Below are 72,089 nucleotides of genomic sequence, written 5' to 3'. Positions count from 1 at the left end.
ATAGATCACTTTTTTAAATTGAACTTTAAAATAAGAAAATATGTGCTTCTCACATGCTAGCTTAGTGAACGCTCTTATAGATGGACGGGAAGAAGTTTCCTCCTTAACCCAATTTGGAGGAAAATTCTATATATCCGCTGATAAATAGAAGTTTAGTACTTGTTTGCATTTTATATATTGGAGAATGTCTTCTATTTTATTTAGAAGCCATTTTCAGATTCAAGCATCAATTTTTATCACAAAATCATCTTTTAATTTATGATAGAATATAATCCAAACAATGAAATTTACAACTGATAATCATAGAGCTAATATAAAAGTACTTAAAAGTAAACACCTGATCTCAAATCTTACACTACTGACATCATCAACATCATCATGAGGACCATTATGAGGTGATCTGCCAAAATTTCCGCAATATATAGCATTAATTTTAGTGCTCGAAATCTGGCCTGCATGCATTCGCTCGCTTTACCTACCAAGCATTGTTTTGTTGCGGATTTCCAAGATGATCAGTGACCGCATAATTCGTACTGGAGGAATTGAAGAAACCAAATGTATCCTCGGAGTTCTTGCCGGTGAGTTCTTGAACGATGGCTCGAAACTCCGTAGCATTGCTAGCTTTGACCAGCAAGGGGCTGGAAATGTACTTTATCTTGACAGGTTCAGATCCCTTCAGTTTGGTGGGCGGATTTTGTGTTTTAGGTTGTTGTACATGATATTCATGAGGACTCACAAGCTCGGTCTTTTCCATTGATAGATATGAAAAGGAGGAAATTAGGCGGCGTAGGCTTCCTTTCCAGCTTTGTGCATTTCGTGCTTCCTTTTTATAGGCTTTGTGGTAAGAGATTCATGCATGGTGAGTGAGAATTATAATTTAGGGACTTTATGATGAGAAACTTACGAATTAAGACTAGAGGGGAAAAGACAAAATGAGAAAAACAAAGAAGAAGACCGATGAAATTTGACGCAAGACCATGCAAGATCAGACGACCTTTGGGGGGTGAACTTCAAATGTCTAAAATGGCTGGCTATGTCGATATGGCACTGTTCTTGTATATATACATTATATTATATATATATATATATATAAACAACAGACAGAGACTTTGACCTACCAAAAAGTAATATTACCGACTCCAATCATTAACGTCCAAGATATATAATAAGAAGAGAGAAGCAACCGCATTAACTGCAAATTACTAGAAAACCAAAGAATCTTAACTAAAAGATATATAATCAATAACAGGATCTGAAATATTTATGAATATCCACTTTAATAAAATGGTAAAAAGAAAAAAAAAAATCCCATCTCTACTATATATAAATGCCATGGGCATGAAATCGACTGATCAAGGCTTAGATCAAATATTGCACTCTGTCCATTGCTGAAAATTTCATAAAATTAGGTGAAGTTTTTAATTAATTAAATCCTGTGTTGTCAGTGTTGGTACTGTTTGTGTGGTTAATTAAGTATATTCTAGTCATAGTACTGATCTAATTTCTAAGTCTATGCTTTTACCCATTTCTCAAATTCACGTGCATGCTTACATTTGAAAAATTCAAACTCCATGTGTTAGGCCTAAGCCCGCCGGGATGGCAGGCGGTTAAAGACTGAGAGGCTGTTAACACGCGATGAAACAATTGAGAGGCGGGCGAGTCAAAAGGCACTGGATCGTTATAAGATTCGAACCTCTTAAATCATACTTCATCCAAATTATTGTTGAACAGTCTCCTTATGCACAAGTGACACAAATGAAGATCCGAGTGAGATGTGTGCGCCAAATCAACCTAGTTAGCGGTTAAAATAAGCCTCTAGACGGATTAATACCCCCCATTAGCGGTCAAAACAAGTGCGCCAAATGGATTACTATGCGAAGTTCTAGAAATAAAGCACTCAGATGGGCAACGCCATGCTAGGTCCTAATCATATACAAATAGATCCACAGGTAAGATTGGCACTTTCTCTCCATTCTGAATTTTTTACAAATTATATACTCATGAATCTAACTGAAAAATCGGAGGCTTACTTGAGTCCGGGACTCCAAGCTTAATTCCTCTTCTTTCGGGTTAAACATGAGTCAAGAGAAGCAGGAAATTAATTGGTTCAACACCATGTAACGCAGTCTCTGGCTCAAGATAACTGCGCATCAGATATCGAGGCTGAGATACTACTACTGATCATAGGATATATAAGTTCAGAGATAACTAATTAAAGTTGGAACAACAACCAAAAGGACGACAAGAAAATCATGCATCATGTGGCAGCTTAGGTCAATATCTGTTCAAAATTCACGCGGTCGTCATTTAGACACTCCACAGTACAGCTATAGCTAGTCTTATAATATGCTGGAAGCTTCTAATTAATGCTTGTTTTAGTACATGAACTTATAGGAGATTTTCTAGCTACAGGGACTTTTTCCTTTCTACTTTAACAAACAAACGAATTTTCTACTGATTAAGCACGTGTGTTTTACTGCCCCAAATTTCCACAAAGAATATTACTACGTACGGCTTGGTCTTAAGCCACCTTTGGCTCGTGTTCAAAAGCTAAGCAGCGGTGTATATACGTACACACACACAAGATCAAAAAGAAGAAACGAAACTGGACTTTTCACCTTCATGCATACTGACTTTTTTCTAAATGGCAATTAGGATTGGATGGTCAACAATGTTGACTACCATTTCAAGATTCACAGCAAAATCAAAGCAAAGAATTATTTTCATTGCGCACACACACAAATATATATATATATATATATTTTATATAGGTTAAGCAATTGGAACCGGCCTCCACCCACATGCAATTAACAAGTCTAGCTTCGAGAGAGTGGAATAAACTGGAAAATTAACTTTAAACCTCTCACTGAGAAGCCGACCAACTACAGGCATGCAGTCATGCACTGACTTTGGGTAAGAAGGGAGATCTCTCTAGAAGTTCTCTTGGACAGGTATCCGACCTTAACCGGCTATAAAAGCTTGGGTATCTGGTTACCCAGTTTGTAACTAGATTTGTCGAAAAACTATTTTTTAATGTTTTTAAAACCATTTTTAAAGATCAAACCTACGTCGTTTCATTTTATAAGTCAAACTTTTTTTTTTAAAAAAATGTCAAGCCCGATTATAGGTACTGGGTTAATCCACTACCCACATCAGGCAGGGACGAGTAAAAAATCCACCTAGATGAACCTGAATTCCAAGATTTCGTACCAGAAAAAGATAAGTGGTCGTATGCATAGCCTTTTATGTGAGTGTCCTGTCAGTGCAAGAGGACAGACCATCAATGGAGTTGAATGGAAAGAAAGATGAGGAACAATCCATTGATTTCGTGAAAAAAATAGTTGTGGGAGTTGTAAAGTGCCGATTAGTCCAATACGTGGGTAAGCAAGCACCTTATAGGAGGCTTGACAGACACATCTCAATGCGAGGTGGAAATGAGCATCTAGCCTTATGGTAGGCAAGCTAGAAAAGCCACATATTGTGAAAGCGAGAACGAGAAGCTGAAGAGGCTGGTGACTCTGATCCACTACAAGAAAACTGTTTATTTGCGACCAGTTATTTTCAACGAAATGATTATTTTCAGTTAAAATGAGTATTTTTTGTTGCAAAAAAAGTTGTCATGAGAAATACCCGTTTTTCTTGTAGTGTGATGAGACAACAACTACCTACTGAGGCAAACATAGATTATTCACCCAAGGTGAGCGAAGATCTAGGACTAACTGGAGCAGCTATGTGAGCTTTCAGGGACAACACAGAAAATACTCAACAGAGTGGCAGTGTCGTACGTAGAGGCATACACTCCATCTGAAGGCTCACATCTAGAGTGGGTCTACAGAAAGGGTTACGACTTAATAGGTCATGCTACTAAACCTAGTAGTATGACCTAATGCCATGTGGAAGACCCTCAATCAATGAAGGACTGAGGGTTGGCAAGCCGTAAAGAGGTGCGGAACATGCCTTGGACGTCTGTCTCTATCATCCTGTGTATGGCAGTCGAGCCTAGAGGACTCTTATCCAAGAATACCTGGAGTCACAAGTGTGTCAGAAGGATGTCTGACAATCCCACCCTATGAAAGGGATTTGGACGTAGGACGAAATCTCACTTTTGAGATCCTAAACACCTAAGATCTTGTGGAGCCGAATTCTTTAGAGGAAGAAAGGAAGGAGAGGCACAACAAAGTAGCAAACCTGGCATTGTGTGGTAGGTTAGCTTCTAAGACAATATTAGAAAATGTGGGGTGAATGTTGTATGTAATATGCATATGCATGTTCTATAACCTTCCCCTTCCTGATCATGAATGAATCTAATTTTTGTCATTATGTTTATTCTTATATTTACTCTCTGTATTTTGAGCCTTTGAATGTGTTTACGGCTTCCACCGAGTTGTTATTTCTATGTTTCTTATTTCTGTGTGAGAGATCATATCCCGGTGTGAGAGAAATATGCATCAATAATCATGGGATGTGATGAAGTTCCTAGGACCATTGCTGCGAGACGTTGACATGTGGTAACTGGGAAGGAATCATGGTGAACCCCAACAAGGTGGAGGTAGTATTGGACTGGAAACGACCTACCACCGTGCAGGAGATTAGAAGTTTTTTAGGGTTAACCAATTATTATTGTAGATTCGTAGAGAGATTTTCTAAGTTATCAAGCTCTCTAACAATGTTGACCAGGAAGGATGTTAAGTTTGTCTAGACTGAGAGGTGTGAGCGAAACTTCAAGGAACTGAAGAGGTGATTAACCACATCTTGATGGAGAGAGTCAAGCTCATACTGGCAAAGATGGCTACCGCCCAAAGTAGTCAGAAGAGTTACGCCAACACTAGGAGGAGAGAACTAGTTTTTGAGGAAGGCGATTAGGTGTACGTAAAGGTATTCCCAATGAAAGGTGTTAATAGATTTGGGCTAAAAGGGAAGCTGAGCCCAATATATATTGGACCCTATGATGAAAGGGTTGGCCCAGTAGCATATCGAGTTTGGTTGCCAGCAGAATACAAAGGCATTCACAACGTGTTCCACGTCTCATTGCTTAGGAGATGTTTTAGGAACCAAAAGCCTCGAGTAATTGAACCAAATCTGGTTCAGTTACAATCAAATCTTACATATGAAGAAAAACCCATACCCTTGGTAAAGGTGTAGTGGGGGAATGAGAGAAACGAGTTTACATGAGAAAGTGAGCGGATCACATGGGAGTAGTTCCCATATTTATTCAAGAATTATAAGTTGTAATGTACGAGATAGAGATATTATAGACAAAGCACGAGAACGAAGGCATATATAAATTGGCTGTCAGTCTCCCCACACCTCAATTCAAAATTATGAACCTTAGGAAAACTAAATGATGTGGGAGAAAAGAATGGCCAGGAAGGTAGCCATGCCTTCCAAAGTCATGCGACGATTCATAGAAGAATGGCATGAGAATGAGAGAAGAGAGGACGAACAATGACGGCTATAGAAGGAACGTCGTCGAGACGAGGAGAGTGCTTGGAAGACCAGATGTCTAATATTTGAAATGCTGGATCATGTAGACATGAGTACAACACGAAGAGAAGGAAGGAGGGCGATGCCGAAATGTGATGAGCAAGATGAGGGTGAGAGTGAGGATTCACTAAAGTCTTGTGAAGCTAAACTTGGCCTAAGCGCTAGGATACCAGATACCATGACTGAAGGACACGGTCGAAGAAGAAGATGGAGGAGACATGATGAGTCATCTCATATCTCAATCTCAGATGATAAAGGTCAGACTATTGATGCGATTGATGGAAAGCCCCATTTGCGGTCAAAAGCTACTGGAGTCATTGACGGGTCCCCGAAAGAACTCTCCTCCCTTGAGAGGATCAGAAAAGGGAGAGCACTCATTGAATTTCAAGGACGAAATTCTTTATAAAGAGGGAGGATGTGTGACAATCCGGACTTAGCCAAGTCTTCGTCTGTATTTTGTCACCAATTTATGTTTAATTTTGGGCCATTTAAGAAGTGTAGAGTATTAGAAACCTTTGTCCTATTTTGGTTCTAATGCATTAGGCATCTAAGCCCATAAGATAGGCCCGACAAGGCCTTAAAAATTCGGCCAGCCCAATGGGTTAAAGCCTAAAACCCTAAAGGAACAAGAGCACGCCCAACACATCCAACCTTTAGGCTACTTGTCACACATCAAAGGCCTAATGAATCTAGACATAATATGGGAAGAAGGGGTGAGAGACATAGGGTTTCGGTAACCCAAAAGCCCCAACACGCCTACCATGGTAAAGGCCACTTATTTTTTACACTTGTTACACATGTAGAAGGTTTATAGAAGGAAGCATGCATGTGGCACCTAGGGAAGACCGTGGATCACTCGGCCAATGCACCCACTCACCAACCACCCACGTTTTACATGCCACTTGTCAAAGCCATGTGAGTTCCAAGAAGATTGCATGGGGAAGTGGCGCATAGGGGAGCTCAAGAGGCTAAGGCACATTGCACTCTGAGGATTAGGGTTTTGGTTTGAAGAAGGGCTTCACACCTACCCAAGGGTTCCAACTACCTTTTTTCCAAGTGTCACTTATGCATGGGACTTTCTAGAAGATGAAAATGATTGGAATTGGAAGAGACGCATGGGACAAAGTAATACCCTAGTCCCTAGGTTTCGACCACCACACCACTTACCCTCTCACATGCCACTTGTCATTCACTTGGAATCCTAGAAGAAAGTTCATGGGAAAGAGGAAAGGTTACTTAGCAAACATGCACCACACGCCACCCAAGTGTCTAGAGGAGAGGAAATGTCTTGTGGGAAAAAGCAAGGCTTAGATCAAATATTGCAGACCATTGCTGAAAATTTGATAAAATTAGGTGAAGTTTCTAATTAATTAAATCCCGCGTCAATGTTGGTACTGTTTGTGTGGTTAATTAAGTATATTCTAGTCGTAGTATTGACCTTTCTAAGTCTATGCTTTTACCCATTTCTCAAACTCACGTACATGCTTACATTTGAAAAATTCAAACTCCATGTGTTGGGCCTAAGCTGCCCGTTGGGATGGCGGGCTGTTAAAGACTCAATCATAAGGGGTTAACACGGGTTGAAACAACTGAGAGGCGGGCGAGTCAAAATGCACTGGATAGTAGTTATAAGATTGAAACATCTTAAACCATACTTCATCCAAAATTATTGTTGAACAGTCTCCTCATGCACAAATGACACAAATGAAGATCCGAGTGATATATGCGTGCCAAATCAACCCAGTTAGCGGTTAAAATAAGCCTCTAGAGGGGTTACCCTGTTAGCGATCAAAACAAGCCCAAATGGATTACTATGCCAAGTCTCAGAAATTAAGCACTCAGATGGGCAACACCATACTAGGTCCTAATCATATACAAATAGATCCACAGGTAAGATTGACACTTTCTCTTCATTCTGAATTTTTTACAAACATACTCATTCTGACTTAAACATCGGAGGCTTACTTCAGTCCAGGACTTCGAGCTTCTTCTTCTTTCATGTTAAACATGAGTCAAGAGAAGGTGAGAACAGGCTGGTGACTCTGATGAGACAACATCTACCTACTAAGGTGAGCAGAAGTTACTCGCCCAAGGTGAACGATGATCTAGGACAGACTGGAGCAGATATGGGAGCTTTCTGGGATAACACAAAAAATACTCAAGAGAGTGGCAGTTTCATACGTAGGGGCATACACTCTATCTGAAGGGTCACATCCAGAGTGGGTCTACAGAAAGGGTTACGACTTAATAGGTTACATAACCTGAACCTAACAATATGACCTAATGCCACGTGGAAGACCTTAATTCAAGGAAGGATTGAGGAATTGGCAAGCTGTAAGGAGGTGTGGACCATGCCTCAGATGTTTGTCTCTGTCATCTTGTGTATGACAGTCGAGCCTAGAGGACTTTTATCCACGCATACATGGAGTCAAAAGTGTGTCAAAAGGATGCCTGACAATCCGCCCTATAAAAGGGATTTAGACATAGGATGAAATCTCACTTTTGAGATCCTAAACACCTGAGATCTTATGGAGCCGGATTCTTAAGAGGAAGCAAGGAAGGAGAGGCGCAACAAAGTAGCAAACCCGATATTGTGTGGTAGGTTAGCTTCTAAGACAATACTAGAAAATGTGGGATGAATGTTGTATGTAAGATGCATATGCATGTTCAGCAACCTTCCCCTTTCTGATGATGAATAAATCTAATTTTTGTTGCTTTGTTTATTCTTATATTTACTATTTTTATTTTGAGCCTTTGAATGTGTTTATGATTTTCACCGAATTGTGATGTTTTTGTGAGAAACCCTTATTTTTATGTGAGAGATCATATCCCGATGTGAGAGAAATGTGTGTCAATAATCATGGGATGTGATGGAGTTCCCTGGACCATTCCTGCGAGATGTTGTCATGTGGTAACTAGGGAAGGAATCATAGTGGACGCCAGCAAGGTGGAGGCAGTAATGGACTGGAAATGACCTACCACTGTGCCAGAGATTAGAAGTTTTTTAGGGTTAGCCGTTATTATCGTAGATTCATAGAGGGATTTTCTAAGTTATCAAGCCCTCTAAAAGTGTTGACCAGGAAGGATGTTAAGTTTGTCTGAATTGAGCGGTGTGAGTGAAACTTCGAGGAACTGAAGAGGTGATTAACCACAACTTGATGGAGCGAGTCAAGCTCATATGGGCAAGGATGGCTACTGCTCAAAGTAGACAGAAGAGTTACACCAACACTAGGAGGAGAGAACTAGCTTTTGAGGAAGGTGATTGGGTGTACCTCAAGGTCTTCCCAATGAAAGGTGTTAAGAGATTTGAGCTAAAAGGGAAGCTGAGCCTAAGATAAATTGGGCCCTATCAGGTGATGGAAAGGGTTAGTCCAGTAGCGTATCGAGTTTGGTTGCCGGCTAAATACAAGGGCATTCACAACGTGTTCCACATCTCATTGCTTTGGAGATGTTTTGGGAAATAGAAGGCTTGAGTAATTGAGCCAAACCTAGTTCAGTTACAATCAAATCTTACGTATGAAGAAAGGCTTGTACCATTGGTAAAGATGTAGTGGAGGAATGCGAGAAACTAGTTTACATGAGAAAGTGAGTGGATCACGTGGGAGTAGTTCCCATATTTATTCGAGCCCAATTATAAGTTGTAATGCACGAGATAGAGATATTATAGACAAAGCATGAGAACGAAGTCGTCTACAAATTGGCTGTCATTCTTCCCATACCTCAGTTCAAAACAGCGAACCTTAGGAAAACTAAATGATGTAGGAGAAAAGAAAGGCCAGCCATGCCTCCCGAAGCCATGCAACGATTTTAGAAGAATGGCATGAGAATAAGAGAAAAGAGGACGAACAACAATAGCTATAGAAGGAACATCATTGAGATGAGGAGAGTGCTTGGAGGACTAGAAGTTTAATATTTGAAATGTTGGATTGTGTAGACACGAGTACAACATGAAGAGAAGGAAGGAGAGCGATGCCTAAATGTAACGAGCAAGATGAGGGTGAAGGTGAGGATTCACTGAAGTTTTGTGAAGCTGAACCTGGCATGTGCACTACGATACCAGATACCATGACTGAAGCACACGGTCGAAGTAGAAAATGGAGGAGACATGAGGAGTCATCTCATATCTCTATCCTAGATGATAAAGGTCAGACTGTTGACGCAATTGAGGGAAAGCCCCATCTATGGTCAAAAGCTACTGGAGTCATTGACGAGTCCCCCGTCAGAACTCTCCTCCCTTGAGAGGATCAGAAAAGGGAGAGCACTCACTAAATTTCAAGGACGAAATTCTTTATAAGAAGGGAGGATGTGTGACAACCTAGACTTAGCCAAGTCTTTGTCTATATTTCGTTGGCAATTTATGTTTAATTTTGAAGCCATGCAAGAGGTGTATAGTACTTAGAAACCTTTGTCCCTGTTTTGGTTCTAATGCATTAGCATCTAAACCCATAAGATAGGCCCAACAAGCCCTTAAGAATTCAGCTAGCCCATTGGGCTAAAGCCTAAAACCCTAAGGGAACAAGGGGCAAGCCCAACACATCGAACCTTTAGGCTACTTGTCAACATCCAAGGCCCAATGAATCTAGACATGATTGTGGGAAGAAGAGGTGAGAGACATAGGTTTCGGTAACCCAAAAGTCCTAGCACGCCTACCATGGCAAAGGCCACTTGTTTTTAACACTTGTCTCACATGTAAAAGGTTTCTAGAAGGAAGCAAGCATAAGGCACCTAGGGAAGACCATGGATCACTCGGCGAATGCATCCACTCACCAACCACCCGCATTTTACATGCCACTTGTCAAAGCCATGTGAGTTCCAAGAAGATTGCATGGGAAAGTGGCGCATGGGGGCTCAAGAGGCTAAGGCACGTTCCACTATGAGGATTAGGGTTTCGGTTTCAAGATGGGCTTCACGCCTACCCAAGGGTTCAAACTACCTTTTTGCCACGTGTCACTCATGCATGATACTATCTAGATGACGGAAATGATTGGAATTGGAAGAGATGCATGGGCTGAAGTAACACCCTAGTCCTCAGGTTTCAACCACCACACCACTCACCGTCACACACGCCACTTGTCATTCACTTAGGAATCCTAGAAGAAGGTTCATGGGGAATAGGAAAGGTTGCTTAGAAAACATGCACCACATGCCACCCAAGTGTCTAGAGGAGAGAGGAAAGGTCTTGTGGGAGAAAACAAGGGGCGGCAACACACACACACACACTCACTGCGGTTCTAGAAGAATCTTTGTGGGGAAGAGCACTACCACACACATCCTTACATGCCATGTGCCACTTGGCAAGGTTGCACACGCCTAAGAAGCCCTAAGTTAGGATTAAGGTTTTGTCAAATGACCAACACGCCCTAGAGGTTCCATGAACCTAGACCATTTTGCGTCACACGCCTAAGGCACTTCGGGGATTCATTTTTCTTACACTAGAAGATGAGCCACTTGTGATTCAAGCAATGGAAGTCACTTGGACTTCCCAAGAGAGGAAGGGGAAGGCTTTCGGCCAAAGTCATATGACACATGGCATTCATGCATCCAACCCTTTGAGATTCCCTATGTCTTGGGAGTGTGGGAGCTTGAGGTTCTATATAAGGGGTAGCCCAAGGGCTGGTGCCCAAAGGAAACACACACCAAAGGGACACTTTGCCCATTTGATTTTCGGATTGTTTTTCTCTCTCTCTCTCCCCCCTCCCACCCTGAGAAGAAATTCACAGCTTCACTTTCTCACCATTTTTCACCAACCAAACACCATGTACATATCATCTACCTTCATCCAACCAACCCCAAGAGTGAAGAAGGAAGTCGTGAATTCACCCAAGATGAAGAAGCACGCACGATAAGAACCACTCGACCATTTTCATCCACACGCACACACATGGCCACTTAGAGTGATATGAACCAACATGAATAGAATCCATTGAACCCACAATCAATTTAAAAACTCACCAAAGAAAGCCAAAATCAAGTTAATGGATGGAGAATCTAGATCTGATAAGAACTCGTTTCAAGAACCTAAATTATATTAAAATCTAGACCCGTTGAAGAACCCTTCTCAAGAACCAAGATTACAAAGGAGGAACGCTACAAAGGTTGTGATTTACCTTTGATAAGTTCAAAAGTTCTATCAAGAACAAGAGGAGTAAAACTCAACTACAATGAATAAATTCATTAAATTTCATAAACTAATTAAAATGAGGCTACAAAGAGTATTTAAAGAAAAACCTAATCAAACCCTAGCCAAAATAAATCCCCATCTTCCAAAAATGCCCTGAGTGAATAATGTTGCGGCTATAGTAACTCGCTACAGTACCTCTTTAAACCAAAGTTCATAAAAAGTAACTTTCCAAATAAGCCCTTGGCCAAAATACAAGGCCTTCTTAAAAACCCTAGTTTATAAGAAATAAGACATATGTGGGTCAAGCATATTCAAACCCAATTATTCTAAACTAATTCCTATAACTAATAAAATAAGCCCCTTTAATGAAATAAACAAGTCTATGGCCTTCAATCACATAATCATAATAATAGGCCATAATTTGTGTTGCAATGTTCCATAGCTTGTATCATGTGGAAGATCACTGGATCTCCTTCTCTCAAGCCCATATTGAATATTTGGCTCTTGCCAGACTCGTCCCAAGTGGATTGCACCAATTCTTGCATTGCTTCCTTGATCTTCTTAGCTCTTGATCTTGTAATTGGCCTATCTGGAACTTGCAAATGATCTTTAAGTCTAGGCCCACTTTGGTTCCCATCATTGAGTTCAGATTTGTGTTTTCACTTGCACAAACACGTTTGGGAAAGACTAGGATTTTTCCTCAAGAGAAGACCGAATCAACACTAGCATATACACTTGAGCATGAGACCTTTGAAAGGAAGAAAGACCACGTCCACCCTTTTTAGTTTGAACTAGGGTTCATTTCTCTATAGAGTTTTGGCCTTAAGAGTGAAGTCCAAATGCATGGAGAGCCCTTCTAGCCTTGGAATGGATTTCATAAGCCATGAGAGAGTAAACCCAAGGCAGGATACACTCACACATGCACATACTCGGATTAGGATTTTGTGTGTCACTTCGCCTAATATTGTTTAATATATTTTCAACTTGCTTATTGTTGACTCTTTGGATTTTTTGTAAGTAGACTCTCAATCTACTTTGGATAATGTTTGTATATGCCGCATGAACGTTGCATTCGTATTTGCTATCATATACATTCATTGATTGATGATAAGTTCTTATTATGTAATTGGATTTACATGATGATCTTGCTATGATTATTTGTTCATGATGTTTTCGGATATGTTTAGAAATATTGGTTCAAGTTGTTGGTTACAACATGTTTTTTTAAGTCTCAAATGATTAAGCTATGTATATGTTCAAGTTTAAATATTGTTCTTCCATTTTGGTATGTGTTGGATGCTATTGCCTATGATTGTAAACTGAGTATTCAATGTTCTAATATTTTCAAACCTTAACCTGAGATATTCAATTTTGATTTCATGATTACTTAACTCACGACATTTACATGTTCATATGTTTCATGAAAAGAAAAGCGCTACAATTTTCATGTCACATGCATTTGGGTTGTATACTATTTTTAAATAAAAGAGTCTGTACATGTTTTATAACGACCCCAAATGCTAGGACGGGGGAATGTCCTGTGGAACTCCTCTGTCCACTCTGGAGTATTTAAATTAGAGTGGTAGCCCTTGATTCAACAAAGTAATGTTAGCGAACCTTGAGTGGGTCCTTGTGGAAAGGATACTGGAGCGAGATAACAACTAAAACTAGTGGGTGCCACATGTGTTATATGCAGTGAAGGTGAAATTGCGAATTGCTGCATAGTTAAGGATAATGACGTAGTCACCACGGTCAAGTGGGCCATTGGATGATGCGGTAGCTAGTGAGGAACCAACATACATAAGGGAGCCTTGAGGTATCCAACTACATGTTACAAGAAGTGAACAAGACAATAAGTTAAGGATATGTTATATGTATATTGTTCAATGTGCAAAAATGAAAGAGATGTTTAATTAAAAATTAAGATGCATAAGCCAAGTCTTGTGTCAAGTACATATCCATGCATTCATTTCATGATTTGCCTTTATATGCCTATGTTATATGTTGTATATTGTATGTTGTATGTTTACTTACTGAGATTTTTTGAAATCTCACCGTGGCAATTTCTACTACCATTTCCAACCCAAAATGTTAGAAGTTGTGGTAGGTATTCAGGACCCTAAGCAGGATGAATGAGATTAATAACCTAGTCGAGGATGAGTACACTCTTGAGACCCGCTGCAATTTTGTTATTGTTTGCCTAAGGACTACTTCCCAATACCTCAAGGACATCCAAGATACTTTGAATAAGGACCATGACTCACCAAGGTCGTCCGAGCATGAGATGCACTCTCCTTAGGAGATCGTATGGACTTTGTAACGGGCTATCTATGACAAGCATGGGAGTACACCATAGAAGCCCAATGGGTTGCACAGAGTTTGGGAATTCAGCAACCCAAACCGCCTCAAAGAAGAAGAGACTTTTATGTATCTCAAGCGAAGGGACGCTTGGATTTTTATGAGTCGCAACGTAAAACATTATCTATTTTGAAGAAATTTGAACAATGAGATCTTTTGGGATAATTACTTTTATGGTACCATGATATTTTACAAATTTCTCTAAATCTTACTTAGATTTACATGAATTTCTACTATAATTTATTACATACTGCTATAATACAATAGGTGCATTGCATATTAGCTGTCATGTACGGGGGTATGCAGGCTTGAGTTACATGTCCCGACACTTCAATCACCTTCAGTTCTCAAGTGGGGGCTGGGGGCATCACAGGATGTGAGGGTCCTAGTAAACATGAAAGGGGACAGACCATTTGTAGAATTGAAGGAAAGGCAAAGACAAGAAGCATTCAAATGGTCTTAGGAACCAGCAGTAGGAGACACCGCCTATAGCGAGTCCGACATCTGGCCAAGCAGGCACCACCCAGGAATCTAGGTGACATGTCCCGGAGTGAGGTAGAGATGAAGAACTTAGCCACGATAGATGAGCTACAAAAGTCGTCTCTCATGAGGACAAGAATTAGGAGCTGGAGGGATAGATGAGCTCGAGCAAGTTACGCTCTAACTGCCCGAGTTAAGAAAGGATTATTCGCTAAAGAGGAACTACAGACAACTACTAACATAACTAGTCATATAAAACTTATAGGATAACACGTAAAAGTTCGAAGAAGTGTCACTAGCAAGTGCAGAAGCCCACACTCCATTTGAAATATCACATACAGAGTGGCTCTACAATTGAAGGTGAAGACTCAACAAGTCATGTCATCATGACCCAGAAGTATGGGCCAACGCCACATGGAGGACCCTCGTTTAAAGGAGAACTGAGGAGTTGGCAGACCGTAGGGCGTGTGGATCATGTCTTGGTCATCTATCTCTGTCAACCTGTAGTATTACAAGACAAGGATGAAAGACTCCAGTCATAGAAAATTTCCAAGATACTGGTAGCCATTCGACCACGTCCTGGCCCTCCCTTTTTCGTTCCCGCCTTCCTTCACCCTTGGTTCTACCCAACCCGTGAGCTAAAACTCACTTTAGCCATTGCTCCGCCTTGCTCTACCACACCCCGCCGTGAAAATCCCCTCCTCCACCCACTAGCACGTCAGATCTGCCACCCCTTAAAATAACCCCGTCGTTAGCCCCACTATTCTGCCCAAATTCGTCTCTGCCACTATGCATTGCCACTGCCGCTGTCGTGCTCCGCCCCTCTAGACGCCACAACACCACCCGTGCACATGCACACTCACTGTTCTCTCGATCCAAGAAGTACTCTAAGTCAGCGTGCTTGATCATCCAGAATTACCCTTCTGTTGTTGTAAGTAAATTCCCAGATTGACCCTTGAATTTCTAACGTGGATTATTTTGTCATTTGGTTGTGGTTGCAGTCTGGCTATGAATGAGAAGTTCCCGGGGGCCCTGTGAAGTGTTGGGTTATAAAATCTGTAGTTGTGATGAATGTCGGCCTAGGGCCGGGTGGAGCGTTGGAAATCTCGTGTAGTTTGGGAAATTGTGAATTTTCTGGAATTGTGACAACTATGATGTTTGTATGATGTTTGTTTGTGCTATGTCATGCCATCCAATAACTACCTGTCATGCATTTGCATTTTTAAATTGTCATTATCTATCATGATTTTATTAATTGTGCTTTTCTCTATGCTATGTTGTGAAATCCAGAAAAAATTGTGTTTTGATGTCATTAAAAGCTTATTTTGTGGGTGCGTGCGTATGACAACCCCAAGCCGAAATGAGGTATTATCTTGGTGGAGCTCCTTTGTTCACTCAGGAGTGTGTAAAACTGAGTGACATCTTCTGGGCTGTCCCCGGGTGACAATTGGCTTGGTCAAGACAGTAATGCTCTTGGCAAGACCCGTGGCCCCTTTGCTAGTAGGTTAGAGGATGTCTGTACGTACATGCCAAGAGCGGAGCTGGACATTGCTCGTTACAAAGTCACATGCATGGTCGTTAACCGTGGTGTGATGAAAGAAGTCAAAGTGTGCGGATGGTTCCGAGGGGAGTACATGGTGCACACCATAATAAATGAATCTAAATTGGGTATAAATGAGATTTTTGGAGTGAGTGGCTATAATTAAATGATTTATTTTGGTAAGGTCACAAAAATGGGTATTTTGGGAAAGCCTCTCGTGAATATTGTGCATGTTTGTTTGTATGCTTCCATGTTTGAAATTCCTGGTTATTGATCTGTGGATTAATTTGCTGAGATTGCGAGATCTCATTATGGTGTTCCCACCTACGGTTCTATTTCATGGAATTGTAGACTTTGATGCAGAGGATGGGTTTAAGCCTGAGGGACCGACCCCACTTGAGGAGTGATGAGTTGGGATTTATTTCTGTTATTGTTGATGGACCTTTATTTATTTTCTTTTAAATAAGCTGGATGACTGTATTAATCTTATGGGGACTTCTTTTTGGGTTGTAGTTTTTTTTTTCTTGGTACTTAGTTTTAGATTGCTTTATTATTTTTCTGTTGTGTTATAAACTGCACACATATTGAATGTTCGCACACACTTGCACTTGGCAATGGTGTGTGTAACCTGAGTGGCTATCACCCCGATGTTGCGACTACTACCAAATCACACGTGGGGGTCGAGGGCGTCACAACAAATGTACACAATATCCCATCACTTCGCACAACACACAACTACATCACAAACTGAACAATAATCCCATCACTTCATACAATATACAACCACATTACAAAACTGGACAATAATCTCATCACTTCACACATCACACATCCACATCACAAACTGCATAATAATCCTATCACTTCACACAACACACACCCACATCACAACTACATAAATGTCCCATCACTTCACATTGCACATAGCCACATCGCAAATTGCACATTAATTCCATCACTTCACATGGCACACGTAACACAAAATACAATTTCACAAATCCATCGACAATCATTTTCAAGGTTAGTCCATAGAACCACTTACAGTGTGGAAGGGAAATTTCTAGATGATCAAGGCGTCTTGAGCTCTACTACTGGCTGTGGTCGTTCCCGATAGTGGGTTACGCAGTAGTCCTTAGGGTGGTGATGTGGTGTCTCAGCTAGAGAGAGAAACAGTGTGTGTGTGTGTGTTGCTAGACGGTGGGATAAACAATATGAGAGAGAGAGAGGCAAAGAGCACAAGAGTGAGACAGAGAGCACAGGAGAGAGGCCGAGAAATGGAGGAGCCCACTGTAGCAGCGCCTGACAGGGAGGACTATAGTAGGGTGGCGGCTGAGGCTAGGGCTCAAACCAAAAGTTTTGGGCTTCAAGATGGAGAGGGGGAGGAGAACATCGACAACTCCAAGAGGCGGAGCAGCTTACCGACATGAGGTGGTTTGGCAGTAAATATATAAAAAAGAGACAAATTTTAGAAAGCGATAATGCTACAATTGGTGATGAACTTGCTTTAAAAAAAAAACGTATTAGTAGCTTATATGCCTCGGAAGGGTTATAATTCTGAAGATGGAATACTCATTAGTGAGCGTCTAGTATATTGATATATTTATACTTCTTTTCAAATAAGAAAATATACTATTCAAAGTTCAAACCCATATGACAAGCAAATGCCACGAAAAAAAGACTAATACAGCCATGCGTTTAGATATCCACTTGTCTAAAACTACCTATAGGTGGTAGGCGTTGAGTCATTGATGTGAGCCGGATATAGAAAAAAAGGGACTTATAGTTAATCTCAAAAAATTATGTGTGTATACACTGAAATGTGAAATCAAATTAAGAAAAAAGTGGTTGGAAGACATGGAAAAGAAGGTAGAATTTAAAAAGTTTTGCCTGCACAACACAAGCCTTGCTTGCAAGATGGAAGACCTACTTATATAATTTTCAATCCATTAGAAGTACCTTCGCGGGTGAATGTGGGACATAATTGAATGCTTGTTTTTAATTAGATGGGGATCAGCTAGGTAGACATTATCGAACATTTGACGAGAAATGAAAGAGGCTTTAAGAAAACCAGTGAGCAAACGGTGAATTTATGTATATTTATGCCCGAATACCAAAAAAAAACAAAAGAAACAGTTGCTTGAACATTACAGGTCCATCGACAGCAAGCTTATCATACAATATCTGCTTTTTGCGCCATGACAAAATCTCACTTGAGTTACAGAGACATACACATTAGTACTGTATACCGGGGGTCTCTGGCCAGAACCACACGTGCGAGTCCTCCTGCATGTCGCTCAGTATGGGAGGAGGCGGAACTGCACATTTTTGTGTACAGAACATTGTCCAAGTGAATAGGCAGCGCCTACCAATAAAAGCTTTCTTGAAGAGGCTGGGCTGGTTCTTTCTCAGCGCCTGCCTTTTATTTAGATGATGGGGCTAGGCAGGTCCCAGGAAAGTATAGGCTGGCTTCCATCTCTATCTTGGCCAGCATCCTAGTCCTGAGGAGGTGTGGAGTTCTGGGGCAAGCTCCCATCCAATGCTATTAAAAATATATAATGACGATGCATGTGAGGTTCAAGATTCAAGGTCATAAAAAGGAAATAAAAAGTTCTTCCATAGGTCATAAAACAAGAGAAATTGCTATTAGATTCACTGTCCAAACCCATAAAAGAAACACAATTATACATAATTTCAGCAGTTTCTTGTTAACATAACCATTATCGTAATGGTAGTAATTTCCCTAGCTTTTGTAAATGAGTCACACTAATTCTAGTGATTTTCATTAACCATATTCGAAAACATTGTATAAAAGTTTTCGTTCTTTACATTGAAGTAGTTCCTTGAATTAGTGAACTTATAACCTTAAACCCGCAACAATCTTGACAACCAAATTGCCCCACTACCTCACAACAAAGAATCAACCTTCCATGGAAAGCTTGAGTAGACAAATGCTCTTCCATGGAAATTGCTTGCCATTAGATCTTCTCAGTGGCTCGCACATACTAATAAGAAACTATTTTCTACTAGGGCTAAGCCTATTATTATAATAAATAAAATTTCCGTTTACCTATAAAAATTAACTTCTCTTATACAGTCCACCAAAGAGGAGTGGGACAGACCTGTTCTTTATCACACATCATTGTCTCAGAGCCTAGATAAATGAGGTTTATGTTTCTTTCACCTGCAAATGAGATGAACTATTGTTAAAACCAGATTAAAATGTTATGCTAGTAAAACCATAGCACAGAAGTGTGATCAGATGCAATTTGAAGTTGCACAATAAAACGGTTTCATCATCTCAACTTCTGAATTTAAAGATCTAGTACCAGAAGTATGCAATCACAGTCAAAAGAAGCAAACAGATTTATTCTCAATAGGCTTCCATTGATTTGGAGAGATGGAGCAACCCAAGAAATCAAATATTTAGCAGTTTTGGGTTGGCATTAGGACGAACCTCAAGAAATATGAATTTTTGAAGGAAATCTACTAAAATATTTTAACTGTTACCTCAGTGAGGCAAAGGCTAGACTTGTAACTTCAAAAGAACACGGCTTCAAGGATTCTTTCCCAACCAAAAATCAGCAGCACCCAGTCTACCCATGAGGTCACCATTTGGGCAGCCCCCTGTTTCAACCAACTAGCCCTGCTTCTTCTTCTCTATCTATCAGCTCTCCTCTCTCTCTCCATCAGCATGTTCTTCTGTGGCTGACCAATATTCTTAGGGCTTTTGGGTATGCCACGTCGCATTCCAGATTGTTGTTCAAAGAAGAAAGGATTCACACCTTCCCTCAAGTAGACAGGTGCTCTTGAGAGCTTGCTTGCTGAGCTTGGTGTTGCAGTGACACCACTGGCTAAATTATCATCATCAGTTTCACCAGATGGAAAAGGCACCAACTTATCCAACAACCTTCAACACACAAGTGTCTTTCAACTGATCATGGATGCTAGTGTGGCCAATGCGTCAGCAAACTGATTCTTTGTCCACCACTTTTCCCATTTTCTGGACACGTGAGAATAACACTCATCCACGTGAACCCCATGTGCCACACCTTCTGGACATTTTGCAGCCTACTGCCACCCATAGAGAATTTCCCTCTTCTCAAACACCTCTTTTCCTTTAATTTACTGTTAGTTTATCTTTTTTCACTTGAATTTTCAAGGAATTCGGAGCTCATATTTGCGCCAATCCACCAAACTCTGCCAGCTATGTGACTATGTGCCTTGCTGAGAACCTCCGGTGTCCGGCTCCACCATATCCTCATCAGTGCTAGATCCAATTCCTCATAGAGGATGGTTCACAGAATCTCTACTTTTTGTGTGTTTTTGCCAGGAGCTTTGTGCTCCTACCGACAATGTAGGACTAAAGTTCAACAATACATGCTTCAATCGGGCTTCTACAGATTGCACCTCACAGCAGTCCATTAGTAAACTTTCAAAATCGACCCTAGTAGTAAGACCTCTATGTAACACCAAGAAACATGGAATTGGCCTGATTTATTTGGGTTTCCTGATTTATGATTGATTATTACCTCACTTTGGGCTAGCTGCTTTGCGTGATTGTCAGGTTCTCCTCCCCACCATTTGTACTTATTGACTTTAATATAATTGCTACTACATAAGAAAAAAGGAAAAAAAGACAGCAGCCTCATGAAACTTCTAACGACCTTCTGTAACTTCTGCCTGAACTTGATATATCTCCATTGATGAACCACTTCAATTGAGGTTATTAAGGCCATTTCCTCGTAATTGCAAAAAATAGCATAAGTTTATGGCATGAATCTAAGTTAAAATAGTCTTCATATAAGCTTACTACACCTTGAAAGATGCTTTTCCAAGTGTTGATAGTGGTACGTTCTGTCAATTGGGGAAGGTTTTTGGTGACAGGACCAGGACATATCAGAAGTGAGAATGCTTGAGCTTAGTTCTGGAGTTCGAGCATTGAAAGTGAATCCAGCTAGCCAAAGCCCAAGTGGAAGCGGCTATTCTGACCACATCATTAGATACCAAAATAACTTAAGTCAACAAGAAATACATTAAAAAATATATAGACAACAAAGAACACCACATAAACATTATAAGTAAAAATAAAATAAATGATCAACTGAGAATGGTGGTTTTCAAAGCGAAATTTTGAAGAAATATCAAGCTTTCTCCCACTGCAGTCTGGTTGACATCAATTAAGTTATTTAATCCAAATCTAAATTATTAACAAAGAAGCTAGCATAGAAAACCGAGAGAAAAAAATGGTCAAGTGAGTTTTTTTATTTTTTATTTTTATTTCATTTGTTTTTGGATAGGTTAACAGCGGAGTAATGAGAGAGGGGAATGAAGGCTAAAATGGGTTTTTACAGCTTTAGAAAGGGTGATACACTTCACTTGACAACAGTGAAAGAAAATATTTTTTTTTTGATAAGTGACATTGAAAGAAAATATATTGAGCCTGAATTAGTGATGACCAGAAGGGAGGCATAAATAATGTAGAGTTTGCATCAGTTTTTTGTTGTTTTTTTAATCAGTCGATTACATATCAGGCTATTTAATAAAAGCTAGAAGCTATAGATTATATCACAAACCAAAAGCTATAATGTAAATATGTTACAAATATACATGTCAGCGTGAAGAACATTTATATACCAAAATAGATTCAAAATTATAGTTTCCTTCTGTTATTATGGATGGAAGATCCGCAAGGTCATTGGATCATAACTATGGTCCAAGAAGACCCATGAAGCTTTGATGTACTGCTTTCACCAACTTATCATGTGTCTCTGAAAGTGTTGCTATATTAATATTTACCTGAGTGCTTGAAGCTCCTTTTACCCTAATTAGTTTGATCATTCCAAGCTAAGTTCCTGAACATTTTTTATCTAGAAGATTTCCAAGGCTTTTCCATAAAATCATACTTTTTAAGGTATCCCTAATCTTTGAGATAAAGCCCTTGGTATTTCGTGTAGCAGATTGTGAAGATGACACTTCTAGGGAGTAAAAAGCAACCTGCTACTGCTTCACAGAAAACTAATCCATTAAGATTACTGCACTGCCAACTTTCGCACGCTGCTTCAACTTCATGTTCAATACCAGGGATAGACTTCATACATAACTCTAAGGCTTTTCAAGAGAAGAAGGGTGTAGACCATCGGTAGACAGCAAATCTACTAACATGCTATTAGTGTAAGAATCTGTTGTGAAACCCCTCTCAGCCATTACTTGAAGAAGTTCTATTGCCCTTGATGTCTCTTTGTTTCTTAGACATCCTCGGATAATTGCATTATAGGTGAAACTATTTGGTGGGCAGTCACTTTCATCCATTCTTTTGAGTAACTCCCTTGCTTCATCCAATAACCCTTCCATACAAAGTCCATCAATCATTGAAGTATAGGTCCTAACATTGGGTTTTAACCCTTTTTTCGAGAGACCAGAAAATATTCCCCTTGCAAGTTTGAGTTTCCCAGCTTTGCACATACCATCAATGAATATACTGTAAATCACAATGTCAGAATCCATCCTATTACTTTCAATTGCTTTGAAAAGTTTCATAGCCTCATCAATATCTTGATTTTTGCATAGCTTATCCAGCAATGTGGAGTAACTAAAGATATCTGGAATCTTACCATGAGCTTCCATATCATTAAGAAGCTCTTGTGCTGCTTTAAGTCTCCCAACAAGGCACATGCCACCAATAAGAGTGTTGTAAGTTACAGAATCAGGAACCAGCCTCTTAACAGACATTTCTTCAATAAGAATCATGGCCTCATCCACTCTTCTACTCCTGCAATATCCTTTGATCAAGATGTTATAGCAACAAGCATCGGGATGGCAACCCCTCTCAACCATCACATCATAGACTTTTCTGGCCTCATCAATCTGATCCCGCATACAATATGCATCCATGAGTGTGCTATAAGTGACTATATCGGGCTCCAAACCTCTCTGAATCATTACTTCAATCACACATTTCGGTTCAACAATCATTCCTTCTTTACAAAGCATCTCTGTCAACATACATATAATTCTTAGATCTGGTACAACGTCCCTACTCTCCATTTCCTTCAAAAAACCTGAAACTTCCTCCCATTGATACGAATTGCATAGCCCATGAATCAAGGAATTACAGATGACAACATCTATGGAAATACCTTTACCTATCATTTCTAACAATAGATTCAAACCCTGAATAACTTTCCCATCCTTGCATAGACGATCAATGATAGCGCTATATACAACTTTATCAGGCTTACAACCTCCTTCTTCCATCTTCCTAAGCATCCCAATAGCCGCACTAGTATCACCCATTTTGCACAACCCATTTGTTATCGTCCCATAAGTAACCATATCTGGCCAATACTCCATCTCCACCATTGCATTGAACAACTCCACCGCTTTCACTATTTTACCATCAATACAAAACCCATTAATCAGAGTAGTGAAAGTCCTACAACCCGGCTCAAAACCAAGTTTCAAAATGTTACCCAGTAAGGAAAACGCCAAATCCGAGCGGTTCAAGTTGCAAAAACAATTGGTCACAATGTTCAAAGTACAAACATCAGGCATAATTCCTCCCAAGCCCATTTGCTTATATAAAGAAATCACGGCCGAAAAACGCTTCATGTGCGCAATTTTACCTAAAATCTGATTGAAATCCACGATAGACGGCCGGGAACCCATTTGAAGTAATTGATCGAATATGCTGAGGGCATCGTTAAAATTAGTCAGCCTACCATACTTACATTGTTCCCTCACAGATTTCAAGAACTGGGCCTGAGCATATCTTTTTGCTTTTTTAGATATTCTACTAGCACTGATGCTAGTAGCAGAACAAGACGTTTGAGAATGAAGGGAAGCAATTGAAGCAAAAGCAATTGGATAATTTGTGAAGAAAGAAAAAAGGCTAGTGGGTCTGTTAGTGGTACCGTCTTCAAGCAGAGAAGCACAAGGAGAAGCAGAAGCACATCTTGAAGCAGCAGAGACAAAAGCGATTCTCTGCACCAACATCATAAATCTACCAGTTTTCTCTTCCCTAATAACGTTTAGTTTTGGCTATAGGCCGCTTCTGGGTTTTGTTGAGCAAGGAATGCAAGAAAACGAGAGGGCAACGTAAAAGCAAGGAAGCTCGCGGGGTGCTAGCAAGGTTTTTTTTTTTCCTCCTCTCTCTCTCTCTAAACCCTTTCGATATTTAAAAAAAAAAAAAATCACAAATTTATTAAAAATATTTCCTTAATTATTAAATAAATAAAAAATTGAGAGTAGCCCAAGCATTATTCACAAATGGAAAATTATTCGTATAAGCCCTATGCTGCAGTTAAAAAAAATAAAAAATAAAAAAATTTGTGTGGTGTGCTGCGACTACAGGCTGATGCGTAGAATTGTTCTTCACAAATTTATTTCCCAGTTTGACAATGCAAGCACTTGGCGAGAACATTCCTCTCAGTCAGCACAGCAGGGGCCTGGGTCTTCGCCCATTCACGATTTGATTCCCAATAATGAAGAGGCCTATTATATCCAAGAAGGCTCGGCCCACTTCCCAAAACCGACTAGATAACCATCCAGCGATGATAAAGGATAAGAGCAGTTACAATAACGATCCATTAAAGTCTGAACCCTCATCCCTAAGTTTGAATTCGAATAATAGAATGATTTAGAAGTTCTATATAAGAGGAGAACCCAGGTACGTAAAAGAGATCAGATTTTGGAGATTAAAGATTATTCTTGCAGTTACTGGCTTAGGTGTCAGAGGCTTCACATCGAACCCCGAAGCCATCTAATCTTTGATTGCAGGTGATCGTGAGGTGGTGGTGGTGAAACACGTCCACAACAGTTGGCGCCGTCTGTGGGATTGTTTTGGTCTCACACTTAGCGTGCTTTTCACATGCCCATTACCACTCAGTCTTAGGCAAATAGAGAGCATGGAGAAACTTCACAAAACATGGAGGAAAGACTTATAGAAATGAAGGAGATAATAAAGAAACTTTCCACAGAGATTGACTCACTGCGTAAAGAGAATGAGACTCTCAAGTCACGTAACGGGCCATCAGGAGAAGACGCGACACCCAGTCAAGCTAACAGGGTAGAGATAGAGGCAAACAGTTCAGGCGTTGGCAAAGGCCATCAGGAGAAGGAGGAAGCGAAGAAGCTGCACCAGGAAGTACACAACCTGATGGATAAATATGAGGAGATGACCAAAAAGATATGAACGTTCTCTACGGTTGATCAGTTGCTGTCCAACACAAATATACCGTTCTTTGCAGAAATTATGGCAATGCTTCTGCCTCCGAGGTTTAAAGTCTTGTCGATAGACCTGTATGACGGCTCAAAAGATCTAGTGGAGCATCTGGAGACTTTCAAAACCCATATGATGCTTCACGGATTCCTAGGGGAAATTGCGTGTAGGGTTTTCCCTTTAACTCTAAAGGGATCGGTGAGAGGATGATTCGGTGTACTACAATCAAATTCCATAGAAAGTTTTGAAGAGTTGAGCCGGCAATTCTTGACCCAATTCATGGCAAGTAGAAGACGCAGGAGGCCAGTTGTGTACTTACTAAGAGTTAAGCAGAGGGAGGGTGAAAGTTTGAAAGTGTATTTAACACGCTTCAATAAAGAGAAGATGATAGCCGACGATCAAGACGAAAAAATCATGCTAGCAGCATTGCTGGGAGATATTTGGCCAAGAACCCCTTTATGGCCGAACTGGCCAAGAAAACTCCTTTCACTTTACGAGAGTTCATGGACAGGGCCGACGACTTTGTCAACGCTAAAGACACCCTTATCGCCTTGACCGCTCAACCAGAAAGAAGGAACGAACGGGAACTTAAAGGAGAATAGAGGAAAGACCGAGATGGGGGCCAAAAGGCGAAGAAAGACCAACAGGAGTTAAGGAGAGATAATAATTTAAGAAGACATAATGGCGGTTATGTGCACTACTCCAGTACACAAAACGGGGACAAAACAAAGGAAAAAGAACCAACCAATGAGCAACAGACTGAGAAGTACTGCACTTATCACAAAACAAGAGGGCACAGAACTGAGGACTGCTACAACTTGAAATGGGAGGAAGAAGAAATGAGAGGCAGTGGCAAGCTAGAACTCTTGATCGCCTAGAATATTACCCCCCCCCCCCCACAACGTACGAACAATCGGAAGCCTGAGTACAAAAGAAGGAGGAGTGAAAGCCCTAGGTGATGGGAATCACCGAGAAGAGAGAGGAGGACACATGAACCTTGAGACCGGAAATCGAGAGCAAATGATGACCGTAGAAACTCACCCCTCGGTGAAATACATACGATTGCCAGTGGATATGTAGGAGGTGGCCCAACTTGTTTAGGAAGAAAGACATATGCTAGGTGGGTGAGGTATGAGGAAGTTTTTAATGTAGAAAGATTCGTCAAGCAGCCCTGAGTGTAGATATCCCCCACAATTTCTTTTGGCTATGAGGATTGCCAAGGGGTAGTATATCCACATGATGATGCCTTGGTGGTAACAATGAAGGTGGTAAATTTTACCACAAGGAGAATACTAATTGAGAATGGGAGTTCGGCAGACATCCTATTCTGGGATGCTTTCAAGAAGATGGGAATCGATGTGGATCGACTAAAACCAGTACCAATTACGTTAAAAGGGTTCACTGGAGACGCGATACAGCCGATGGGGTCCATTACATTGCTAATATATGTAGGCACATAACCTCATATCGCCACAGCGATGACTTAGTTTTTAGTGGTAAGAACTCGGTCAACATATAATGTAATTATTGGGTGACCCACATTGAATGCTTTGAAGGCTATTACCTTGACCTATTATCTAAAATTGAAGTTCCTAATAAGAGCTAGAATAAGTGAGGTACGTGGCGAACAGGTCGTAGCCAGAGAATGTTATGTGCAGGAGCTCAGACTAGGGCAAGGAGAAGTCAGCATGGTGGGCACTGAGGAGGAGGCATCGCCTTAAATAATGATGACAAAGTTGGAAACCAGAGATGAAAATACCCTGAAGCAAGGGGAGGTAGATAAGTCCCTAGAGTTGGTCACCCTCGAAAAGGATCATCCTGAAAGCCATGTAAAGATAGGGACCAAACTATCAAGAGAACAAAGACAGCTGCTGATAGATTTCCTTCTAAACCATAAAGACGTGTTTGCATGGAGTCATAAGGATATGCCAGGGATAGGCGAGGAGATCATCGAACATAGGTTGAGCATAGACCTGAAGGCACGCCCAATTAAGCAAAAGAAAAGAAACTTCAGTACCGAGAAATACAAGGTAATTGCCGAAGAAGTGGATCATTTACTGGCAGCAGGATTCATCAGAGAAGCACAATATCTGGAGTGGCTATCCAACGTAGTGCTGGTGAAAAATCTAACGGGAAGTGGTGTATGTGCGTGGATTTCACCGACCTCAACAAGGCTTGCCCAAAAGACAGTTTTTCGTTACCACAAATAGACTTAATAGTAGACGCAACAGCAGGGTATAGGATGCTAAACTTCATGGATGCCTACTCGGGGTACAATCAAATCAAGATGAATGAGGCTGATCAAGAAAAGACTGCTTTCATAACTGATTGAGGACTATACTGCTATAAGGTGATGCCATTCGGTTTGAAGAATGCTAGGGCGACCTATCAAAGGTTAGTAAACAAAATGTTTAAAGATCAGATTGGAAGAAACATGGAAGTATATGTTGATGATCTACTGGTAAAAAGTGTGGAGTTTGCCCAGCATGTGGAAGACCTTAAAGAGGCTTTCCAGGTTTTACGATGATATCGAATGAAGCTCAATCCAACGAAGTGTGCATTTGGAGTGCAATCGGGAAAGTTCCTCGATTTTATGGTGTCAAAAAGACGGATCGAAGCAAATCTTGAGAAGCTAAGAGCAATAACAGAAATGAAGTCGCCTACAAACCTGAATGAGGTGCAGAAGTTAGCAGGAGAGGAAGGCACAAGATTGGGATGCCAAGTGAGAGGAAGCATTCACCCAGCTGAAAGAGTATTTGGGTAACCACCATTGCTCAGCCACACCAAGCAAGGAGAGTTGTTGTCGTTATACCTAGCAATGAAACCGAACGTTGTGTTATCGGCCTTGGTATGAGAAGAAGGCAAGGAGCAAAAGCCGGTATATTACGTAAGCAAAGCCCTGAAAGGAGCTGAGACCAAGTACCCAAAAGTAGAGTTAGTCGCCTTTGCCGTAGTAGTAGTAGCAAGGTGATTACAACCATATTTCCAAGTACATCCGATAAAGGTGATTACCTTATCCCCCTTACAAAAGGTGTTGCAAAAACCGGACACATCTAGGCAACTGGTCAAATGGTCGATTGAATTAAGTGAGAATGACATCAGCTACATACCAAAGACCACCATGAAAGGGCAGATCTTGGCAGATTTCGTACCGGAATTTTCAAATTTCTGGGAAGAATCCCATAAGTCACTAGAGAAGAATCCATGTCAAATGTATGTGGATGGATCATCCTGCTGAATAAGGGGAGGAGTTGGTGTGTACGTGGTGACAAATGGAGGAGGAGAGTCATACCATGTAGTACGATTAGACTTCAAAGTAACAAACAACGAAGTTGAATACGAAGCGGTGCTCGCCAATTTAGTAATAACAAAGATGTTAAGGGGAGAAGAGATTGAAATGAAAGCATACTCGCAGGTAGTAGTCGAGCAAATCACTACGGAATACCTGGCGAGAGGGATTAAACTCATAAAATATCTCCACCAAGTTCAGGAGCAATGCAAATACCTCAAGTACTTTCAAATCAAGAAAATACCTCGATGAGATAATTTCAAAGCTGATCGTTAGCATGAGTGGCTTTAGCAAGGCAGGAAGTGGCGTTGTCGTGGAAGGTTGATCTACGAACGATAGCCAGTCCAGTAGTAGGAGTGGAAAATTTACAGATTGGAGAGAATATGTTGGGATGGGCTAATGATATAAGGAAGTATTTGGAGACAGGTGACCTACCCCCATCCTGGGAAGAGGCAAGGAAATTAAAGAGTAGAGCCACTAGGTTTACTATGGTAGACGAGGTGCTCTATAGGCGGGGTTTTTCAAACCCATTATTAAGATGTGTAAAAAAGGAAGAGGCAGAATACGTAATGAAGGAAATACATGAGGGGATATGCGGAAGTCATTTAGGAGGACGATCATTTGCCTCAAAGATTGTAAGGGCAGGATATTGTTGGCCAAACACGCTCAAGGATCCGAATGAGTTTGCTAAAAGGTGTGTCTAGTGTCAAATTCATGCACCAATTCCAAACACATCTCTCGAGGAGTTGCAATCTATAACTTCACCATGGTCATTCGCCCAATGGGGAGTAGACCTAGTAGGCCTTATGCCTCCTAGCAAAGGAGGAACCAAGTTCATCGTTGTGGCCGTCGACTACTTTATGAAGTAGGTAGAGGCTGAGACAATGACAACGATAACAGCTCAAAGTCTGACAAGGTTCCTATGGAAGGTAGCGGTATGTAGATTTGGAATACCACAGTGTATTATTTCTGATAACGGAAGGCAGTCTAATTTCAAACATTATCGCCAATGCTGTGCGGAACTAGGAATCAAAGTCAAGTATTCTTCCCCAGGCCACCCTGAGGCAAACAGGCAAGTTGAAGCGACTAATAAAACCATCATGGGGCTACTGAAAAAGAAGATGGGCGACAAAAAAGGGTTGTGGGCCGATGAGCTCCCAGAGATTTAATGGGCTTACAGAACAACACCAAAACCCTCAACGGGTCAAACACCTTTCACCCTAGCTTATGGAAGTGAGGCAATGGCACCAGTGGAAGTTAGGTTACCAAGCTACAGGAGGGAAAACTTTGATTCAAAAGCAAACATAGTAGGGTTAGAAGAAAACCTAGATCTATTGGAAGAGATAAGAGTTGACACAAAAGTCAGAGTTGCAACTTCTAAAAATAAGGCAGAGCAATATTTCAACAAGCGAGTAAGGCTCAGATCTTTCAAAACGGACGACTTACTGCTGAAGGAAACCGGTGTCACCATGGGAGAAGAAGGGAAATTAGGCCCTCGATGGGACGGCCCTTATGTTATAGTAGCAAGCTATAGACCGGGAGCTTACCACCTCAAGGATGTCGTAGGGCGTGAGCTACCTGCACATCTTTTTCACCTTTTCTTTGGATTTTTTTTGACAAACTCAAAAATATGGCCAAGACCTAAAGACAAAAAAGTGAAGTGGTTGAGGGATCTCCCACTAGCATAATAATTAAAGGTTAAGACAGTCGAGGGATCTCTCGTTAAACAGCTTCTCGCCAAAAAGGTAACGTGGTCGAGGGATCTCCCACTAGCCTAATAATTAAAGGTTAAAACGAGGGATCTCTCATTAACACCTTCTTGTCAAAAAGGTGACGTGGTTGAGGGATCTCTCACTAGCCTAATAATTAAAGGTTAAAACGGTTGAAGGATCTCTCGTTAAACACCTCGCCAAAAAAGTGACGTGGTCGAGAGATCTCCCACTAGCTTAATAATTAAAGGTTAAAACGGTCGAGAGATCTCCCGTTAACACCTTCTCACCAAAAAGGTGACGTGGTCGAGGGGTCTCCCATTAGACTAATAATTAAAGGTTAAAACGGTCGGTTAAACACCTTCTCGCCAAAAATGTGACATGGTCGAGAGATCTCCCACTAACCTAATAATTAAAGGTTAAAACGGTCGAGGGATCTTCCATTAATACCTTCTCGCCAAAAATGTGACGTGGTCAAGGGATCTCCCACTAGCCTAATAATTAAAGGTTAAAACAGTCGAGAGATCTCTCGTTAAACACCCCGCCAAAAAGGTGACGTGGTCGAGAGATCTCTCACTAGCTTAATAATTAAAGGTTAAAACGGTCGAGAGATTTCCCGTTAACACCTTCTTGCCAAAAGGTGACGTGGTCAAGAGATTTTCCATTAGACTAATAATTAAAAGTTAAAACAGTCGAGGGATCTCCCATTAACACATTCTCGCCAAAAAGGTGGCGTGGTCGAGGGGTCTCCCACTAGCCTAATAATTAAAGGCTAAAACGGTCGAGGGATCTCCCATTAATACCTTTTTGCCAAAAAGGTGACGTGATCGAGAGATCTCCCACTAGCCCAATAATTAATGGTTAAAACGGTCGAGGGATCTCCTGTTAACACATTTTCACCAAAAAGGTGACGTAGTCGAGAGATCTCCCACTAGCCTAATAATTCAAGGTAAAACGGTCGAGAGATTTCCTATTAACACTTTCTCATCAAAAAGTGGCGTGGTTGAGGGATCTCCCACTAGCCTAATAATTCAAGGTAAACCGGTCGAATGATCTCCAATTAACACCTTCTCACCAAAAGAGGGACGTGGTCGAGGAACTCACCCACTAGCCTAACACCCAAGGTATGAACAACTTCGCCTAGTACTTAAACTATGAACAACATTATGTCGATATCTATGCGCAGATTACCAAGAAACAGCAAAGTGTGCTTATTATCCGATAAACAAAATTCAAAAGGAAACAAGGCATTAAGATTTTTTGGTAAAGTCTCATTAGTAATATAAGGAAGTCCCACTGCATAAAAAGCTTCACAAAAGTTAAATGAATCCCTCACGGGGTACAAAACATTCAAAATAGGCAAGTCTTATGAGGGGCGATGAAAAGCGTCTGGCATTTCAGTCCGACCTAAGAAGTCACAAAAATGAAGGGCAACCTCACTAGCCTGAATAAACTTCCACTCCAGAGTATGCAGATTTCTTGTGGGTTCCCGAAGAAGAAGCTCACGAAGTTGTTTGACACCCAAATGGAAGCCTATACCCTAGGCTCGTAATCGAACCTTGGGGGCAGCAGCCAGCTGGGGAAGAACCCGATTAAGGTCTTTTTGAGAACACTCTAAGGCAGGGCCCAATTCAGCCAACTTTTGCTCCAGGATAGCAATCTTTTTCTTGGTAGACTTAACAACTTCATCAAGCTGAAGATATTGATGGTCGTTGTTTTTGAGAAGGCCCTTTACCTCGGCCAAGTTTTTCTCAGCTTCAGCTTTCATCCCTTCGGCCACCCCCAGCTTTATGAGTAGCTCCCGTTGTTCGTTTTTGAGAGAATCAATGCAAGAAGCGTAGTTGTACTTGGACTTGGTTAATTCTTCAATCTCTACCCTTACACGACCAAAGCTGGGGCCAAGTCATCTTGCTCTTTCAAGGCAAGCTCCACCTGAGCAACCAACTCATCTCGCTCTTTCTTAAAAGCCTCTACCTGAGCATCTAAGTTGTTCCTTTCTTGCACAACTTCCTCTGTTTGATTTAGGCAGGTGGCAAGATCATCTCGCTCTTTCCTGATTGTTGCTACTTCTTGACAATAGTGATCGGCATCCGCGGCAGAATTTGCCAACTCCTCCCAGAGTGAAGCAATTTGGGCACGAAGGGTAACCAACTCGCCATCAGATGAATGGGATAGAGCCTCAAGCTGGGCCAATTGGTTCTTATCGTCCTCGAATTGTACCCTATCGTCCGCCAAAAAGGGAGAGAGGGAGGGGAATGCATTTAAAATATGTTCTTTAGAACTAATGATCAAGGCATTAAGTAAAAGGAAAACGAGTGCGAAGGGAATACTAGCAGAAAAACATTGCGAAGCTATTGAACAAAAACATTGATGACCTCCACTCAGTGAGTATGTAGGGATGCCGGGGAAATTAATGGATGAGAACTTGAGGAACCTCTCGAGTTGATGGCTAGTGAGGAGACAGTAGCAAAATACTCCTGAGGGAAAGTATCTTCAGTTGGGACAAACGAAGGAGCTCTGACAGGTGGATCAACAAGAGGACCCAAGTAGTTTTCAACTTTATCCCTCGCCCCAGCTTCACCCTGGTGGGGAACAACCTGATCAATTGCAAGATTCTCCTTGGGAGATGACAAAGATGGCTCGCCATTTCCTCAAGGAGAAACACTAAATGGCGGGGAAGGAATCGAAACCCTACTGCCACTGGCGAGGGAGAGGGCTAGAAACTTCAAAGGGCAAGTCAGGAGTAACCCCACCAGAAGTTATAGAGGCAAGGGGGAACTAGACATTGTTCTAACTCTTCAACACACTCCCCTCCTCGCCGTGTTCCAATTGGGGAAGCTTCGGAGAAACATCAGAGGGCCCAGCAACGATCGATGAGAGCAAAATAGTAAAGGCAGAGAAGCCTCAAAAGGCGGGGAAGCTGGAAAAAGTGGATGGAGGCACCTTAAGGAGGTCGGGATTCAAAATAAGAATATCCTCTTTCACTGGAGTGTTATCACCTTGCTGTTGGAAATCTTCATCCGACGCAATTATGTCTTCGAGATCCTCTTAGGCCAAGGACATGACGTCATTCAGAGAAAGAGTTGGTGGATCCACGAAGGTTGCCATAACACTCATTTCCTCCCGAGAAATGGCCAACTCAGTGCTTCCACCTACCCAAGAGGTGGGTTTACTCGGCAATTCCCGAGAAGAAGTCAACTTAACATTACCAACGGCTTGAAGCATTGTCCCACTTTTTTTTTTCTCGAGGAGGTACTAATTTTATACCTCTACTCGGTGCAGAGGAAAGTAAAGAACCACCTTTGGATGAAATGGACTCATCTAAGTGAGGCAAGATACGCGCCTTCTTAGGTTTACTTTGTTTCTTCCCACCTAAGCTAGGGCGTTTCTTCTTTCTCAAGTCACCCACCAGCAGGGGCACCCAAAAACTCACGTCCTAATATGTGGGCCTGACTGGGAACCATCAGGAACTTCTCAATGTTACTGTGCGTCAAAAGCACATCAGGCATAAGTTGGGATGAGCCTGAGCCCATGAATCTACCAACCTCACACGGGCCTCCTCGCGTGGGGAAAGAATAACCTTGAAGTCATTCCTATCGGGAACAGGAAACTAGCATGCCCTAATAGGAAACTCCCAACTAAGAGCTTCATCGGTGGGAAATTCCCAACCAGAGACAGTAAGCAAGAAAAATTTGTTGGTCCAATCTTTCACATGCGAATACTTGCGCTCTAAATCAACCAATGCCCTACGGGCTCTAAAACTACAAAGATTCTCCTCCAAATGCCTAAACCCATGAAGGGACAAAAACTCACAGGCTGTTAGGTCTGGGTACTCATCGCCACAAAACACAAGAAACCATCAAAGCCCTAGGACGTCTAAAATGTCGTGAACTAGTCGCACGAAGGGCAATCAAAACCCATGCTGAACATAGCAAATAAAGGGCGACATAGACGGCCATACCTTTGGCATCAATAGCTTTCTGGTTGGGAGTAGGAGCCCTCATTTCGACAGAGTCAGGAATGTTGAAATTGTTTTGAGTATTCTCCAGTTCACGAGAGGTAACGGTTGAAGACCAGCGAGAGCTCGCAAATATGGACGTCGGAGGAGCAACGACAACTTAGGGAGAGGAGTCACAGGGTGGTGGAGGATCAGAAGCAGAAACCACTCCCCTACGTTTGAAAGAAGAAAAAGCCATGGAGGAAGGAAAGAGAACAAGAACTAGAACTAGAACTCAAGGAAAGCGAGCAAGAATTAGAGCAAGAACTCAGAGAGAGAGAGAGCAAGAACTCAGAAAGAGAGCAAGAAATGCGAAAGAGATAGAAGTTTGAAAAGGGAGGAAAAATGAATGCCTAAGGGGCATTAAATAGAAATTTACGTGAAATGGCGGTTGGCATGCCCGAGGAATGGAGGTGAAACAGTGCCCTGACACGCCTCAAAAACTAAAACGACGCTTGGATTCAAGTCCCATCACACCGAGTGCAATGAGACTTCGCGGGATAACTGGAGAGGACATTCCTCTCGATCAGCACAGTAGGGGCCTGGGTCCACCCATTCATGATTTGATTCCCAATAACGAAGAGGCCCATTAAATCTGAGAAGGCCTAGCCCACTTCCCAAAATCGACTAGATAACCATCCAGTGATGATAAAGGATAAAAGCAGTTACAATTACGATCTATTAAAGTCTGAACCTTCATCCCTAAGTTTGAATTCAAATAGTAGATATATCTATTATCATTTAAGAGACATAATGGTTCAAAAGCTCTATATAAGAGGATAACCCAATACATAAAGGGATTGATTCTTGCAAATTAAAAATTATTCTTGCAGTTATTGACTTAGGCATCGGAGGCTTCCTATCGAACCCTGAAGCCATCTAATATTTGGTTGTAGGTGATCGTGAGGTGGCAGTGGTGAAACATGTCCATAACAATACTTATTATTAGAATTTATTTAATTACTCAATTTATTTACACCTCTAATAATTGTTTTATTAAAATACATTATATATTATTTTCTTTAATTATCTTCTAATTTGTACTTCTAGCTTAGCTGATCATTAGCTTATATCGTGACCCATAAATTCACCCTTATCATTCATTATCAATTATATGAAATTTAAGAAAATCAGCGCTTTATAAAATAAAAAAAATGAATTAAATCTAATTATCTTAAAAAATATGAAAGGTAAGATCCTCGTAATTTTTTTCAACGTTTCATATTGATTCCTTTATTTCAAATCGGCCGTTAGATAGGGAAGTTGTTTAACACTGATATTATGCAAATTTTACGATATTTCGCACTTTTTTCAATTTTTGTAAGGAAAACAATAAACCCACCGAGATTTTTTCCGGTCCCGATAGGTGTTTATTTATTTATTTAATGATTATTATTATTATTATGTTGTGAATTTTTTATTAAATATATTTAAGTACACAAAAAAACGTATGGAAAAAATCAGGAGAATGTCTCTTGCTGTAGCCCGATCGTTTTTGTAATTAGTTACCCCAAGTTACTTTTATTGTTTAGATTTCTTTTTTTAAAAAAAAAGGTTTTTTTCATATTTGGAAAATGCCACGTGCACACAATCTTTTTTTATTTTATTTTATTTTATTTTATTTTTAAACACCAATAACTGGTTTTTAAAAAGATAAAGGCCTACCTACCGACCATTGTTTCTTTGATTTTTTTAGGTGAATAGTAAAAAAGATAATATATTCTACATCCATCTATTCCTTTACGATTTTTAGCTCAACGCCAACAATATTCATAAACTGGCAATGAGAAAGCCTGGTTCCGAATTATCTACTCCTTTTTCCCAACATATTTTCTTTTTAATTCTGCTGATAGCATATGTTCATGGTAAAGTCAGTGCCCTGACAGTGTCCAAGGCATTAAGATGGGTTGAAAACGAGTGTTGGTGTCATTTTGCCTTACCGAATTGTTTCTTCTTAGATGTTAAGATGACAAAATCTTCACAGCCAGCTTTCACCAGCTTTGGCATACTGAATAAAATGATACCTGTGAGGGGTAGGATCTCTTTTAAAGACATCGTATTTTTGAGCCAAGATTAGCCTGATAGAAACAATCTGGAAACCAACCTTCTTCATGAAGAGCTAGAAACAGGGCAACCAAGAAGATAGACATCTTTCTCATATTCACTTTTCTTTTTCAACTTGGAAAACCAAAAACATAAGCGTTATGGAAATTAAAAGGCCTAAACTTTAAATGAAAACTAGCAGTTTAATTACATATATTTCTTATACAGTAAGTTTGAGTTGATAGCATGTATTATTTAGTTTTCATTTGATACCGTGTCGGACATACCGCAGGCAGGAGTCATGACCAATATTCAAAATGACAAGAACCAGGGCGAGAATGCTGCAAGATGTCCTCCCCCACAAAATTATTTTATGTGATTTTCATGCCCACGAAGATTGAAGATGGTGTGGAAATTAAAGCTTATGAAGCTGAGTTCAATAACCAAAGCAAGTTGAATTTAGTGTTAACACATTTCTTTAATTGTACAAAGAAATCGGTGTTGACTTACTGATATCAACCATTATCTTCAGAATTCAAACAATCAAACAATCGAAATTTACACACAAAAAAATCCCTTTCTACAATGCAATCACTCATCCATCCATATAGTTAAATGGTAAACAAAATGAAAAACAAACTCCAAACTGAAGTATAGACTATGTGGGAAAAAAGCCTCACTGACTCTATGGAAGATTTATGTTAAATGCAACAAAAACCAAAAGTGTATAAATATGCTCTACAAAGGTGGGGAATCAAGTAGAGAGACTTGGTGCATACCGTTGAATCCTACCGTGTTTTTCCCCTTTAAAAAATGCCTTGATACTGTACACTTGAGAGCCAGTCCTCTTATTAATAGGTTTTCAGAAGTATATCTGACTTGCATTCTAGGAAGCATCAACATGGCTTTCCCCAGATGAACCTGAATAATTCATTTATGAAGCAAGTGGGAAGTTAGGGGCTAAATGAAGGAATAAGTGAATAACATATAAATTGAAATTCAATGGAACAAACTAATGACAGATAAAAAGCCAACAGTCGTGTTGAGGCACTGAATAACTGTCCATACTGGCATCATATAGACGTGTAATCTACTATATGAAAAGAAATCAAAGAAACATAAAATATCATACCCCTTGTAGAAAGCAATCAAGTATCTTTCTTTTTATAGGTAGAAAGCAATCAAGTATCTTTTGAGAAAATATATCTTTGATCATTAAATTTCATTTACGCTGCTAAAATGTTGAGATATCTTTTCTTCAAATTGCTTTGTGGTTCTTAAAAAGATGTTTCTATCATCAAAGAAAGGAAATAATACACTCCAATTGGTACACCACAATGACTAAATAAATTGGACATCTTCAAAGAATCTCAGGAAAAATTACATAAATTGCCTGGAACATCTTCAAGCAATTTGTTTTCTTAAATAGAGAAGACAAGCAATCCCATAAAATTACAACATAAGGGCCCGGCAAAAATAAATCAACATCTTCACAAGAATATACCTTAAACAACCAATATAACTCACTATATCAACTCTAGAATTCACCTCTCAAGCAAGATTAATTTCCTAGATGATAAGCTGCCAAACCATTGCTTCCTTGATCATCTACCTAGTACTGGATGCCAACACTTAAAAGATCCAATCATTGAAGGTCCATGGAAATCAGAATTTTCATCAGTGTTTCAAGTAACTTAGAAACCCAAACTTTTAGGGGAAAAATGTATTTCCAATAATAATATAATACAATTAAAGTATTTGAAGGGAAAAAATAATCATCTAATGAAATCGCTAAAAACAAAATACCTTATGGCTTATGCCATGGGTATTATGATTCCCATTTCCATTTTATCCTCTAATGAATGGTCTGTGGTCTCATTTTCAAATGACATGTCCTAATGTGTGTATGTGTGTGAGTGAGGGTATTTGTGTGTGCGTTTGCATGCAAGTGGCCGAACTTGTGTGTTTTCTTCTGATATACAGATCATGTGGTAGGCCAGAATTTAGCCTGAGGTTTAACTAGGCTTAGTGGACTATTGTTTCAATCTCTTGGCATGCCACCTGGTGAAACCAAAAGGCTTTAACAATTTATTCAATTAAACCTAACTCTCATTGTTGTTTATCTTAAAACAAGGAAGCTACATTGATCTCCAATCAGCAACTCAAACCTTTCTGTAGAGCAGACATTTATGCATATAAAAACCTTAAAGCTTTCGGTTCTACAAGCCCTTCCTATCATGCTAGGTTGCAAATGGAAAGTCTCTCCACCCTCAAATATGTTACAGCAGATTCTTAGAATGTAAAAACACAGCCAGTTGTGCAGACCGTACTACTGTTGGCCTGAACTTCCAGAACCAGAACAGATATCTAATTGCAAATTATTTTCATGCCAGCTAAATCTAATTGTGGTTTCCAAACCTTCAGTCTGGATCCATCTATTCTCCAAAATTCAACTCACATGTTCTTTAGTCCTCCTCCTGTCCTTGAGCACCTTCAAATGAACCAGGTCAATAGTTACTGGTGGAAAGATCTGACACCATTTCCCACAAAAAGTTACTGTCTTTTCCACATTGATGGCACCTCTTACAGATATAATTATCTCTTTGGTCTTTGAACTCATCCACAAAGCATAATGCACCATAAAGCATACATACTTTCACAGATATCTTGTAGAATTTTCTCACAGCAAAATCACTTGAGTGCGCCCACACAACTCAAAGAGAACTTCTCCACCTACCCAAATTTGACGCTCACACCCTCCCTTTAGCGCAAACCAATCCTAACAGATATGTTGTAAAATTTCTTCCCCCTTCAGAATAAGTATTATCCACACCACACTTTAAGAGCCCTACTACACTTTAATTTTCCTGCTTCACATTTGAAAACTATAACCATGGTGCATTAAAATAGATTTTTACTATAAGCAATTTCCCACAAGCACTTTTTTTATGTGTACTTGCAACTATAGATTAATCTAAAAGTATCTGTTTATTTTAGAACGTCATTGTACAAAAAAGAGGGCTACAATGCTCTACATGTAACATTGTGTAACTAACTCCTTGAAACTACACTTCCTCAGCCAAAGGAAAAAGTAAAGAAAAAGAAACTAACATAGCCAACTACCACTGGAAAGTCATAATGTCATATGATAACCCATATGATAAGAAAGAGTAGGTGGTGTATGGAATCTCACATTACTTGGGAATGGGAAGTTACTTGCTTTTTATAATGTTCTAATTGGCCTCCAATTATATCTTTGACTAGTCCTTTTGGAATATATGTCATGTGGTTTTGTCATTCCATTGGGCCATTACAAATGGTATCAGAAACTATCTCAACAAAAAATGTAAGACTTGAGCCATGCCACCTATGACGGACAGCCTGACAAGGATGTCGAAAATTTAAGAGGGAGAGGTTGTGATACCACCCCCTATGATAAGTAGGTAGGTTTTTTATAGAATCCCACATTGCTTGAGAAGTGCACTTTATAATGTTCTAATTGGACATCACCTACCCTTACTTATCATATGGGACATCACAATCTCCCCCCCCCTTAAATTCCCGACATCCTCGTCGGGCCCGTCTATCATATGTGGCACGGCTCAAGTCCCACAATTTTGGTTGGGATAGTCTCTTATACTATTTGTAATGCCCCAATGGAAGATCCAAATCATATGGCCTATACTCCAAAATAACTAGTCAATGATATAATTGGAGTCCAATTTGAACATTATAAAGAGCAAAAACTTCTCATTTCCAAGCAATGTGGGATCCCATACACCACCTACCCTTACTTATCATATGGGGTATCACATGTAAGGACTTTAGCACTTTAATATTTCCAAAAAACCATATATGAAACATGTAAATATAAAACCAGGCAATCCTTCCCATCGTTAAGAAAAAGAAAATTGCAAGATTGCAGACATCATGAATAGAAACTATATGGGGATTTTGATCCGAGTACTACTTTAATGAAAGTCCTCACCTGGGTGATACTTTCACATGAAGCCTCAAGCAATGGTTGGATCTTTTCTTCTTATACCAATTCTTCGTAATTCTCGCAAGTGAGAAGCTACCTCCCGAATTAATTGAAGCCCTTCCTCTCCGTTTCTGACTGAGTTAATGGTGTGCTCAAGAAAACTTCGGTCTGCCTCAAGTGCTTCCAATCTACCTTTCAAATCTGAAACCTCATCTTCAATAGAAGCTAAATCAGTTTCCCTATGGAGTACATAAGAGCCTTGCGCAGCACTATCAAATTCAACATTTTCCTTGCAAATGAGCTGAGCTTGCTCGAGTGATGCTTGGGTATTCAGATTAGCACTAGATACAGATCCATCATGTTGTATTGACAAATCATCCTCTTCTACTGCTTCGTTTTCTTGAGTTTCCCCTTCAAAATTGGACTCTTTCAACTCACTTTTTCCATCTCCTTCATTTTTAGGATATTCACCATTTTCCAAGAATACACCATTACTAGATAACAGATAAAGCTTCTTCTCTAAATTCTTCAAACATTGCAAAACATATGACCTTTCATCTTCTAACTCAAATAATTCATTCTTCATGGCACCTGTATTGCTATTCCCCAATTGGGTCTGTTTTTCTTCAACTTTATCACAGATATCAAGTTTGGCAGTAGCTGAGTTTCTAAGAACACTTGCACTATTCTCAACAGAAAGAGATTCTGAATGATCAATTCCAATATCTATTGCCTTCATATCACAAGTTTCCTCCGCCACATTCTCCAGAATTGATTCATTTGGATATTTATTCCTATAAAATTCAAGCTCGGCTTCTAGATCTTGCATCTCTTTTTCCTTCTCTGCAAGAAGGTCATTTGCTTTTTGCAGTCCTTCCATATCGTATTCGGATTGCTCTTCCATCAGTCGTAGGCATTGCAAGGCTTCCATATGGACGGTTGCCTTCTCCTCCTGCAATTTAGTAATCATGGCCATGGCCTGATTGACTGCAACAGCAGAAGCATTTCTTTCTTCTTCCAACTCCTTATATAATGCACTCATATGCTTCCTATCATGTTCAATCTGTCGTTTTAATCTATCAATCAAACTTTCACCTTCAAGTTCGCTGACAATGCTTCCATCAAGAGACAAGCCAGACTCATTTCTCTCAAGTGAGATCCTTTTTTGAAGTGTGCTTCCGTCCAGAGAGAAACCAGACTCATTTCGTTCAAGTGAGGTTCTGTTCTGAAGTGTGCTTCCATCCAAAGATAAACTAGTTGTCTGAGGTGCACTTGCATCCAAAGACAAACCAGACACGTTTCGCTCAAGTGCGATTCTCTTCTGAAATGTGCTTCCATCCACAGATAAACCAGACTCATTTTTTTCAAGTGAGACACACTTTTGAAGTATCTTCATTCCAGTAGAGTAAGAAACATCAGCAGTCTTCAATTCGCCAGTATTTACAGAAAATTTAGGACTCTTTTCGTTCATTGATTGCTCAATCCCTCGAGTGCCAGATAACTGTGAGAATAAGAGCTTCAAATCTTCACTAAGTCTGGAAGAATCCTTCCCAACCCATTGTTCTACAAGAACACCAGACAATTGTCTTCCTCTATTGCCAACAGCTATCTTATAAGCATCACCAAGATCCAATAAGTCAGATGCTTGCTGAGCAGAGTCACCTGAAATGGGCTTTGTTTCTAGATCAAATTTGGATGATGTAGTTGGTGCAGTTCTTTCATCATTGATTTCCCCGAAGGATCCAAACTCCACCACAGGTGTTCTCGCAACTTCATTGTTTCTTCTAAGATCTACTGAAAGAAACAATTCAATTTAAGATAGATAAAAGGTTAATCAAAATGGGTAAAGATACAAAGAATGGGCATTGCAAGTAAATAATTTATGATACAATCCTATCGTTATGCACAAAAATTTAAAGTAATTAAAAATAATATGAGAAAGCACTAAACAAAATGAAATTCTAACTAAGATATTCTTTGTAAATTGAAGTATGACAAACACTTTAGGATGGAAGAGGGGTTGGTGAAGGAGACGAGGGCGGTGTAGATGCTCATAAACGCAAAAGCCAAATACACACATATCAACTTTTATGAAAGAAAATTAACATGTAGTTCCCAAGACCAAACAGTACCACAGAATGAAAGATAGAGAACACGAAAAACTGAAAAATTCTCAACTTACAGCATTCTTTTGATACTTCAATTGTGGTTTCCAGAGTATTTGATGATGGAGTGACATCATCAAGGGAAATAAGATCATTTGGAGTATTGGAATTGGCCTTGCTATCAGCTTCAGTTGGAGCAGGGGAACTGGCTTTGCTATTTGGTTGTTGCCAATTGAATTCCTCTAGACCATTCTTAATAACAACAATTGTAGAGCCTGATGTACTGCCATGGACATCAATAGAATTTAACTGCACCAGCGAAGTTGACGAGGAAGCCTCCGGTGCAGAATCTGCAATTATCAGGTTCTCAGTGGCCAAAACATCAGCCAGAGTAATTATAAGTGGCTCCAAATGTGAACTTTGAATAGCATGATCATCTTTGGAAGCATCAGTTTCACGAAGCAATGCACTACCATCACCATCACCATCGTCGTCAGAGTACAGGACTTCAGATTCAGTATCTGAATTAACCTTAAGCTCTGTGTATCCTACATGAGACAAAGAATCTCGCTCACTATTTCTCGGATTAGAGGCTCTAACTGGCACAGATGGTTTTTCTCTTCTCTTCTTCAGGTCATCCTGATCAAGTCCAACCACAACTGATAAAGGTGCATCAAACTCAGCAGCTTCAAAGCCAACTGATTTGGTCTGAATCAACTTTGGAGGATGGCTTCTTAAAACCCATGGTTCATTGCAACAAGAACAATGCCTAATGCTTGAAGAACAGATTTTATGTCCCTCAATTAAGGGGTCCTGATCAAAGCCACAGAGAGTATCCTCCCCCAATTTGCCCACCAATAACCTGTATGTTTCAGCATTGGATTTATTGATCGTGGCAAACGAGAAGAGACAAGTTTCGCATAATCCACGAACGTCTACAAGCTTATTGTGAGCATGGCAAAGAACTAAGTTAGAAATCTCCAACTTATGATGGCCGCAGATCAAATCCCAAAGGTATCCCGATTTCTCACCGCGAAAAACGTGATCAAGTCTTGAGCACAGTAAACAAGGCATTTGCAATTTGCAGTAACGAGAAAACTTTGTAAGTAAGAATGAGAACAAGGCATTAACAAACAAAAAGATAATAAGCAGCCATTCAAGAACAGCAGAAGACAGAGCGGTGGTAAAACTCCAGTGAGTTGTGTATGGTTTGGCAGACGAAGTCATCGAGGTAGCCATGCCCCAGCAAAAAAACTAATTTCAGAGAAGAACAAATTGATTGCTCAAAACACAGTAAAGGTTCGAATCCTCCAATATGACATCAAGAATCCAAGATGAATCTCGACACTGCAGTCATTGATGGAAAAACAGGAAATTTGCGTTAAGTTAGAGCCAAAAACCCAAATAAAACACCACAACAAAATCATGAACGCAAAAAAATAGTAGGACTCCAAGAAAAAAAAAATTAAGGAACTTGTTTCTCAATAATGAACTATACTCGTACAGCTCAGAAAAAAGGAACAATTCTCATACAGGATCACTACCCGGAAACGATTGCAACAGAAAAGCCAATTATAGCCGAATTCCATGAAAAGAAGACGAATCCATTGAAAAAGACAACCGAATTCCATGAAAACTAATACCAACCATGAAACCAAAGGAACATAAATTCATTGAAAAAGACACAGACCCATTTACTGTAAGAGATCAGTATCCCCAGAAAAAAAAAAAAAAAAAAAAAAAAAAAAAAACACGACTTTAATGTAGCCAAGACGTCCAATTTGCTAATTCTCTAAAACTCTAAAGTCAATAATACAAATTCTATAGATCAGAAAAAAAGCACGAAATCTGATAGACAGAAAACAAATATGAAAAATTCAAATTAATCAAACAGGGTATAAAAAGAACAGGAGTACCAACAATTAGAGAACCCTGACTTGTTCGCGGGAGAAACCCAAGAAAGCAATGAATATTCAGAGGCAGAATGACAAATCAGAGTGACCCATTTTCAAGTTCATGACAACGAGACAAAAGATCCCAATTAGAAGTTCTTGCAATGCGAGAAGATTCAAAGGCAAAACAAAGTCCAACGAGAGGTTGAAGCTTTCCAACGGATCCGCACGTAGTTGTCACATTTTCTTAATAAAAAAACAAGCCGACCAGGGCCTGAAAGTCGGCTGCTGACAAGAGAAAAGGATCGCATTACCGAAAGGGCCCCAAAAATAAAGTGGTTCGGCTATTCAATGAACAGCAAAGATTCCCGAAAAATTCTTTCCACGATAATGCAATTCTAACGCGTTCATCCACTTTTCGCATACTCTAATTTTTATTTTTTCTTGACAAGTTATCAACTGAAATATTGATTTTTTGCAAAGCAAATTATAGAAGTAAGAGTTGGTAATTTTTTTTTTTTTTTTAATTATTATTATTATTATTATTTTAGTACAGCACTGCCCAATTTAGCATCCGTCGGTAAGAAAGTAAAATGAGAGGTCTATTTTTCTCCAGGCTGATGTTATTATTTTCAATTATTTTTTATCACAAAAATATTTCATAACTTTTAGCTAATTTTTCTAATAAATCGTTTTTGTAACAGCAATTATTTTATTTTTCCTTCTAACCAGCAGCTTAATTAATTTGTTGGAAAATAAATTTATGGAACAATATCCATTTAAGTGATTACATTATACATATTATTAGGGTTGGGCTCCGACTCTGAGGGAGTCGGAGTTGTCGTTTCTGACCTCCGACTCTGACAAAAGTCGGAGTCAAATTGCCCCTCCGACTCCGACTCAGAACTAGAGTCGGAGTCCGACTTTGATCGGAGGTCGGAGCTCTGACTCCGAATGAAATTTTTGACCTCCGTTCGGAAATCAGCGACATATTTTTTTTTATAAGTGAACCATCTACACATATTTGGTTTATTCAAGAGTTTTTAATACTTTAAATATTCCTTCTGATTTTTTTACTGAATTTTGATTATATCTTTAATTTGTTTTATGTCCGCCTGAAATTTAGCATTAAAGTGTTCATGACTCATGAGTCGAAAATTACACAAATTTTTAACTGACTTTAACCCTTAGGTGCACTACAAATTGATGGGATTCAAATTTTGGCAGTTAATTTTTTTTTTTTGGGGGGGGGGGGGGGGAGGGGATTAGTTTGCTTTTGTCTCTAAAAAGTCGAATTAATAGATGTATTGTCTGTGCTCCTCTCCTTTCTATATCCATAATACGTATGTCTCTATAATATATTCCTAAACCTCTTCTTTTTCTTTTGATTTCCCTTTTCTTTTTTCCCCTTCGTTTGCAAGTCTAAGATTCATCCCAAATATCAATATGCACATATTGATACTTGTAAAAAAAAAAAAACACAGCGTTCACATGTTGAGAAGATCTCTTGAACATTTTATCAAACACTATGCCTGCATACAAAACAAATTACAAACCCATCATACATTTCATTAAACACATTTTCTTACTACAAATTTACAAAATCAATTCATAGGAATCACAACAAAATATCAATTCACAAGAAAGTGAGAGACGTTTACATAAAATTAATTAATTAAACTACTAAATTTAATTCTAGGGCTCAGAAGTTCAGAACCTATCACTCTCACCGTAGGTTGAAGCTCGGCTTGAAGTCGCATGGAGGAGCAACGACGAACGGCGGCAACGGAGACGCGAGACGCGAGAGCTACGTGAGACGCAATACAGCAGCAGATCGAGGAGTCGCGGATGCAGTAGAAGAGGTCACGAGAGAGAACAGAGAAGGAAGAAAGAAGGGGGGCTCCTGCGTTTTGGCCCCCTCCGTTCCATAAAACAACACCGTTCCACATTAAGTGGGACGGCGTCGTTTATATTTTTTTAACAAAATCCCAGATGTAAAACGACGTCATTTTACATTTGGGTTTTGTTAAAAAAATTCAGAGTTGGAATTTGGAGCTCCATGCTCCAACTCCGACACGGGGTTCGGAGCTACTCCGAACTCCGACTCCAAAATCCGACCACTTCGACTCCGTCGGAGTCGAAATCGGAACGGATGTCGGTCGGAGTCAGAATTTTCAAAATTTTGCCCAGCCCTACATATTATAGGAGGTAAATGAAATCTATCATCGCATTATGACGTACATGTTGGGCTGGTCATGGTGTCATCAATTTTAAAGAGTCCTTCAAATATAATTAGAAAAATTCTAGATATAATCTTCACACTCTTATACACTATTTAAAAATATGTAATTTTACTTTTTTACCCTCATACTTTACATTTCATATTTCTTTCTCCCCTCCCCCCTCCCCCAAAAAATTCCCCTGCTCTTCGAGTCCTGGTATTTAATGCCGGTCACAAGTCTCCTTCTTCTGCAATTTTCTTGTTGCTTTATCCGCAAGAGTTGTGTACAAAATCGTGAACAATCCAATGAAGAAAAATGATGGCTAGGTAAATAATGCAAGACTCAAATGGATTCCAAAAATTCTTAGTCGAGATCGTAATCAATGGGTTTGGATTCTTTGGAAAGCTGCAATCGAGGATCTTAGTTAAAATCAAATCGAACTTTATATTTGGAATGAGCAACAATAGTCGAATTACAACCCTATGAAAATGCCACCATGGAATTCAATCCGGGGGGCAAGTCAAAAGAAAATAGAGTTAGACAAAGCTACCACAGATGGAATCACAAAGAAATTGGGGGAGGAAGTCATGGGAAATCACAAAGAAATTGTGAATAAGCTGTGCATCTTGTTTTGTTTGAAGAAGAAATGTTTGTGATCCTTCCTTCCTTTGGTCTGTATGCCGTGCGTCTTTTATTTATTTTTAAATAAAATAGTGCCATGTCACCGGGTGTGCAAAATAAAGGGGCTTTTAGCTAGCACGACTCATATAATTATTCTTTTTAAAATCACGAAAAATTCTATTAGTAAGTTGATATGTAAAGAATACTCTCTATGTCGTTAACATGGTAAGACTTGATTTGCAAGAGAAATTTAAAATTTAAAATTCTTACAAATCAAGTTTTGATTTAAAAAAATTATAATTTAAATCTCCAAATTCAATAATAGAATGCTTGTTAAAAAAAGTTTTCTGAAAGTTAGTCTTTTTTTAAAAAATAACCAAAACCTTCCTCTTCATTAAAATAATCAATCATTACACTGACTCTCCAAATGAATACAAGGCATAACTAATTAAGGACCCTCTTCTAACCAAACTAACTCATCTTCACAAGAGAGAGCTAACTTTGCCATTTGATGTACAGCTCGGTTACCTTCTCTTGAGATATGTTGAATCCTCGAATTCCCTCTGCCTTGAAATGTAGCTTTAATATCCTCTATTATATGTCCATACCAAGAGAAATTGACTTCACTTTTCTAGACTTCTTTAATGATTGTAAATGCATCTCCTTCAAAAACAGCATTTCCAATCCCTATTTCCAAACAAAATTCGACAGCTCTCTCTAAGGCTAGAGCTTCAGCCACAACAGGGTCATTTACAAAGGTTTCTGGCACACATAATGAGGCTATTAACTATCAAGTCCCCTTCCCAATTTCTTATAACCACTCCAACTCTCATATTGAAATTACTCACCTCTAGTGCAACATTACAATTAACCTTGTAAAAATTACAATTTGATTTTCTCTACCTTGTGGATGTAATGAGAGAATGTGTTGTTATTACATGGGGCTCACTTTTCTCTTGTACTTGTTGAAAGCTCTCCAATTCTTCCTTTGCTCCTTGTAAAACAGATCTTGGACTGTCAAATTTTCTGTCAAAAACAAATATGTTCCTTCTAAGCCATTTTGCTCAACACACACGCAGCTGCCTCTAGCTCTTTTTTGTGCAATCTTATGACCATGTTCTCCCATAGCTTGTAAAGGCCAATATCTGCACACTACCATTCCTGTAAACTTCTCAATGAGTCTGCCCATACATCTTGAGCAGCAGCACAACTCCACACAGCATGACTTTTTGTCTCCTCCACGAGCTCACAAATTGGACAAGGGTCATTATTTGTAATTTTTCTTCTAAAAGGATTCCTTTTAGTAGGAAGCACTTCACTAAATGCTTTCCACAAAAACACTTTAACAAAATTTGGAACATTCAACTCCCAAGTTTTCTTCCATCTAGCTGAAACAGTGCCTGATTGCTCAACTTTTCTTTCTTTTTTCAATTGAAGTGCCAAGTGATATGTTATTTTTACATAAAACATTCTAGACTTGCTTAGACCCCCAATGATTCTGTCTTTTGATCCTCTTCTGCTGATTGGTAGGTGCTTGATTACAACAACCTCTTCCGCACACATCACTTCATCAATAAGAGCCCAGCCTCCCTTTTCATCAATTAGCCCTTTTACCTTGGCTTCACTTGAGAGAGTCTTCACCTGTGATTGAACCATATGTGTTGTAGGAGTTGGTATCCACTTATCACCCCATATTTTAATCTTCTCTCCATTCCCCACTCTCCATCGCATACCTTCTTTAATTAAGTACCCAGATTCCGAGATACTTTTCCACACCTGTGAGGAACCACTGCTAGCTTTGGCGCCCAATACATCCCCTTGTTTGAAATATTTTTCTTTTAGGATCTTAACTACTAGAGAATCAGGCTTTATTAATAGTCTCCAAAACTTCTTTGCCAACATAGCTTGGTTAAAACCCTCCACATCTCTAAAACCCAACCCTCCATGGCTCTTTGAAATCCCTACATTACACCACTTCTTCCATTGGATCTTCCTTGTCTGATCCATATGTGTAACACCCCGCTCCCCGATAAAGTCATTTTTAAAATTTTCAGTGAACTGGTGTGCTACTAAACTTGAACTTAAAAAACTTTTCTTCTAACAAAGTGCCAGATATGAAAGATTCTATAAATAAATCAATCTTTATTAAATACTTAAAATTCAAAAGAGAGTCTGCGGAAGCAGTTATTTAAAATCAATAAAGTCTCATGTGCTTATCAAAATAACTTATTAAACTAGAAATAATAAAACTGAGCATGACATAAATAGTCTAGGCCTTTGCCTCACCTCCCTGGACTAAGTCATGTCCAGCAGTCTCATCCTCATAAGAATCATCACCTGGGATTGTTACAACATAAAAATACACAAAAATGAGTCGAATACTCAATAAGCAACACATCATATAGTAAACATAGTAAACATAAGGTTTCTTGAAAAATATGCATACTCATAAATATATACGTAAATAACATAAACATAAACTTATCTTTCACTTGTCATAGGCCAATACCTATTGTTGACCCCCGTGAGTTAGGGTTAGCAAATCCAAGTAGATTTCGATTCCGCTAGTGGCCACAGATTATGGAATCCATATATAAGGAAGACGCACTGGGTGCACTACCAACATGTACAACCTGGCAATGCAATATGCCCATAACATATGGTACTGTCGTCATATCAGAACATAGGCTGTTATGTATCTTATCATTCATATTTCATCATAATCACATTTGCATACTTATCATATCATAGATTTCAAATGAAATCGCATTCTTTTATAAAATGTTGTGATATATGTTTCCTCACATAAAATTATGATTTTTCATAAATCTTTCGATGCATAACTCCTTTAATAAAATCATGATTTTTCATAAATATTTTAATGCATAATTTTCACATAAATCATGGTTTTTCACAAAATATTTTAATGCATAACTCTCACATAAAATTATGACTTTTCATAAATATTCTGATGCATAATTTTTTACGTAAAATCATGGATTTTCATAATTTTATCATGACTTGGGTTCATAAAAATGGGCTTCCAATGGAGGGCGTATATGCATAATACTTTTATAAAAGACATACCGTACATATGTGTAAGGGTTTGATAATGCTACTTACCTCGCAGCGTTAATCCAATATTTTCGGCATGAAATCGATCACGTGAATTAGAAGGAGAGCGAAAACGTGAGGATGCTGGTGGACTAGAGGTGCTCCGCGTGATTTTGGGTAAGCATAAACTACATTAGGGCTTGAAGAGGAATGAGATACATAAAGTGCATGGGGCTGAGCGTATATATAAGGTGTCGGTTTAATAGTTTTAATGTGAACATGATTTGTAGAATTGTAAGAGAGTTCTATTAGGGCATAAATCCTAGTGGAAGATGGAGACGTGCATGGCTTAGAGTTTGAAAAGACAGTTGATTAAAGAGTTTTAACATGAAGACGACTTGTAGAGTTGTATCCGTATTGGAATAGGATGCCGACGAATTCGACCAAGGTCACAATTGTCAAGAAGAGAGTTTGAATTTAAAAACATGATCTACTAGTTAATTCAATGTAGGATTAGCAGTGATTGAGATTGCGTAGGGAACTTCAATCAGTGATGATTTCAACTTGAAATAAGTTTCTAATGGCTGATCTTTAAATTCTAAAAGGAGTCTAACTCGTTCAATAAATAATAAATGAGATTTAACCTAGTTATTGAGTCTAATTAAAACTCCTAACTAACCTTAATAATTTATCGCTCGTGGGCTTATGCAATATGACTCATTAAATATAATTTAGTCTTAATAAAAATTATCAATATTTCGATCTTAGAATTATTGGGCCAGGTCGTTACAATATGTTCCCACAAAAAATGAGCCATCATGTTTGATATCTCTTTACACAATTTTTTAGGTAATTGTAAAACACTCATACCATATGTAGGTATGGCTTGTAACACAGCTTTTATAAGAACTTCTTTACCTGCTTGAGATAAAAATTGATTCTTCCCGCTATTAATTCTCTTCCAAACCCTTTTCTTAATCCCTCTAAAATTTGTATATTTAGACTTGCCAACCATCGTAGGTAGCCCTAAATACTTTTCAGCATCCCCACATATCCTTGCACCTATGTTTTGTGCTAACTCCTCTTTTACCTTTACCTTTGTATTAGTGTTGAAATAGATAGAAGTTTTTTGCATATTCAACTTTTGCCTAGATGCCTTTTCATACTTCTCTAAGAGTTGTTTCATAATTCTCCACTACTGCATACTAGCCTTACAAAGTATTATACAATCATCTGCAAATAGTAGATGGTTGATACTTGTTCCTCCCTTACTCAATGAACTCCTCTTCTGGCCCCAATTTCTTCTGCATGGTAAACCAATGAGCTTAACCCCTCTGCACATAACAAGAAAAGATAAGGAGACAAAGGGTCACCTTGCCTGAGACCCTTAGATGGCTTGAACTCAGTCCCAGGATGTCCATTAACAAGCACTAAGTACTTTACAATTGAAACACATTGCATGATCAGATCAGTACACCTCTTTCCAAACCCAAGCTTTTCCATAATAGCTCTCAAATAAGTCCACTCAACTCTATCATATGCCTTGGACATATCCGATTTCAAAGCCATGCTCCCTTCTCTCCCCTTCTGTCAAGTTTTCATAGTATGTAAAGTTTCATATGCTATGATGATATTATATGAAATGAGTCTACTAGGTATGAATGCAATTTGATTATAGGAAATAATTTCATGTAACACCATCTTCAATATATTTGCAAGCACTTTAGCGATAATTTTATACAAAACATAAGCTTGTCGTTCTAAATTCACTTACAGATTTAGGATTCTCAAGCTTGGGATTTAGAGCAATGTGTGTGGAATTAATCTTCTCTTCAAACAGACCCTCATTGAGAAACTTGAGAATAGCTGTAGTGATATCATCCCCAATTATCTTCCAACAATCTTGGTAAAAGCAGGCTTCAAAACCATCTGTACCTGGAGATTTTAATGGCCCCATCTGGAAAAGAGCCTCTTCCACCTCCTCTCTGTTAAAAACCTTCTCTAGCTCCTCATTCATCTCCACAGTACCTCTCTTAATCATATGAGCTAAGCAGTCTTCTACATCTTCCTGAGAAGGGCTTATTGATCAATACACCTCCAGATAATGATCTTGGAAAGCTTTTTGAATCTCCTTCTGACTAGTTCTAGTTACTGACAGAGAATCACTCACTTGTGAAATATAGTTTCTCTTTTTTCTCTTAGTAGCACACATATGAAAGAATCGTGTGTTTCCATCACCCAATTTATACCAATTATTCTTTGCTTTTTGCCTCCATTTTATATCTTCCTGTTCTAACAGATTGCCTAGTTCCTACTGTAATCTTTTAATATCATCAATATTATGTGGCCCTTCAACTTCTTGTAATCTTCTCAAAGACTATCTTTTCTTTGATCATCTTCTTCCCCCTAGAACATCGAAACTTACTCCATCTTGATAATGAAGAACTACAATGATAAAGAGTAGATTGTATCCTTTACAAAGGTCTTGTTCCAATTACCTCAGTATGCCATGCCATCTCTACAATTCTTCCACACTCCTCATCTTTCAACCAACAAGCTTCAAATTTAAATAACTTCATTTTTCTATGATAACTGCCTTGCTCCTGACTAATTGACATAATCAGTGGTTTGTGATCCGAGCTTCTTACTATCAAACTTTCTACCAACACCTGTTTATGTATCAGATTTGAATGTAAGTTAGCCATTACACTATCTAGCTTCTCCTTTGTGAAATTGTCATCTTCATGTCGATTACTCCACGTGAATATGTCCCCCTACAGCCTAGATCAAACAAATGGTTATTCTCCATAGCAGATCTGAAAGTTTTCATCAAATATTTAGGTATATTTCTCTCTTCCTCCCTTCTTCTTAGAATGCACTAATAGTTCACTGAAATTCCCCATGATGCACCAAGGGGACTACCTTGGACTAAGCCTTGCTTATAAGTTCCACAACTGAGTCCTTTTACTAGCCTCAGGGTAACCATAAAATGCAGAAAATAACCATCTAGTTTTATGATCTCCTCCTCGTGTGATCCAACCACTAATGTGTTTCAAAGAAAAATTATGAATATTTATCTTATGTCAGACATCCACATTAATGCCAAACCACCACTTCTCCCCATTGGATCAACTACAAAACTACCTTCAAAGCCCAACTTCTTTCTCAAAATCTCTACTCTAACTGTCGTAAGTAGACTTTCCATAAGAAACACTACTTTGGGATGCTTTTCCTTTACCATTTGGTAAAGGTCTTGAACTGTCTGAGGGTTCCTAAGTCCTCGACAATTCATCTTCTATGCATTCATCAACCAAGGACAAACCTGTCCATTTTTTAGGTAAAGACAATTGAGCATACTGACATGAGCTTTCTTTCTTTCGATCCCTCCTTTTCCAGTTCCTTGTCGTGCACACCTCTTTCCTTCACGCCTTCATAACGTCCACCACCTCCTTCAACTGCTGATTTACTAAAGATGGGAGATTAAGGCTGTGTTTAGATGTTGAGCTGAGTTGAATTCTTTATGAATAGTAATAAATTGAGTAGTGGAGGGAGTTATGTGAGGCCTATCTAAATTGAGTTTAAAGTGTGTTTAGATGTTAAGATGAGTTTAATACTTTTTATAGAAAATTGAAAAAGGTTTTGGGTCCCACGTATAAAGATGTTTTAAGTTAAAAAAAGTTGTGGGTCCCACGTGTAAGAAGGTTTTGAGTTGGGTTGAGTTTAATAATTTGAGAGTTGGGTGTTTGGATTTTAGACTCAGTTTAAAATTAGACAGAACTCAACTTAGCTCAGCTGAGTTTAGGAACCAAATGCAGCCTTATTCTCTGTAGGCCTTAACATATTAACTTGTCCTCTCATGTTTTGTATCATTATAGGCCTAGAGCCCAATTGGTCAGCCAACCCATAATTATCAGATTTTCGGCTCAAGTCTGTATCTCTTTCTTCAGCCATAGAACCCGTGGAAAGAATAAGCTGATTGTTAGTGACGTTTATCTTCTTCCTCAATTCCTGGTGGTTGCACAACATATTTAAATCTAGTTCTGGTCTAATCTCTTCCTTACTTTTTGACAAACTAACACCCCTACCAGAATTCGCATGATTTTCGCTATCAGCATCTGAGTTACCCTTTGGGTCATGACATGTCCATCATTCTCCTCCATCAGACCATCATTGGAGAATGACAACTGGAATTCAATTTTTCAATTTAAGTGGCTGCTCGAAAAACTGGAAGTAGATCTTTGCTTGTTTGTTGTCCCATTTCTCGTCTCCTTCCTCCATCACCAGCCCTCAACCGCATTCCAAATTGCTTCTAATCCCCTATACTTTGTTTTGCAACCCCAATCCCAGCCTCACACCCTTCTTCACCATGAGCAATCTTGCCACATTTGAAATAAATCTTTGGCAGTTTCTTGTATTTAAACAACATCCACATTCTCTTTGAGTTAAGATTTAGTGTTCTACCACGTGCAACAACCTTCCTCAAATCAACTTCCACTTTGACTCTGAGACAACTACCTCTTCCTACCACATCATCGGGGATATCAACATCCTCCACCCTACCTATTGAACTCCCAATTTGCTCGACAGTATCATGATTCATACAGGCCATGGGTAAATTATGCAACCGAACCCAAGAAAGTTATGGTACTCTTATTTGATGAGGCTGTAGTGTAGCATCCAGGGGTTTCAAAACGAACAAATTATTATCAAAGAACCACAAGCTCCCCTCCAGCACTCTGTCTCTATCTTTACAATTTGCAAAGATGATGGAAAAAGTGTTTGATCTAATCTCTCTAAAGGTAATTGCTTTATTCACCTTCCAAATCTTAATGATGGTTGACTGGATTACTTCTTTCCCAATAATTCTATCAGAGCAAATTCTACCCATCAAACTCCTACTTTCTCATTCCCGCAATTCATCACCAACATTGGTCTGAACCTCTATTTCCACCCTTTCTTCATCATTGAGGCTCAATTGTTTGCAAACTTCACTTAAGTCTTCCATATTCACGTAAGAACACACCACGTAACTTGGGACTCCTCCTTTCTACTCAGCAAGTAGAAAGACACACCCTTCTCCTCTATCGCCTTACACAATTGAGAGAGAGTCAAATCACAGTTAGTCTTTCCTTTAATCATAATTTGGTGTGAATGTGCCTTACAATGATAAACCTTAATATAAAAATATATATATTGATTTAGGAAAAAGAAAAGTGCCTTACAGAAAGTAGTGATCACTCTCTTTCATGGAGTAGGAAAGGCATTTCTTCCCCCAAAAAACGGAAAAGATAATTATTGCAGAAAATTAAGGAAAATGTTTGGTAAAAAGCAATAAAACGTATTCTCTTAATCCTTTTAAATGAGCTGAATAGGTAAAAAAACTAAAATAAATATCTTGTAAGAAGATAAAAAAAATGTAAAATCTTTAGAAAATATTGAGTTGAATATAAAGGTTCAATAATATATAAGTAACATTCTAAATGTACATGAATACTACCTATGGAACCCTTACTCCCTTTCCTCTCCTCTCCTCCCTCCTCTCTCTATTTCTTCACTCACATCTTCTCCTATTATACCTAACCTCCCTCTTCCCCTTCCTCCATTTTTTTTCTTCTCATTTTTGCTTTTTTCTCCTCTCATTTTCAGTCAAACTTTAGAGGCCATAACTACCACTCTTCACCCATTACCTTCATACATGATCACCGCCAATGGAACCTCCTCTGCGAGTTCGGCATCTGTGGCCTCCATATCACATGCGCATGGCCAACACGTGCTGCCGCAACATTGTAACACCCTGTTCCTTCTTTCTAACATAAGCAAATTCTGAGGATGGAGCTTATTACAAGGAGGAGAGGATATAACAGTCCGCCCCTTCTCTCTAATGACTGCGAGTCTCGTTATGCGTGTTGAATCTCGATAGCGTGTTTTTAAGGATATTATGTGATTTCTAAAGCTAGCTTAGTGTTTTAAAGCCACAAGTATTTTAAATGGAATCTTCCCAGTGTTATTTGACTAAGCTTGACTTTAAGTAAGACAATTATAATATTTTTGAAGAGCTCCAAAAATATTATAATGATAGAAAATCATTTTATCAATGTGATTTTAGTTATTTAAAATATTATGGGGTTTAAATTATGTTGAAAACTATAATTACTTAGATGGTTTTATTCTCTTAAAGATATTAAATATGACTTAATGATGAAGGAATATTATTTATAAACTAAAGTTTAGTTTATATAATATTTTATCTTAATTCCTCTTAGTGCTTTTAGTTAAGTTAATATTTATGCATTTTCAAATTAGTGTTTTAATTCCCCACTGTTAGATCGATTTGAAGACATCAAGACGAAGGGCCTGGATTTTCTCCCTCACTTTCCCTTTCCCTCTCTCTCTCCTCTCCCTTCAACTTACGCCGCATGTCCCCTCTCCCTCTCACCCGATCCATTCCATCAGCTTAGCTTGACGCCGCCGTGCGCTGCCCAGCCTCACTGCCATCACCGCTGACTCCCCCTCATGCCGGCGACCAAGCCAGCCACCACCAAGCTGGCTTACACGTGCTCTCTCTCTTCCTGTGGTAGCCCAATTGAAATGGGTTTCACCCATTTCTCTCCCCCTTGCACCGTCGTACGCGGCCACCCAGGCCACCGCATCGCCACCAACGGCCTCCCCTCTCACCAACGACGCTTCCACTCGCCAAGCCCAGCCTCCCTCAACCTCTCCCTCTCCGTCGCACACATGCACACTACCCATAAATGGGTCTCACACGGCTTCACCACCACCGATGGCCCTAGCACAGCCGTGCGTCGGTTCTAGCCCCGTCGAGCACCTCCCCTAACCACCACGACTCCTCCCTGAGCTCCTCCGTGCCAGCCAAGCCCTCCACCTCTCTCAAGCCCTCTCTCTCTCTCTCATGGCTCCTCTCCACCGATTTGGCCTAGATCCACGTCCGTAGGCTGCCGTGCCACCTTATCGATGCCACCACTAGCTCCACCGCACCTCCCTCAGCTCCTTCATGGCCAGCCAACGACCAGCTGAGCTTTCCCTCCATTTCCCCTATTTGAGATACACGGATTCCCCTTGCAAACCCACGGCTCCGCCGTGCTCCGCCACCCCAGCCACCATGAGACCATCTTCAACCTCCCTTGAGCTCCCCTAGCCTAGTCATAAGCCCAAACCGCAACTTTACGTGGTGGACAGCCACCATACATGGTGGACAGCCATTGTACACGGCCTTAGCCGCCACCCACGGACTCCCTACCATGTCGGCCACCCTCGTACAACCTAGATCTAGTAGCCAAAATCCTAGATCCGGTCCTCGAGATAGTCCAATCGTAAGGTCATGGCAGTGACCGCTATCGCCCAAGCTAGTGGCTTTTGATGCCACTAGCCATGCCGAACAGCGAGCAACGCATGGGTCATCCCGTCGATGATATAACTCTCTTTCCTCTTATCTTCATTATTATGTTAGTTGATTGGTTAGGTTGTGGACTGTGCTATTAGTAATTGTGGAGTTCACAGTATAGCGAAGTGTTGGGCATATCTGTGTAGTGTGATGTGAAGTGTTGTGGACTGTGATATGGAGTGTGGGTGTGAAGTGTGTGCTGTAGTAGTGATGTGGCATAGTGTGTGAAGGGAGTAACTCCATATGGTGGAGTGATGCACCATATGGCGTGTATGCTGTAGTGGTGATGTGGCGTAGCGTGTGTGAAGGGAGTACACATGGAATGTTCTCCATGAGGTGAAGCTATGCACCGTGTGGTGTGTCGCGAAGATAAGGATGGTCGCGTAATTGACGAGCGTAGAGCGTGGTGAGTAGTGTCGGGAACTGTGGAACAGTGTCCCGAAGTAGTTGTGATGTGGCCTGTAGTCTGAGGTGACAGGTGTCACCGTGTAGTTGACTTATGGCTGGGAGTATGTGTGAAGTGACATAATAATGTAAGATTAGTGCAGCCGAAGCATGACGAGGGAATGTCACGAAGTGATATGGTTAAACAAGAAGTCATGCTTGTAATGGGTGAGGAGTTAGTGTAAGAATGGCATAGCGGGAACGTGACGAGATGTCACGATGTGATAGGAGTACGTGAGGGACTGTACTCATGAATGAGTTGGGAGTTGGTATAGAATGATGTAGTGGGATGTTAGGTGACGTGACGTAAAGTGTACTTATGAATGAAGTCTTGTCATGTCAAGTATTGGGATGAACTGTCAAGAGGGACGGGTAGCATGAAGAGTCATGCTAGCAGGGTTAAGAGAAGGTTGGTGTCGGAGTATGGGCTTGTTTAGACAAGCAGGTGATCAACATGTTATATGTTGGTCTTAAGTGATAAGGAGATAGGGTACATGTGTAATCTGGTTAGACACGTGCCGGACGGATTCGCCATATGTAATGGGTAATCTGTCCTAAGCATGGTTACATGGTGCTTAAGTCTCAGAGTTGGCTTAAAGCCGTGTGGCATGTATGGATGTGAATGAGGATTTAGTGTGAGCTAAGATGCATGAAGGTAGTGACGGGTGTATTGTCTAGGATTGGGATGCATGACTTCGTCGGTCGGAATCATGCGTCGGAATGTGGTCAATAGGAAGAGTAAGACGAAGGTCTTGGTGTCTTAACCCTAAGGTGAATTCGTAGAGGTTCACTTTAGTGGATGAGCACTCGAGGTAAGACCTTGAGTTTGGAAGAGGTAGTGACCGTAAGTAGATCCCGAAGATTTTAGCATAGTAAGGGACACATAAGAGCACGGGATAGAAGGAGAGTGTTTCCAAGTGAAGTGCAAGTCTACTTCAAGTTTAGTTACTTATGCACTATTTAGAGAATGACGCTAAGGTTATGTGTATGTATGTAAGTTGTCATCTGACATGCACATGAATGGACTGCATGAAATAAGTATAGCATGGAGTCCAGGTAAGTAATATGTTCATACTCTTCTAGAGTTTTCTAAACGATATGAAAATGAAGAAAATGAAATGTTTCTCTTTACGAAGCTTTACGAAACGAAAGGAAATGATATTTTATGAAAAAGCATGCTAAGTATTCAAAGGTATATGTATGTATGGCCCTCTTTGGCTGCCCTTTTTATGCAACTAAAGTATTAATTATATGCATGTGAATGGATGACTATACGCAATATCTATTGTATGTATTTTCATGAAATGAGATGTGAGGCTTATACTTTGTGCTTTAAGTGACGCTTTAAACAACTCGAAGAAAGTGTTTTAAACATCCATATGAACTGATATTAAAATGCCCCTATGAACTGATGCTTTATAGATGCCATGAAAGATGATGTTTAAGCTCATGCTTTTAAATGACGTTTTTTCATGAATGACCTGTTAAATGAAAAGGACTGAAAAGGAAATGACTGAATGAAAGGAAATGACTGAAAGGAAATGAACGTTTCAATGTATGGAAATACGTAACGGCCATATGAATGAAAATGGTACCAAAGGAATTGGCAGATTGCAATGCCGGGTAAGTAGTACTGGTAGTGCACCTAATGCTGCCCCCTGACTGAAAGAGGCTCCTAACCCGTGGTCACGGGCGGAATCCAGGTCCAAAGGAAAACCACTAACCCCAACCCACAGAGCGTAACAGTGTGCAACGGCCAATGAAAAATGATAAGAAAGAATGTATGAATGCATGAACTCATTAAGAAATGAAGGCACTGACGGGGAAATGTTTTACGAAAAGAAAACCCCTTTTAAGAAAAACCCCGCCTAGTGATATTTTCAAAATGAATGATGCCTCATGTACGTATAGTATATATGGAGTGGAATGCATGACTGAAAACCTATGTTAGTATATTTTAATTGTATGAAGTAATGCTTTCTGAGTATTCGACTCATTTTAGTTTTTATGTATACTTCTCCCCCATAGGAACTAAATGAACGGAACGTGTCAAGACAGACACGGCCCAAGGGGAAGAGTACGGAAGTCTAGGCATAAGAGTTTTAAATGTATGAGAGGCCTTTTTATTTTAAGATTAATGTTTTTTGCTATAAACCTCTTTTTATTCTCAAAACACATTTTATTTTATAACGTAGAGTCTTGCACCCTGGGTATGGAGGTAAAAAGTTTTAAAATGAACTGTAATTTCCGTCGTCTTTTCTTAAAATTATTTTCTAAAGGTCTCACCATAAGAACGAGCGTTACAGACATGGTGCAATCAATATCTATTTTTATGTTTTATGCATCGCAATCAATCCCTTACTTGGTTTCGAACATCTTTCCTAGTTTTTCAACACTTTTCATAGCTTCTCCTATTTCTCCCCTTGATTATTCATACTAGAAGGTTGGCCTTTAGATCTTTCACATAATTCCTATTATAAGTGGTAGGCACTTTTAACAGTGAAGTCTCCATTTCTTGTACCTCGCCATATCAACTTATCAGCACTTCCACAAGGACTAATAGGGATTCGACTTATAATGTTTGCTTCTTCATTATGAAATACTGCATTGACATGCTGTATATTCCATTGTTTAGTAATTTGATCAATAAGCTCAGCAACTGTATCCCCCTCAAGAATAAAATTTTGGCAGCTTTGAACTCTGTATAAAGTGGGATGGGAATTCATCTATCTGACTAGACTTTTATAGTTTTTCCATTCCCAACTCTCCAAAAAAATTCTCTCTTCTAGTAATGGTTTAGTTGCCATGAAACTTCTCCAAATAAAGGAAGGTTTTCTACCCAAAGTTGCTTGTAAAAAATTACCCTTAGGACAATATGTTTTGGTCAGAATTTGAGCAGTAAGAGAGTGAAGATTTTGAATCAATCTCCAACATTGTTTAGCAAGCATGACTAGATTGAAATGCTACAGGTCCCTAACAAGTCCTCCCCCCCCCCCCCCCCCCCCCCCCAAATTGATTTTGCCTTTTCCCATAAGCTGCCATGGGATCCAATAAATTATGTTTTCTTTGTCGTTTTGGCCCCACAGATACCCTTGCATCAATCTATTGATGTATACCAGTATAGTTTTTGCGATCTTAAGAACACCCATGCAGTAAGTTGGAATCGCTTGGATTACTGATTTAAGCAATATTTCCTTGCTAGCTTGAGATAAGAGCTTGATCTTCCAATTGCTTATTCTGTGTCTAACTTTATCCAGGATGTTGCTGAAGGACTTTACTCGAGATTTTCCAACTAGAGTTGGTAATCCTAAGTATTTTTCAAAGGATTGTGTAGATCTAATCCCAACAATTTGTGTGATAATGTTTTTTGTCTCTTCCTTGGTATTTTTGCTTAAAACAATGGAAGTTTTCTCATTGTTAAGCTTCTGCCCAGATGCCTGCTCATAAGACTTCAACAGCTTCAATAGTCTACTCCATTCAATTGATTTTTTTTTTAGAAAGCAAACTATCATCTACAAAGAAAAGTTAGTTAATGTGAAGTTGCCCTTTTGCCAATGGAACTCCAGAAAGATGTCCAGAAGCTTCAGCTTGGTTTAACATCTTGCTGAGGGTTTTAGCACACATGATGAAGCGATAGGGTGAGAGAGGATCACCCTGTCTAATGCGTCGAGAAGGTCTGAACTTCTTATGGGGGGTCCCGTTTATGAGGAGTGAATAAGATACGATGGAGACACATCTCAGAATAAGCCAAATCCATTGTCTTGCAAAGCCCATCCTCTCCATGACCGCTTCCAAGAGAGGCCATTCAATTTTGTCGTATGTCTTGCTTATATCAAGCTTCAAGGCCATATACCCATCTTTTCCTTGCAATTGACTCTTCGTGGTGTGCATAGACTCATAAGCAACAAAAACATTATCACTGACTAACCTACCAGAAATAAAAGCACTTTGTGTGAGGGAGATAAGATCAGGTAAGATGGATTTCAGCCTATTAGCTAATACTTTGGCCATGATCTTATACTGTACATTACATAAGCTAATAGGCTTAAACTTAGTGACTTTGGTAGGTTTATCAACCTTGGAAATAAATACAATAAAAGTGTCATTAAGATAAGTTACCCAAGAGTCAAACCTGAAAGCTTCTTTGACTGCAGCACACACTCCTTTCTATGTCCAAGTATTGCTAGAAGAAGATAGCTAGAAAACCGTCACGGCCAAGAGATCCAAGGGGGTTCATTTGGAAGACGGCTTCTTCAACTTCTTTGTCAATGACTTTATGGAGTAAATGGTCATTCATCTCTTGTGAAACTGATGGGACTAAGGAGTGGAGGCATTGATTAATCCCTACAGGCTGAGAAGAAGTAAATAAGTTCTGGAAGTACTTCTGGAACATAAAACAAATTTCTTCTTTATTCTTGGTAGTTTGCCCTTCATCATTTGAGATACTAGCAATGTAATAGGATTTCCTCCTTTGATTTACATACGAGTGAAAGAACTTGATATTTCTATCCCCCTCATGAGCCATCTTTGTTTTTCCCCTTATTTCCATTTAATATTTCTATCCACCTCCTTTTTTAGGATGTTAATATAAGCTATATGTTTTCCCTTATTGTTCTGTTGCAGAACTTTGATTTGATCAAGCTTAGAATTAATGGTCTTATGATGGTTTCTGAAGGCTAACGTGCTCCCCCTTGATAGGGACTCCTTGCACCTTTCTAACCATACAGAGATATCAGAAAAATAAGAGTAAAAAGTTGGGCCTCCACGCCATTCATTCATTATAATATCATTGCAATCTTCCATGTTTGACCAGTTTGCTTCAAATCTAAAAGGTTTCCTTTTGTAACTTCCTTCTTCTAGCAGATTCCCCATTTCAATAAAAAGAGGGCAATGGTCTGAGGTTTGAGTAGCAAGTGAATTGACACATGTATCAGTATACAAATTGAACCATTCAATGCTGCCTAGGCATCGATCCAATCTTTCTTTATTGAATACCTTCCCCCCTATATTATTGCACTAGGTAAAACAAGGCCCAAGATACCGTAGATCATTGAGTCCACACTTCTCTAGAGCTTTTCTAAATTCTTTCATTTGTTGTAGGGTCTGTAGCAGCTCCAACTTTCTCAAAATGGTGCAGAATCTCGTTGAAATCACCCATGCATAGCCAAGCCATGTTCTCAAGAGGCTTAATGTCACATAATAAATTCCAGCTTTCAAGTCTTCTGATACAAGGGGTCTGAGTCCGAATCTAAGTCTGATAAGGCTCAGTTGACATATACGACGCTAAAAGCACTGGACTACTTCGAGAAGGTAGACCAGTGCAAAACCAGCGACAAGAGATGAGTAGTCCTAGGATTTGGGCGAGAAGCGGTATTCCTCGAATTTGGGCGACTTCCGACTTATTCCTTAGTTGGGCGAGGAGAAGTGGCGACATCAATATTTTAACTATAATTTTGGCTATAGGTGCCAAAATCGTGCATATGATCCCAATCCAGAAAGCCCTATTCGGCGCACACATCGTGGTCACTATGCTTTGCTTGGTGGGCCACTTGTTGACCCCAAAACTAGCCATTTTTCTTTTAAATCGTCACTTTTAATTAATTCTTTCATTTTTGGTTAATTTTCTTTTATGGTAATGTTTATTTTTAGTAACGATTTTATTCCATATTCTTAGAGCACTAGTAGTGGGCTCAACAAACTTTGGCCAAAATCTGATTAAGAAATTCACTTTTATAAATTTAGCTAGCCACTTTTGAACAACATCAAATAACAGGCTCAATAAATCTTTCACTATTTTATTAAAATATTTCATTTTAAACTTTTTGTTTATTTTAATTCTAATTGTAATTTGAATATTTATTCATTATTAAAAAACTGCCCATTAATTTATTAACGTTCATATTATTCCAATAGATAAAATTTTCTAACTGTCTTTTTTTACAACGGTCATATTTTTTCAACTGATAGATAGTTGTATTAAAATTCATTGTTGTATTAAAGTTTATTGTTATATTAAAGTTTATGATTGTATTAAAATTTATGGTTGTATTAGAGTTTATGGTTGTATTTTATTTTTTCCAACGACTATATTTTTAACAGCTATATTTCTTCAACGAATATATTTTTTTAACGACTATATTTCTCCAACAGTTATATGGAGGCAAAACCCAGGATTTGGAAAAAGTTAAAAGCCTGGAATTAAAATCACTAGGGAAGATATCAATCTCCTATAATCCAGAAATTAAGTTCGGCTAGAAGAATCTAGAATCAAGTTATTGGCATCCCAAGAAAAAAAAAACAGAGAAAGAAAAATAGAGTTTGCGTGGCTTACGGTGGCGATTGTGGGAGACGATGGCGTTCTGCGGTTGTGGCTGGGAGTCGATGGCATTCCGTGTGGTTGTGATGGTGGGTGTTGATGGCCTTCGTGAGTGGGTTTTGTTTTGGTGCTTGGTTGTTCAAGCTGAAAGAGAGGAAATGAAATGAGGAAAGGCAGGCCGTCTTATTTCTTGGAATTTTTCTACTTGTGCGGAAGAGAAGACGCAGTGGGAAGATAATATTTTAGTCCAAAAAAAATATTTGGCAAATCCCTTTGGCTCAACAAATTTGGCTTGTGATATAATCTGAAGTTAAAATTACTGTTCCTTTGTTGAGCCCATTGGTACACATTATTTTTCACCTTAGCTATTCGTTGGCTAAAATTTAGCTTTGTTGAGCCCACTACTAGTGCTCTTAAGCTAGATTTTAACCATAGTTATCTTATTCCGTATTCTATTGTTTGACTTTAATTACAATTTTGTCATTTTTCGTTGGCTATTTAAGTTTAGTTTGTGGGCTTTAGAAGAAATTGATTTATTTTATAGTAAAACCCCAATCTCAGAGTTTCTCTTTATTTGCAATTTTTCTAGACAGGTTTGGTGGGATGAGATACAAAATTCTCATCACATCTCATCTCATCATTACACATTTTTCAAATCCGCATACAAAATATAATAAACAATTCAACTTTTTCAAATTCCAACACAATAATAATATTAAAACATAATATTTTAAACTTTAAAACAAAATACAATATTCTCATCTCACCCCCCAAATCTCTCTGTCTCGACATCATCTTCTTGTTGTTACTGGGTTTCCATAGAAACCAGTTAATGTCCATTTGATGTCTGTAACAGACTAAGTGATCTTGAGGGAAATGTGTGATCTTGAGTGGAGTCCCACTCTACCTCCATAAGGTCTTTCCAGAAGAATGCTAACCCTCCACTACATCCAACACTGTCTACTACAAAGCTTCTATTAAAGCCTAACTTATTCCTGACTATTTCAGCTTTCACTTTACTACATTTACATTTGTTTCCATAAAGAAAATAAAATGGGGATGCTTTGTGCTCACTAGGAAGTGAAGCTCACGAACTATGCGAGGGTTTCCAAGCTCTCGACAGTTCAAACTAAAGCAATTCATTTTTGTTGGTGGGGCTGCATGGCAGCCACCACTATTGGTTCCTGAGTTTGGCTCCTTTAAGGCATGAGCATTTTTTCAAATTTTTCTTTAAAGAGCCAGTCTGAGTAGCAAGCATTTCATCCTCAAATTGTCTTTTTTCTCTCCTAAATTGTTTTCTCACCAGAAAGGTTATGTTTGGTCAAAGAAGCCTATCTAGCACACCTTTTCTAGGTATTCTTTTTTAACACCATCTCATAATCCCTAGTGGGGATTAGAGTGGAATCATTAGTGCTAACTAAATTAATAATAGATGCATGATCTCTTGTGGTTATAGGAGGAGGTAACTGTAAAGGAGTGGATACATATCCCATATTGATGTACTGAGAATTATCTACATAGATATGTACATGGGTAGGTGCAGAGATAAATTAGTACATTCGTTATGCATACTCTTACCTTCTAAATACTTGTCTTTAGTATGGAAACCAATGTGAATTAAGCTCTTCTTTCCAATAGTGACATTTTGGTTTGAAAAAAATGGCTAGCGGGCAAGGTTACCTTCTTATGAATGCTTGTCTCCATTAAGGAAATCATCGTGATTTTAGCTCTCCTATCTACAGTTTGATATTTTGATTTAAAAGTTCTGGCTAGTGGGCCAAGCTAACTTCTGCAACTATTTCCATAACTTCATCGATTTTCGTTGATTGTGCCTCAAACAATGGCACCTACGTCTCCTTTCCTATTATGGGTTCATTGCTGTCAGTTGTCTCCGATGGTTGCTGCCAGTGGTGTTGTGTCTGAGAGTCTGCCACTCTTCCTCCATATTTCCTTGATCCAAAAGGATTTTGTTTGACAGGTTACGAATGGAGCCAAGGGCCGTATTGCTTCTTCATTTCTATGTCAGACTGTTTATACTACATCTTCACATAACATCCACTGCCATTGTGTTTCAGAGCACCGCATTGGAAGCAGAAGCTTTGTAGTCTTTCATACTTACAGACGATCCATACTTGTTTTCCACCCATCGTTAACCATCTCCCACGAGTAAGAGGCTTGGTTAAATCGATTAAAATCCCGACACTGAGGAACTTGCCCCATCCCCATCCATCACTACCCACATCTACCTGGATAACCTGGCCAAGAGCATAGCCTATTTTTTCACCAATTTCTTTAGACATGCATGCTAATGGTAAGTTATGAAATTGAACCCAAAAAGGTTCTTGAGTGAGACAAGATCCACTGGGGGGAGTACTGCCATCATAGTCCTGGATAGACACAAGTGATTTGTCAAAAGCCCAAGGCCTGCCTTGCAGAATCTTCTCTTTGAATTTTATCCAACCGTCTAGTTTCCAGACTTGTGACATTGTCAACTTGAAAGTTTCTTTGTTCACCCCTCTATCCAAAATTATCATAGCCAGAAAACAATGTTTTCCACTAATAGGAAGAATAAAGCAGAGCATGAAGACCCACAAATACTTGAAGGTTCTAGAAGCAGTGACTCAGCACAACAGAAAGGGAAAGGAACGAGAAATTCTCTGGACCACTCTTGTAACAAATTCTGTTATGAAATATTCTCTAGCTGGAATATTCCTCTAACATGTAATAAGTCTCTATAAAAATGCTGTGATACTCTGTGATTTCATTGTACAAAAGCTGACCTCAAAACCACCCCACCATATCCTTCCATCATCAACTCCATCTCTCACTTCATTATGATTAAGCTGACCATAGACAACTATTTGCTATGGAAGGCTCAAATCGTTCCCTTTTTCGAAGGCAATGAGCTTTTCGGTCATCTCGATGGCACTTCTCCCGTACCCTCCCCTACTATAAATAACGTTCCTAATCCTGCTTGCCATCGCTGGCTTCTCCAAGACAAGCGTATTGTATCTGCATTAAATGCGTCCCTCTCTGAACAAGTGCTTTCCCAGGTGCTTGAATGCACCACGACCAAAGAAGTATGGTCTACTCTTCACTCACTTTTTGCTGCACAATCTTGTGCCCATGTAATGCACACCAAATACTAGTTAGCCACTCTCAAGGAAGGTTCTGATTCCATCTCCACTTATTTTCAAAAAGCCACCAATCTCTCCTCCTCTCTAAATGCTGCAGGACAACCTCTCCCCCCCTCTGAATTTTTTGTGTATCTCCTTGCTGGGTTGGGTACTGACTATGACTCTATAGTCACCTCTCTCACTACTAGACCCGAACCCTTAACTCCTCAGCAGATCTATAGTTTTTTGCTTAATCACGAATCAAGGCTTGCTCATCAGACAAAATGCCTTTTTTCCAATACTTCTCTGGCTGTCAATACCACCTTGTTCAAATCTCCCTCACCTTCTCGTGGTTGAGGCACTCGTGGTCGTGGCCCACGCGGTTAGGGGATGGGTCGTAGTCCCTCTCCTTTCTTTACTCCAAAGTCAGACAATCGGTCCAATATGGTTTGTCAACTGTGTCTAAAACCTGGCCATACGACAATTAGTTGCTGGCATCGTTTCAACCAGACATATCAAGCAGCCCCTCCTCCTTCACTTGCTGCTCACGTAACAACCCTTCCTTTTCCCTCAGCTCCACCGAATGCTTGGTTTCCTGACACTGCAGCTACTAACCATTTTACTGCAGATTTGTCCAACTTAAATCTGGACTCAGCAGCTTATCATGGACCTGATCAAGTTAGCATTGGGAATGACTTCTCTCTTCCAATCAGTCAAATTGGTTCAGCTCATCTTCCCACTACCTCTGGCAAATTTCTACTTAGAAAACTTTTTCATGTTCCTTCTATTTCTCATAATTTATTGTCTGTGCGTCAATTTTGTTTTGATAACTCTGTTTATTTTGAATTTCATTCCTCTCATTTTCTTGTGAAGGATTTAAAAACCAAGGAGGTGGTTCTTCAAGGAACCGTTGAAGATGGGCTCTACGTACTTGCGGTTGACATCTACATCACCCATCCTCTCGTGTTGCCTCCTTTACATTTAAGAATCTTCAACTTCCAACAATTAGTAGCAAGAGCTTCACATCTTGTTCAGCTTGTTCCCAAGCAAAATCGCATGCACTCCCTCATCCCCCCTCCACCTCACAATCTCAGACACCTTTTGAACTTTTGTTTATGGACGTTTGGGGGCCAGCACCCATAATATCCACTTTAGGCTCTCGCTACTATTTAACCATTGTAGATGACTTTACCAAATACATTTGGATATTTCCTCTTCAATCTAAATCTGATGTCTCAACTGTTTTTCTTGCCTTTTTGAATTATGTTCATAATTTTTTTTCCTCTAAAATAATTTATGTGCAATTGGATTGGGGCGTTGAATTTCATCCCCTCTCCGCAATCTTAAAAAAATTAGGGATTAATCAAAGAATCACGACTCCTCATTCACATGCCCAAAATGGTAGCATTGAATGATGTCATCGTCATATTGTCGAAACCGGACTCTCTCTTTTAGCACATGTTTCAGTTCCTACCAAATACTGGTCTACCGCATTCCGAACAGCAATTTTTCTAATTAATCGGATGCCCTCTCCCATTCTTAATAACATGTCTTATTTTCAAAAATTATTCCATAAAATACCTGATTTCAAATTTTTGAGGACTTTTGGGTCGGTTTGTTGGCCTCATTTGTGCCCCTTTAATAGACAAAATGGAACTTAGGTCCCAACTTTGTGTCTTTATGGGCTATAGTCCAGATCATAAAGCTTATAATTGTTTGCATATCCTGTCAGGCCGTGTATATATTTCACGGGATGTGAAGTTTGATGAACTTCTATTCCCATTTGCCCACCTACCTAGCACGAGTTCCCCATCACACGTGCCTTACTCTTTTACCCTTCCAAATGTACCTCAGCCCAGCCCAGTCCTCCCTTTGCACATCATTTCATCAAATCTTCCTCATTCCACTCGTGGGACTCCTAATATCACTAGAGCCCACTCTCCCTCAAGCCCATCCTCTCCTCAACCTATCTCACCATACTCTCAAACCCTACCCGATGCATCTCAACCATCCCCATCGCTAACTCTATCATCTCCTTTCTCTACCCACATTCCTTCTAACTTTGATATTTCTGCGCCGTCTTCTCTTCCCATTGAAGAAATCTCATGCCCTCCAAACCAAAACACGTCTCTCATCCAATGGTTACCCATCTCAAAGCTCACAAGACCTTCCCTCTTCAATGATCTGACGGCACGATTCCTTGGCCCTCTAAACCGTCTCTTTCTCTCATTGTATCTAGACCCATAAATATTCCAGAAGAGCCTACCTACTTCATTGAGGCCTCTAGGTATCTTGAATGGAGATCTGCCATGGAGGCCGAATTTCAAGTCCTTCTCAGCAATCAAACGTGGGAGTTGGTACCTTTCACTTTCTCTTTCAATGTATTAGGTTCCAAGTGGGTTCTTAAAACAAAAAAGACTTGCTGATGGTACCCTAGAACATCGTAAAGCACAACTTGTGGCTAAGGAATATCATCAGCAAGCCGGTCTGGATTACATTGATACATTTAGCCAGTAGTGAAACCTGTCACTATCCGTTTACTCATTTCCCTTGTTGTGTCGTCCAAGTGGCCATTGCATCAACTAGATATATAGAACGCATTTTTACATGGTGATATGCAAGAAGTTGTTTCCATGCAGCAGCCTTCGGGGTTTGTACATCATGATCTGCCTACACACGTTTGTAAGTTGGAAAAGTCCATTTATGGACTTAAACAAGCCCCCAAGGCTTGGTTTTCGAAATTGAGTGATCAACTTCTCACACTCGGTTTTCAGAGTTCTAAGTCTGACTCATCTCTTTTTATTCTTCAAAATGCTTCCATTGCCATTTACATTTTAATTTATGTTGATATTATTGTAACATGCACTAATTCTTCTGTTATTTCTGAGTTTATCATTGCACTTAGACTTTACTTTCCTGTAAAAGATTTAGGACCTCTGCAATTTTTCTTGGGTATTGAAGTCTGTCGCATTGCCTCTGGTTTGTTCTCGTTTGAGTCCCGTTACATTTCAGATCTACTTCTTCGCACTAATATGCATAAGTCCAAACTTGTTTCAACTCCCATGTCATCAACTCTGAAACTCACTGCACTAGATGGTCCTTCTTTTGAAGATCCTGGTTTGTACAGAAGTGTAGTGGGTAGTCTTCAATATATGGCCTTCACTAGGCTAGATATATCCTTCTCAGTTAATAAAGTTTGTTAGTATATGCATAGTCCTTGTGTCTCTCATTGGCAAGCTGTGAAACGCATTTTGCGTTATTTACGGCTAACTGAAAATTTTGGTCTTCATTTTTCCTCTTCTTCTTCCCTTACACTCTCGGCCTACTCCGATGTTGACTGGGCAGGTTGCCCTGATGATCGCAAGTCCACAAGAGGCTTCTACATCTATTTTGGTAAACATCTAATTTCTTGGGGATCTAAAAAGCAACCTACAATTGCTCGTTCCTCAACTGAGGTCGAGTATAAAGCTGTTGCAAATACAACTTGTGAGGTCTTATGGTTACAATCTCTTTTGAAAGAATTTAGTATTTTTCTTTCGGATCCCCCAACATTATGGTGTGACAACTTTGGGGCCACTTATCTGTCTATGAATCCTGTTATGCATTCTCGAACTAAGCATGTTGAACTTGACTATCACTTTATTCGTGAAAGAGTGGCAGCCAAAACTCTTAAAGTCTCCTTTATCTCTAGCAAGGATCAGCTTACTGATATTCTTACAAAACCACTTTCAACGGCTCGGTTCAATCTACTGCGATCAAGTCTCACCATTGCCATGTTGCCGCTTGACTTGAGGGGGGCTAATAGGAAGAATAAAGCAGAGCATGAAGACCCACATATACTTAAAGGTTCTAGAAGCAATGACTTAGCACAACAGAAAGGGAAAGGCACGATGGAATTCTCTAGACCACTCTTGTAACAAATTCTGTTATGAAATATTCTCTAGCTGAAATATTCCTCTAACATGTAATAAGTCTCTATAAATATGCTGCGATACTTTGTGATTTCATTGTATAAAAATTGACCTCAAAAGATCTTAATGAAATGAACTTTGTCTGTTAAAGAATTTCTTCATATAGTAGTCATGCGTTCTTTCTTTTCATCTTAATATCCATGAGCAGCCGAGTCTGAGATCACATCTTCTGATAATTTTATCACCTGTTCTTCCTCCTTTGTGACTTTGTGAGTGTGAGACCCTCCCACCATTGACATAGATCGTCTTCGTTCATGTCGATATACTTCATACCTTACTCTTTAGAGAAGAGAAGGACCCCAATCATCTAAACGAAGAGCCGAAAGTCACATGTCCAATTGTGACTCCGTCCCAAATTTTATTAATCAACCCTCACTTGTGGCGGAGGAAAACCGTGGTTACAACCCGAGGCCTGGGGGCTACAAATATTATAATAAAACCAAAACCCAAGCCTAAAAAGCCAACTAAACTCAACCAAAATACAAAAGCCTCAAAAAAACCTTCAAAATAACAACCTGCAAAACAAAATCTGCACGAACATAGAGTGAGAAATGAAATGATCAAATGCAAAAAAAAAGACATACCTCTCAAAAGACCAGCTCACATAGCTTTCTATCAACTGCTTCGGATTCTACGTAAGTAAGGAAGGCCCCTCTATCCAGCCTAATGTTACCTCTAATAGAAGGAGGCAACTCAGGAAGAGACAACCATGATCCCGTAATACCA

The 72,089-nt window shown here is 39.6% G+C and overlaps 3 protein-coding genes across 8 annotated transcripts in view; all 3 read right to left on the bottom strand.

Moving 5' to 3' along the window:
- The window catches only part of LOC121260138 (photosystem I P700 chlorophyll a apoprotein A2-like), a 3,831-nt gene extending 3,077 nt beyond the window's left edge, over nt 1-754 (bottom strand). The window contains 1 exon segment of the mRNA XM_041161983.1: nt 480-754. Coding sequence (XP_041017917.1) covers nt 480-754 — 275 coding nt within the window.
- Nucleotides 755-20,815: 20,061 nt separating this feature from the next.
- On the bottom strand, nt 20,816-24,093 carry LOC121260618 (putative pentatricopeptide repeat-containing protein At1g12700, mitochondrial). 3 transcript variants are annotated; one of them, XR_005939756.1, is made up of 2 exons: nt 21,780-24,093; nt 20,816-20,967 (listed from the first exon to the last, which is right to left on the bottom strand). XR_005939756.1 is itself a non-coding variant. In XM_041162556.1 (1 exon), the coding sequence occupies exon 1, from the start codon at nt 23,976-23,978 to the stop codon at nt 22,086-22,088; it is 1,893 nt and encodes a 630-aa protein (XP_041018490.1). In that variant the 5' UTR covers nt 23,979-24,093; the 3' UTR covers nt 21,615-22,085. The 3 variants fall into 3 exon arrangements, 1 of the variants encoding a protein (XP_041018490.1); XR_005939755.1 differs by having other exon boundaries at nt 21,978-24,093; XM_041162556.1 differs by lacking the exon at nt 20,816-20,967 and having other exon boundaries at nt 21,615-24,093.
- Nucleotides 24,094-36,678: 12,585 nt separating this feature from the next.
- On the bottom strand, nt 36,679-44,551 carry LOC121259695 (myosin-binding protein 1-like). 4 transcript variants are annotated; one of them, XM_041161407.1, is made up of 4 exons: nt 44,246-44,551; nt 42,403-43,672; nt 40,227-42,011; nt 36,679-37,159 (listed from the first exon to the last, which is right to left on the bottom strand). In XM_041161407.1, the coding sequence occupies exons 2-3, from the start codon at nt 43,562-43,564 to the stop codon at nt 40,252-40,254; spliced, it is 2,922 nt and encodes a 973-aa protein (XP_041017341.1). In that variant the 5' UTR covers nt 43,565-43,672; nt 44,246-44,551; the 3' UTR covers nt 36,679-37,159; nt 40,227-40,251. The 4 variants fall into 4 exon arrangements, with proteins under 4 accessions (XP_041017341.1, XP_041017339.1, XP_041017338.1 ...); XM_041161405.1 differs by having other exon boundaries at nt 40,227-42,014; nt 44,242-44,550; XM_041161404.1 differs by having other exon boundaries at nt 40,227-42,014; nt 44,246-44,550.
- Nucleotides 44,552-72,089: the final 27,538 nt, after the last annotated feature.

This window comes from Juglans microcarpa x Juglans regia, chromosome 4D (assembly GCF_004785595.1).
Source record: "Juglans microcarpa x Juglans regia isolate MS1-56 chromosome 4D, Jm3101_v1.0, whole genome shotgun sequence".
Taxonomy (NCBI): domain Eukaryota; kingdom Viridiplantae; phylum Streptophyta; class Magnoliopsida; order Fagales; family Juglandaceae; genus Juglans; species Juglans microcarpa x Juglans regia.
Note: the sequence above shows the minus strand (reverse complement) of the source record. Positions and strands in the feature narration are given on the sequence as shown.

What these genes read in the sequence shown, in the direction of transcription:
- LOC121260618 (XM_041162556.1), bottom strand. Translation starts at nt 23,978, where the DNA reads ATGATGTTGGTGCAGAGAATCGCTTTTGTCTCTGCTGCTTCAAGATGT.
- LOC121259695 (XM_041161405.1), bottom strand. Translation starts at nt 43,564, where the DNA reads ATGGCTACCTCGATGACTTCGTCTGCCAAACCATACACAACTCACTGG. An exon ending in TGAAGTATCAAAAGAATGCT is followed by an intron (nt 42,015 to 42,402) that starts GTAAGTTGAGAA and finishes TGTTTCTTTCAG; the next exon opens with TAGATCTTAGAAGAAACAAT.